The 72,089-nt window shown below is 38.2% G+C and overlaps 1 protein-coding gene and 1 long non-coding RNA gene across 2 annotated transcripts; one reads left to right on the forward strand and one right to left on the reverse strand.

Moving 5' to 3' along the window:
• Positions 1-2,397: 2,397 nt before the first annotated feature.
• Positions 2,398-59,527, reverse strand: LOC134537373 (uncharacterized). The gene is made up of 10 exons (XM_063377735.1): positions 59,397-59,527; positions 54,646-54,700; positions 45,227-45,360; positions 40,077-40,178; positions 36,186-38,080; positions 29,277-31,758; positions 24,116-24,279; positions 11,825-12,029; positions 5,523-5,645; positions 2,398-3,901 (listed from the first exon to the last, which is right to left on the reverse strand). Exons 1-10 carry the CDS (start codon positions 59,417-59,419, stop codon positions 3,787-3,789), a joined length of 5,298 nt encoding a protein of 1,765 aa, XP_063233805.1. The 5' UTR covers positions 59,420-59,527; the 3' UTR covers positions 2,398-3,786.
• On the forward strand, positions 51,957-54,842 carry LOC134537379 (uncharacterized). The gene is made up of 2 exons (XR_010075987.1): positions 51,957-52,174; positions 52,866-54,842. It is a non-coding gene; the product is annotated as an uncharacterized LOC134537379 (long non-coding RNA).
• Positions 59,528-72,089: the final 12,562 nt, after the last annotated feature.

The raw sequence follows: 72,089 nt of genomic DNA on the forward strand, positions 1-72,089 counted from the left end.
GCCAAGAAACCAACAACTAAAGCTACTTGTCACCTGGAATTAGGCCCGTGCAAATCAGTTTTTTTATTTTGAATGAAATACGAATATCAAATTATTTGCGAATCTAAATATCAAATTTGAATAGTATGAATGAGAATTAAAAACCCAAAAAAAAAAAAAAAAATAATTCACACCATATAAAAACTTGTGGAAAAATAGACAAATAATACTAAGGTGACAGGTTGGTTAAGTTAGCTACAATAATTATATGAAAAATGTTTGTTAAAATATTTACATTATGGAATACTTAGTTTTTTTTAATTATGCAGGTAACTTAACTTATTCAACCCACCAACATTTAATTTCAGTTCCTATTCGCCTTATTTACCACAAATTGCTACTCTACATATTGATTCAGAAAATTTTTGTGAACCAAAAAATATAGTCAAATCCATTGCAATCTATTTTACGAAAAACAATATTTTTTTAAAAAAGCTTTATTCCTAAATTAGTGATTGAATGAGCTCATATCAACATATTCAAACCCTAAAAAACCCATGAAAATTGATGGAACTAAAATGGCATCTTTTGGTTCCATCTCTCCCCAAATTCACTGAAACAGATCAACTATACACTATGACATACATTTTTTGTGCGTATTACATTGCGAGACGGTTAAATTGAAAGAATGTGTTGGCTTAATTTCCCCACAGGATAAATGTTTCGTTAACGCAAAGTAAGAAGTTACAGAAATGTACAAAAAAATAAATATAGATCACAGAACAGAAACCTTATAAGTCAGTTTCAAACAGGGTATTTTAAATGAATCGGAACAGAACAATCTGGGAAACACACAGGTCTAAGTTGCTAATATGGTGTTTTTCGCCAGTCACATTACTGCACTACCAGGTTCATTATGCTCGAGACTTCGAGAGTTTATCATTACTGTCTGTTTTCATTTCAGTGCAGTGTTTCTTTTTCTTTTTTTTTAAGCATGTTACAAAATTTCACACTTAACATGAACAATTTCGTTATGATTTCATGAAGAAGAGAAATGAATCACAGAGGCAACTATCAAAAACATTTTTTAACATTAACGGTCTGTATTTTGTATTTATATAGCTAGCTTATTGCAACTTGTTTAAAATACCATTGTGCTGCATATTAATTTTTCTTTATGTTTCCATTAAAACTGTATTTACTTTCAATTTCAATAATCAGACATGTTATCTTTAAAAGATTTGTGCAATGGGAGTGCATGACTTGATGTAAGTTTTTGGACATACGCCATTGCTAAGAACTTTTTCTGTTGAAGAAAAACTAATAAATAAAATAAATAAATAAAAATAAAAATAAAAATACTCAAAAAAAGATACAAAAAACACACAAAATTAAGCAAACAATTGCTGTTGTCAACAAGGATATGAACACCACAAAATATTCCGAAACAGGAATATGGTCAGCAAACAAAGAAAAAACAAAGAAAAATGTACTAAGAGAACGAAAAAATCCCCACAAATGATGACAACACAAAAATATTGAAACCCAAAATAATTCAGCACAACAGTTGAAGCGAGACAAAAAACATGACAAAACGAAAAAACAAACAAATACAATAGTTTTACCTAAACAGAAACAAGCGACGTTTCGGGAACTGCTATCTGCTCCCGTCCTCAGGCAGAGACGCACATGGTACGGAAACACAGGTGCGACTCCGACGTCGTCATCATTTGTGGGGATTTTTTCGTTCTCTTAGTACATTTTTCTTTGTTTTTTCTTTGTTTGCTGACCATATTCCTGTTTCGGAATATTTTGTGGTGTTCATATCCTTGTTGACAACAGCAATTGTTTGCTTAATTTTGTGTGTTTTTTGTATCTTTTTTTGAGTATTTTTATTTTTATTTTTATTTATTTATTTTATTTATTAGTTTTTCTTCAACAGAAAAAGTTCTTAGCAATGGCGTATGTCCAAAAACTTACATCAAGTCAATAATCAGACATGGCCATGGTCTTGAACCTGTCAGATTCAAGACCTTTCACTGTAACATGTCATTGTAATATGTTGCAAATCTCTTCTAGTATTCAGCCATGGTATTTTATCACTTTGTATCTTTTGTTTAAAAAAATAATAATGTTGGTCTAAGGAAGTGACAGAACTGATCAAAAGGCAAACAACTAACCTACGTGTAAACAAGATTTCTGAAGCATGGCCACAAGTTGGCTTTAGATACACTTTTGTCAAGTTCTATTTGCACATAGACCAAATGGATTATGCCCCAAGTCTTACAAACTATCAAACTTTTTAATGGAAAAAAATATATACATCACTAATCATCCCTACTGCTAAAAACACATAAAAATTACAGTTAGGAATTCACAAATATGTAATTTTTATTTACACTCAAAAAAAAACAGTTCTAATTTTAACATTGCCATTTTAATATTTTCATTACAAAAAAATAATGCTTAACAATTTTTATAATAATAAAATTAATTTGTCACATTTATTAACATATATACAGGTTTTGTTACATAGGCAATACTAAAATTTAAATATACTCTTTATCTCTTGTTGCATAAACAGTAGGCCTGTGAGAATATAAGTTTTTTTTAGTTTGAATCAAATATGAATACCAAGTTAACAACTTCTGAAAAATTGGACAAATAATACTAAAGAGAAAAGTTGGTTAGTTTAAGTCAGCTACAATAATTTATAAAAAAAAATTTGTTGAAATATTTCAATTATGAAATAAAAAAATTGTATTTTAAATTATGCAGCTAACTTAACCAATCAATATTTCATTTCAGTTCCTACTCGCCTTATTTTCTGGAACATGCTACTCTACATATTGAACCATAAAATTTTTGTGAACTGCAAAATACTTTATGATGCAATCATTTTCACACATAATTGATTTATTTTAAATGCTGAATTCCAAAATGTGTTATTAAATGAGATCATATTTACATATTTAAACCCTAGTTATTCATGAGTTTACGTTGTTAAGGCAGCCAAGTAAATTTTATTTTAGTTCAGCAATATTATTATAAATACTGTTTCTGCTGATTCCATCTGACATCCGAAACCATTATTTACTTTTTTTTTTAAATATATTTTTGATTCGCATCATAGATACATACAGCAAGTAAGCTGCTACAGTACTACATGGTGATAGATCAATTGTGACGATCAATTTATACGCTGTTGAAACTATGACGTTTACTTCTTTTAATGACCATTGCAATGTAGTGTCTGTGTTTTGTGGTGGTGTAATTCATAATTGTTAATGTTTATTTATTTTTTCTCACTTCTGGTGTGTATGACAAAATGAATACAAAAAAAATTCTTTAACTGTTTAGCGAGATAGTAGAGAAAAAAACTTTGAATACTTGTTGCATGTTTAAAATGTTGATTATTGTTCATGTTTTTGATTATGAAGTCCCATTGGAAATTAAAAAAAAAAGGTATTTATATCACACAAATGACCAATCTCAACAGTGAATGTTGGTATATAACAAACTCACGGGGTATGCTATTCAAATATTCGTAAGCAAATGAATATTTAGTATTCAAGGTAAAATAGAATACAAATAGTTTATTATTCATATTTGTACTGGAAAATTAAAATATTCCCACAGTCCTAAAAAGAAGTATTCGTAACATTAAAAGAGACAGACTTTTATAACAAACACTGAACTATCTGAATGTATTGCCATCTTCATACAAAATTTTAAAAAAAAAAAAAAAAAAAAAAAATGGGGTACAAACATTAGATACTGGATTCCACGATGTTGTCAGTACGTAAATTATTTCAGTAATGTTGCCAGGTGTTGCAGGTAATCATCGATAGTTAGAAGAAACTGGCTCAAGAAGTTTCCACCTTGTGCAACTGTGCACGCCAACTTTTGGATGTCTTCTTCCCTAAGAAGGCAAGAATAACAACATTACACTGTTATTTGAACAGTTTAACATTTTGCTGACTTTAATTCTGTATGTTTATAAGTTATAGTGAGAACAGATCGGAAAAGGCACCCCGTAAGTACGGTCTCTATACATCAAATTAGAAGTAAAAAATTGCACTAGGGTTCAAATGTTTCATCCGCACTTTTAAGATTCTATCAAAAATCTTCACTGACAATCAGATCAATTTTCTATAGCAATTCCGTTATCAGAAGAAGTTATAAGTGCAAACTATAATTTTACACAATGTAAAGAAATTCAGTTTAATAAATGGTTCCCAATAAACAGGATGACAAAGTGAGCAGAATATGAAATGTGAAACAAACTTATTCCTTAAGAAAAAAAATGGACATTCTTCACAACAGTTTTCATTGCTACAGTTCCAGCAGGAGATTTGAGCTGACAGTTTGCAGTGCAGCAAAGACCATATATCCTCTTTTATCGCATAATCGTCGCACCCATATTTTAGGGCGTCAAAATTTGGATAAAAAAAAAACCTCTCGCGTAAACGTCGCATTATGTTTTTGGTCCTGCTTTGTGTAGTTATCTTTTCCGTATAAAACGATGTATTTTAAAGTATAAATATAATATTTGTTCAGAAATTACCACGTATTTATTTAAATAATGGAAATACAAAGCTGTCTGATGTGTAAATTTTCTTTTAAAGACATTTTAAACGTTATAACCTTCATCTGTTCGTCTGCGTCGCCGCGGTGTACCACTTACAAAAATGTAGCCAGCGCTCATTGCAATCATTACTGTTTGGTTATTTTGCTCCCTGTATAGAGCGCGCACACGTAATTGAATATTGATATCTCGCCGATTGCAAGCAACGTGCGCTCTCTATCCAGTACCGAGTTAACTACATAAGATAGCCCGCACTCTTTCGTGGTGTTTACTACGGTAGTTACGAGTTCGTTCGGCTTACATTTGGATCACAGATTTTGTTTTTCTATTTAAAGTTGAAGAAAGGTTTTTGTTGCATGACTTATTAAATTAAATTGTTTGGCGTGCTCTTTTATACTTCACTTTGTAAATAAACGTACTTTCCGTGAATGAGTTTTGTTTTTATGAATACTTTATCTAACACAAACAATTTTTTTTACGCATAATCGTTGCACCCCTACTTTTCAAACTTGATTTTGGAATAAAATGTGCGACGATTATGCGAGAAAACACGGTAATTGTCATTAATGACAGCTTAACTAGACAGGTTAAAGACAAAATTAAGAGCACCTTGTTTTTTGCAACTATGTAAACATAGTCATTTCAAATGAGATGTCTTATTTAAATTATAGACTGCACAAAATGCAACCCTCCAGGATGAACAATAATACTTCCACAGAAATTCAATCACCACAGTAGAAAATTTAGACTTTTAGATCACGTTTTTTGAAAATTGAGCTACATTACAACAAAAACCAGATATATTACTAAATGGCGTGACTTACCCCATTTTCAGACACAAAAAGAATTATTTTTATGAACTGTGGCTTTAAGACTAGCGAGCTCTGAGCCGCGCAGGCACACAGAAGTATGAGTAATGCATGATATGGATATTCTACAAAACAAGTGCACTTACCTGACGGATCCAATCAAGGCCCTGGCTGAAACGTCCGCCTTGCAGAGGGCTCCCCAGTTAGTCAGGTCTACAGTAACTTCGAGCAGAACCAGCAGTTCCAAGTTAGGTATCCTCATAGTCACACTGCAGAAATACAACAAGCTACAGCAACCATTACCCCATCACACACTGTTTAAGAATAACTCTTCAAATATAAAATTTGAGGACATTAAATTTTTGTTTAATTCAAACCATAGGCTCTAATAGAAGCTGCATTATACGTGCTATATTTAAATTGAACCTAATAAACTTTGGAAGCTTATACTTAGTAGAAGAAAAAAACAGAAAATTTAAGCTTGCAGGCTACGTAAATATCTAAGAGGCACGTCCCCCCCCCCCCTCCGCAACCATAATAAACTTTACACATGCATGTGGATCTTTATTCTTCTATAAACTATATTATTATTTAAGTTGTACAAGCAGCAAACAAACAATAATTTCTACTAAACCCTATATTGAATTTCAAGGGCAGAAATTATGTTTTCAAGAACACTTAGGGCTCACCATAGTTTAACTCATTTTATACACACTACTGTCACAAAACAATAAGTTTTAGTATCAAAAAAGAAAAAAAAATGCATAAAAATGAAACTGAATTAGAACTGAATGAGTTGATTTACATCATTTCTGTACTGTATTAAGCATGTACCCAGCAAGTCATAACAATTAATAATATATTTGAATCAATTTATGTAGTAATTATTTAAATATAAAAGTAGAATTTTTCAAACTTTAGGTCTCAAGTATCAGTCTACTACTCGCTTCTGAAATATTTTTTTTTAAAGAAAAACCTCATACTCAAGTAAGTACAGTACACCAATCCCTCACTTAGCATGACTAATGCATTTCTAGGTTCGTGTTAATCGAAATGGTGTATTGTAAACCATTAATCTCCATAAATAGCAAAGCTAATTTACTTAATGTGTTCCAAAATGTGTAGGGAAATATTCTTCACGTAACATAAATGTGTAGAACGATAAATGTGTCACACTATTTACCTTTAAAAACCTACCCAACAAATACTTTGTATGACAAATAACTAAATAAGACACTGCGTAATGGGAGGAGTTAAGTGGTTATGTACTTCAAAATTAAAGTTCTTATTCGCATATCACCACTTGGTTTACCCCAATCCTGTAGACCGTGATTTTTTTTTATTACAAATTTTTTTTTTTAAAAAAACCTTTTCCATGTGAATCATTTCTCATTTCTGTTCCGGTATATAATATCAAATATATTCCTGCTAATACAAACATCAGCATCAGACTTACATAAACATTTGATGGAGTCCTTATTTACGTTACATACGATCATGTGCACAGTTAACTTGCTTATAACTAAAGCGTGATCAGCTTAACTTTGATCTTCATGACATTCTGCACGCTGTAAAACTTCTAGTTTTGTCTTAAATACTTCAACACGATGCATTACGCTCTCACTTGGAAGCCATGATTCTAACTGCAGGGGCTCGCACACGTACAGTTATCAGCAGACGAATGGGCATATGTTAGTTTGTGTTCGTGCGTGAGTTCCCCGCCACTGGCTAGACTGAAGTTCATCACAGCCCACTGTGTGGCCAGGTGACAACAGTACAGCCCGGTGGCATACGTGCGGACATAAAAAACATTTGGTCCTAGCTGCAACTGAACTTGCCATAGCTGATGTTTGTATAACAGCCAATAGCGTAGTCAGACCTGCGCGTGCATCACTTCCCTCCTCATATGGCTAACTGAATGCCACGGTACATCTGTTGTTTATCGAGTTGAAGCAGACTTCATGGCTTAATGCCCAACTTTTTTTTTTGCCTGTGGCGATTTCGTGCTAACTGAAATTTACAGACATGCTATTCAAGATTGGAGAAGTAAAATTGACATTGCGCTAAATAAATTCACACCATTTAAAGATAAGCTAAAAGAGGGATTGATGTATTCAGACAGCCTCGGCTATGTAATAGTGCTGGGAACTGTTACACCACCATAATTCCAGACACTGGACTCGTCAAGTGCGGACACCAGAGAGCCTGGCAAGATGCAGCAAACAGCATGAGACATTCAGGAAAAGACTCGATTGATGATAGGATATGTCCATGGCTAGTAATGCTGCCATGCACGTTGGTTGGAGATGGAGACTTTGTTGCATAAATGCCAATAGAACAAGTATGTGTCCAACCTAATAAATAATCAGTGATGCATCCAACACCAGGATATTTCCTCTGGCATTAGCTTTTAAGGTTAAATTCTTTTATTCAGTGTACTGTTGAAATACGACTTAGCTGAACTACATTGTGAAATGTTTACTAAAGTATATTTTACATATAGCCTAGCATTAGGCCTCCGTGATTTGCAATAAAAAAATCTAATGTGCTCTATTGTTTGCTATAAGCATGGTCACCATATAATAGATATGTTATTAACTTATTTATGGTAGAATAAAATATTTAAAAATTCACTGTGTGCGAGGCACATTTAACAGGACAAGCATTCACAAGCTGGCAACTAAATGCTGTGAGAAGCAGCTCTTATTCACGCATGCATGAATTAGGAAACTAATCATCTATAAGAGAATATACATTTAATACATTAAGTTTTTCATTATTAAAAACCAAAGCTATGGAGTTTTTAGGTAGGTCGTGATATTTCACTGTTCTTGAAATGAGAAAATCTCTCAATATAACCTGCAAGATACAACCCCATTTGAGACAATGAGCTAAAACACTTCCTATACTTCCATGAAATGGAATGATAGCTACAGAGAACAGGTTATCACAATGATCCTTCGCCAATGGTCATGTGAACTGCTGTTTATTGACCACATACACAGAAGAGAGAAAAAAAAGCTTATTAATTTTCTGAATCAGCTCATTACCTTAAAAACATAACACACGTTTTTAAAATGCAGTGGGATGTGAATATTATTTTACGATGTTGTATTAGCAGTAGTATATAAAAGGACGAATAAATTTAATTCAGTTAAAAGTTACTTACTTAAAACAATAAACAGTTTTCTCAAATTTCATTTGAATCTCTGTTTACATCATACAACTTTTTCATGCAAGAAATGATTAACAAGGAAGATAACTGAACAAACCGAAACTGTGGTAGTGAACTTAATTCTTCTTTTTCTTTTTTTCACATGATAGCACACATTCTACTTACATAAGGACACGAACACGAGAACCCACGAGATTCATTCTGTTACTCCATGTGTTTGTTTCCCAATATGGAATGGCATTGTTAACCAGTTAGGTCTTCTGTTATCCAAATTTACTTTGGATACAATTTAATATGTATGATTGGCCCCTCCTCCAAACACAGCCCTTTATAACATCAACCCATAAATACCTAACTTGTGGGCTCAGATTCTTTAATACCTCAATACTCCATGCTTTGTCATTTAAATCTCAAATCCATACCTCCGTTATAATTGTAAGAATCAACATGGGTTTCCTGGTCTACGCCAGCTAGCAAGTTCCTAGTGTTCCCCAGTTGTCCTGTTTGAACAGTTGTTCAGTGCTGTTAGAATTGTGACCACAAGAAAAGAAGTAGATTTTACTCTGAAAATTTTGGATACTTATTTTTCTCAATAAAAATATATAACTTTGTGGGACTTTTATCAAGTATTGACTATTGAGTATCAAAATTAAGGTATAATCCCAACTCTAGTTTCAGCCAAAGGGCGCATGATGAACTTAGCACCTACATTTATATCACTGCTTAAGTTATGGAACTCCCTATGCATACAGTGTGCATTAATATAGTACACAAGCTCAGCTTAGGTATTGCACGAGAAACGTATTGTGTGAAACCTGCTTGAAGGCAACAAAATGTAAGTAACAAAAAATAGCTTTTCCTCTATTAATATTCAAAAGCACTCATTTTATTTACATCGGAGAACAGATTTTCGTAGTTAGGAAATTTCCCTGTGAAAGTATTTAATCCAACACGTCCAGGACCACGTTCATGGCAGATTATCAAACATCAATATAATTTTAACAGGATTACCAAAGAAACATTTATATACAGAGTACACTGGTATTTAAAACACATGTTAAGAAACAAAACAAACCTGGTGTGTCCAGGTTAGCCAACATAGCTTCTACTAACTTCTCACGTAAGTGAATGCTTCCTTAACGAAGATCATACATTTCGCAGACTGTGAGAAGTTTTGTTTTGTGTAAAGCTAAACACATATGTTAGAGGCTAACGAATTTATCTTACCGTAGATGTTTATTTTGTGTAACTTCGTAAATAGCAAGAGAATAAGCAAATAATGATTTTGCAGGTACGAAATTAGTCTGCGCAGCGAGACTGGGAGTGTGCGGGCATGCGTGACTATCATGCAGCCAGCATCTGTTGTTGACGTCACGAGCCGCGACAGCGTTCCCAACGTAGTGGCATTCCACTGCTGATATTTATTTGCGCGCCAAGTTTAGTTGATTGTTTTCGTAACAGCCTGTATGTAGTATGTTGCAACATATTTCTGTCTAGAGTTTGAAAATCCCAAATAATAATTTGAGTGCTCGAGACCGAGCATATCAGTATCAGAAACATGGGTTTTATTGTACTGACAATAGCACAGTGATGTGCAAATTTTGCAACTGTAAAGTTTCATGAGAAAGAAAAGATTCCATTGACAAATATCTAAAGTCGGCAGTTCCTAGATGAGAAGTATCCTGGCAAGAACAATCCCCTTTTTCCTATTCCAGTGTTGACACGTTGGTCATCCTGGTATGAATAGTTGCATACATTGCTGACCATTTCATTGACATTGTTGAGTTCATGAAAATGGAAGAATTTGCATCAGTGAGTAATTCTGGCATTGAGTTCTTAACACAATCTTCAAAAGATCATATCAAAATTGTAAATATCCAAGCTGTGTTTGTTAAAGAAATCGGGGGAGATTTAGTTGACCTTATAAAATTGTTAGAACGGTCTTCGTACCCATTCTCTCATGTTATTTATGGCAAACTTGAGCAAACCCTACAACTAGCTGAAGCTGGAAGTTTTGGTGAAGCAACAAAAGAAAATTTGATGACCTGTGAGAAAGATATTCTTAAAGCACAAATCACATCATATTTAGTTACAGCATCCTCACATGCATCAACCAAGCTACTGTCTCTGAAAGCAAGTGATCCAGCACGAAACTTTTACGAAGAACAGAGTGTGTTTGATCCAACAGAGATTATCCAAGCTAGTATTACACCAATATGTACTTGGAAAAAGACTCAAAAATATCTTCTTGCTCTCACATCTGGATGAAAATTTGTTGATTCAAGGCTACACTGAACTGCAGTTTGCTGTCAAAAAACATGTGCGAGAGGAAGATAGTGCTGTAAATATTGTGTCAGTTTTAATGGGGCTGTCTTTAAACCATTCAGAATTTGCAAAGGGTACACTCAAGTCCATCTGGCTTCCGTGTGCAAATGCAGACAGCGAAAGGTTTTTTTCAAAGTATAACACTGTTCTTTCTGATCATCGCCACAGCCTCTCCCAGGAAAACTTACAATTACTAAGTGAAATGTGTTTTGAAGTATAAAAGATTGTAAAGTACTCTGCACTGTGTTTTGTTTTTATGTTTTAACACTGTTTTTATGTTTTAACACTGTGTTTTATACAGTTTGCACATATGAATATTTTTTAAATGTCTGTTTTGTGTAACTGTTTTGGATTTAATTGGCTATTATTATGCATATTAGTCTATTCCTAGTATACATGGATTGTTTATTAAATATGTAAACTATTATCTTCAATAACTGCAAAATTTAGTCAACATTTAAAATACTGGTAAAATTTCCATTGCATAACGAAAATACAGACTTTAAACCACCACTTTTCTAATTTGAAAATACCGCTATTTGCATACTGAAAACACCGAAATTTTCCAGGCCCTACCCAAAATAAAACAGGAAACACGGCAATGTAATGAAAACTGACAGTAACAATAACTGTGAGCAAACTAAAAATGTGGCAGTGCAGTTATGTGACCTGGGGGCCAAGTCACTAGTCACAATCCACCTGGAATGTCTGCACGCAAGCGGCTGACTGGTGCTTGCTGTGCTACAGCATGTACAAACCATGGAATGCCATGTTAAAGATCTTCTACAGTACTAAGACAGTCAGAAAATTGGAGGACAATTTAGAAGGCAGTTTTAAACAAACATGCTTAAAAAAAACTAAAACCCAATAAAAAGCCATTAGTTAGCAACAATCACTTGCTTAATTTAACTACATCACAATAACTGATATAAACATTATTAGACTTACCATTTGTCTTTCAAACAAAGTTTTCCTTTTTTTTCATACATATCAAACTCCAACATAAAAATGGTCATGTTGTCTACTTCAGTGGAAAGATGATGCAAAATTCGTGGCACATCTTCTACCGTGATGCACAAACTTCTCAAGGTGTCCACTGGGAATTTTCGGAGAATGATGTAATGAACCAGATGGGCGAGTTGATCAGTTTTCTCTGATGGCAAAATAATATTTTCATCAGTTTATATGCTACCAAAATAGGGTCAAGTTTTACAAATAATTTCAGATGTTTATTACCCCATGGTTAAGTTATCATAAATAGATATCGGTATATGCCATTAAACTAAAGGCTGTATAAAACAAAAATGATTTCACTATTTAGCTCTATTTATATTATACAGAATCATGTCGTACACCAGCCTTCTGGCCAAACATTTTCCGACAAACAAAAAGGTTTTTTATCGAAAATTGTAGCTCTAAATGGGTTAACAAATAGCTAATCAAAAATGTTCTTTGATCAGCTGCGGGCAAGGAATTGCTTCTGACTTTCACACACACACACACATCAGTAATCACATTTAAGCATACAATAAAACCATGAGCAAAGTAAACACAAAAATGTTTCCAATTAATTATTAATTAAGTATACAGTCGGTAATGAGCAACTTCATTCATTGAAGTGTTTAAAATGGGTCTAAAAACAACTAGATATTAAAAGAATAAGTATCAGAATTTATATTCATGTTGAGAACTTTACAAAAGGTCTACCTTTTAACTATATCTTGATAACGCAAAAACTGCATGCTTATCATCTTGAATCGTCTTCAAGATAAATTTGTTCTTAGAGCACATTTAATAAGCTGAATTGGATTCAACTAAACTGTATTTTACCAGCCAAAGGCTGAAAGTACAATATTTATCGTACAAAAGACTGATATACATAATTTTCTGACGTGTTACTAAGTTTCTCTGTTTCTGTAGTAAATAACTAGCACTCTGTAATTCCATAACTGGGCATCCAAATCAGTAATAATTATGGATAAACAGTAATATTTGGCAACACTGCAAGGACAAAGCTATTATTGTAATCTCATTCACAATAATTTCATAGGCAAAAAAATAACAACTTTAAAATTTCTTGCAAGTTGTAGTTTCCTTTTCCAAACTGTTATGTTAGGTGTGTGTGGTAGCCCCCTGAACTAGCCAGCGCCCCTACCACTTGCTTACCCATCAGCGTGTTTCAAGCATCTAGATTTATGAACTTAAGCACGTAGTTGTGTAAAACTATAACTCCAGAAACTCAAGGCCCACTTGTTTCAGCTGTCAGCAATTACGACCCCGACGAGATACAGAAATATAAACGCCCTAAAATGGTGCTTGCGCACCAACCACCGTAGTGCTCTGTGGTTGGCCAATCACAGCGTAGCAGCTTCCCAAGAGCCGACCCCAGCCCTGGCACTGCAGTCTGGCGAGAGAACACAGCCCTATGCTTTAACAATGAGCTGGGCATTGCCTGCTTATTTTTTTTATTTTGAATACATTGGTACATTAAACACAAGTATGCTGGCAGTTCATAAAATTAGCTATTCTACAGCAGGGACAACACTGTAGATCACAAATGCGTAAAAGTTGATGCTAAGGCCTCTCAATGAAGGACTGGATAATATCTTATCCGACTGACTACCTACTCATGACAGGTCAAACTGCAGCTCTATCCTTCCCCGAGAGTGTCTCGATGCACCATCTCATGGTAGGGCAATTTAAAATTTATTAACTCTTAGCTCCTGAAACGTAAATGGTGGGGCTCTGGTTTTTGCATTGGCAGAATTGGTAATTTTTCTAAGTGCCGACAGCATTTTACTGGTGACAAAGCGACCTGCCGCTCTATCCATTCTGGAGTGAGATGAATTGATCCTATGTGTCAGCTCACAATCAATTAACGTAGTTAAATTATCAATTAATTTGTATGCGCTCAACACATTCTTCTTTTCTAGCTATAAGTACATGCGCTGACTGGCCTGAGAGGCAACGAGTACTGTCACCTGCCACCAGGGGCGCATGCGCCACGAGCACAAATCCAGATACAGACAAGCACAAATGCGGGCCGAAAGGACCAAGCTCCGGACCCCAGCATGGTAGAAACTTTCTGCCCCTGACCAATTATTCTTCCTGGACCATCCTTCTTGTCCTGTAATGAACCTGTTTGCAATAATTTAACCCTGCATGAATGAGCTCAGGGTTTTTTACCTGGGCCCAACTTAACTAGTTATGGTCTAGAGTTTAAGATAGGAGAGTTAGTCATGGTCTCAATTGCTGCCAGGGCTGGCCAATCCCCAAACAAAAAAGCCCATGATACATGCTATCTTTTCTGCATGGCTTAATCTCAGCATGATTAGGCATAAAGGCTTTGGCCTGGGATGTACATAGAGTCGTCCGTAATCCACACACCACCCAAACAAATACACTTAAATTTAGTTAGGTTAGGAAAAAATAAATTACATCAGTGCCACGTTTCTTATGTGGCAATAAGCTGAGACATGGGCCATAAAGACTTCACTTGTATTCTATTGGAGTCAAGATGTATGGTGCGATCTATATTCGACAGTGACCTTTACGGTGAAAATGTTAAGATTTTTTTTGCCAAAAATTAAAGGTGTGACCCAAACGCAGAGGCGACTCTTCTGTGGGGCAGACACGGTATTGTACGGTAAACCAAATTTGCTCTGGAATTAAAGTGAAGACCTTGATTAAAAAGCTAAGTTATGTATTTTATTCACTTATTTCCAAACAGTAATTTTTGGTCATGTAAATTTTACGGAACACTACTATTACTTGTTAAGAATTTTTAACACACATTAAAAATTCCCTCGTTCAACTAGTACTTACAAACTGCAAAAATAAAGTAATCTTTCATATAACACACATGTCCAAGGTGTTGGCTCAGGACTTTAATAATGTTACATTAATTTAACCTTTTTATCATTAAATATATTTTTTTAACATTTTTGATGACTGTGTTTATTTAAGTTGTAAATGGGTTAACATTAGTAAAATATCTTTGTTATTAAGTTATTCTTCTCAAATTGTGGTCAACAATCTACTTTTTTTTTTAATTTATATGCATCTACAATTTCTATGAATAAACTTACGTTTCCAACATAGCACACCAATAGTAGTATGATGCGAGACCAATACAGCTGATGGGACACTATTTAATAAAATCAAATTACCTTCATATGACAATACATATCTGTAAACAATTACTCAGTTTTCGATAAATTTTATTTCATTGTTATCTGGTATTTAATTATCAGAGTACAGGTGGATTAACCAATCTCACATTTGTGTGCTGCTGGATTATTTTGTTGCATGGTACTTCCCAAAGGTCCAAAACCCTGACGGTATCCATCCAACCGTACATGTATTTTAGTTTGAGTAAACAAAAGTTAATTAAAAAGAAAGATAACATAAGATGAACTGAATGGGATTTCTTTTTTTAAACCAGCAGCAATATAAATACAAAAACCAGTAGTGAATGCTTGCCTAAAATTCCCTGTCATTAAACAATTTACAATAAACAATAGCCATGCATTGTCTCACTATAAAAAACATTCTTAATTTTTCAATTAATGTCTTTTAGTGCCATAAAAAATTCCACATTGTTAGGATTTGAATGTATATGTTTATCTTTGTTTATATGTGATTGGTAACAGTGGCGCACTGGGCGCAAGAAAAGGCAGTAGTTAATAGTATGGCGGCCGTATGTTGTTGTATAATAAAGGAAAAGAAGTAAAGACTAAGTTTTCTTAAATTATGATCACCTTTAAAGGCTAACTTTAACAGGGCCCAGTCACCGTAAATCGCACATATTATAATGAAGGGGCACATTAAATGTGGCAAGTGTTTATAATATGTAGTAAAATCGCCTGCAAAGAAGAAGCAACGGCGCACAAGATGGCTACAGGTACACAGCAAACGGTCCTGCCCATTCTCTCAGATAACAGTGGATTCGGGAATTGGAAATTCCGAGTAAGGTTAGTTTTGGATGAGAAGCAACTACCACAAACGACTGAAACGAAGCACGAAGACATCAATGAAGAAAAAGAAAAAAAGGAATTCCTCATCAAAGATACAAAAGCAAAATCGGTCATAGTGCAACTTTGTTCGCGACTTGGAAAATGCAGGGGCCGAATTGGACGAAACAGACAAGATTTGTCACCTACTGATAACAATGGGGGAAAATTACAGCACAGTTGTAACTGCTATTGAAACTATGAAACAAGACTTAACTATGGACTTTGTCAAGTGCCGACTTTTGGAAGAAGAAATTAAAAAGGAACAAACGAACCATGAAACCTTTCCAAGCAGTGAAGTGACATTTAAGATCACATGTTATGGGTGTGGAAAAGTAGGTCACAGGAAGGCTGATTGCTGGCACAACAGACAAAGATCAAGAAAAGGGAGAGAACCAGAAGCAAAGTATATAAAAAAAAATATGCTAACCCAAGAGAATCACCTGCATACCAAGCTGACATCTCATTCACAGCCTATAGAAGTGAGGTTATGAACGGGGAAAACATATTCATTCTGGACTCAGGTGCTACAAATCATCTTGTCATGGAGAGTTTGGAAGCGTACATGACTGACATAAAACTGTTGCCTCATAGTGTTGTGATCAAAACCACTAATGGGAATGAAATGACTGCTACGAAAGCAGGAAAATTTGTGGGTGGCTATGGCCGTGGAAATATCTTCCTCAAAACTTTGATAGTACCAGGCTTACAGAATAATCTGATACCTGTAAGCAAATTGATACAGAAAAATCTGACTGTTGTCTTCAGTAAGGAAAAGGTGACAATTCAAGGAGATGGTGTAACCATTGAGTGTGCAAACCGAAATACTTAAAGGATTATCAAACATAAAAGGTTTAAGGACCATGGTTGTGAATTTCAACAGTATCTTCATGGGGCAAGCTTCACAGTAGAAACAGATCACTTGCCTTTGTTGGCAATATTCAAGAAACCATTAAATGACTGTCCCTTACGGTTACAACGAATTAGACTGCGATTACAGCAGTATAATTTTACTTTGAAATTTGTGCCAGGGAAAACAGCTCATTGTTGCAGATGCATTGTCAAGACTGGGAGTACCCAAAGATTATAATCTAGATTAAGGTCAGGACGTAGAAGCTCATGTGGGAATGGTGATAGAGAAATTACCGGTATCACAAACTAGATTAAAAGAATTGATTGAGCAAATAAATAAAGATGAGGAACAAAACATATTGTTTTATCTTTAGATGCATCCAGTCATAGCTTGGGAGCTGTAATTTTGCAAAACAATTTACCAGTTGTATACGCAAATAAGTCACTGAATCAAGCAGAACAAAACTATGCACAGATAGAAAAGGAAACACTAGCAATTGTGTTTGGTTGTGAAAAGTTGTCACTTGCAGTGGGAGAGTTTGTACCAAACCGAAATACTTAAAGGATTATCAAACATACAAGGTTTATGGACCTGGAAGTAGGGTTACCAGACGTCCGGCAAAAGGAGGAATTGTCCTCCTTTTTATGTATTTTTTTGCGTCCGGCCGGATTTTCCTTAATGCTCCAAAATGTCCTGCTTTTTTATAAAGTGAGATAATTCCTGCAGTTACACTCTGAGTAAAACGCAGGGTGTGCGCTAATGAGCTGTCCGCAGTCACCCCACTAGTAAGTAGTTCTATGACAGCTTGACAGGTAGCAGCACATGCAGAAGCGCGTGTTTTTAATAAGCTGTACATGCGTAGTTTGTCTGATTCTTTATACTGAAACTGTATTAAAAGCCAAAACATTGTAAAATATCGTACTCCATTGTAATTAATTCATGGCTTTTTAAATATATATATATATATATATATATTGTCCTCCTTTTTAGTGAAATGGCCCTCCTTTTGCGAGGTGAATGTCCTCCTTTTTTGTTATCAGTGTCTGGTAACCCTACCTGGAAGGGAAAGGGAGATGTAAAGAATTATAATTATGTTGGTAGTGATGTGAAGATATATGTAGCTGAAAAGTTGTCAACAGTGATTGTGAAAAGATGGCTAATAAAGATGTTTGTAGTTAAAGCGTGTATTTTAAAAATAGGCTTAGTCAATGAATCGTGATCACAATATGCTGCAATAACTAAAGTGTCATTATAATGCCTATTAAATATTGAGTTATTACAACCTTGAGTGTGCAAAATGGCACTGTAATCTTTTCTTTCTACAGTTAAATCCAGTATCAACAGAGAACACTTATGCAAGCCAAGAATCAACACAAGATCATCTCTGGTACAGAAGACTTGGTCATCTAAACAGACTTGGCCTACAGGCATTCAACCTACCATTCAGCAAGGAGAAATGCCCTCAGTGTCTAGAAGGAAAAGCAAGACGACTACCCTTCAAGGAAAATGGTAGCTCTACCAAGTGCATAGGGGAACTCATACAATCTGATATAAGTGGACCTGTCAAGACACCAACCAGAGAAGGTGAGCAATATTTCCAAGTAATAATTGATGATTTTTCTCATTTCACAACTGTGTACCAACTGAAAAACAAAAATGAGGCCGAACAAAATGTTATGGACTACATAAAGAATGTAAAAACTCAGAATGGAGTTAAGACCAAAAGAATCAGACTTGACAATGGGGGAGAATTCACCTCAAAAACATTCAAAATATACTGTGCTGACAAAGGGATCAACATTGAATGCATCACCTCATACACACCACAACAAAACTCCATGGCAGAGAGGATGAACCTAACCTTAATGAATAAGGTGAGGACAAAATTTGCAGAGACGGACCTTCCACGTGCCCTTTGGGGAGAATCAGTGCGTACATCAGCCTACAAGCTAAACAGATCCCCAACAAATGCTCTACAAAGCAAGACCTCAGCCTCAGTTTCATTTGGCACGAATGACTTGTCCAAACTAAAGGTATTTGGCTCACATGCATATATGCTAAAACTACCACAAGAAAACAAACTAGAACCAAGGGCGAAACATATGATAATGGTAGGATATTCAGGTTGACGTCAGCCGGGGCTTCGCCCCATGAGCCTAGTCAGTCTCCGTTTCCCTAACATCCTCCTTCCCTTCCCTGGCATTTGTACCGCCATGTACGTAGTCGTGTGTTTGAATTGCGCGCCACGAACTACCACAAGAGGGCGCTTAGAAGCAGTGCGGCGACCCCCTAATTTGCTAAGTTTAATGTTAATTGTAAACCTTTTGTTTTCATTCATTTTTGCCCCAGTGTTTGTGCAGTTTACTCATGTATTCTTTAATTTAAATATCATGTTACTTGAAAGAACTACAGACGTTGCCCGGGCGGACCCGAATAGGCACGGACTTGGACGAGGGTAGGAATGTTTTTATATAAACTCTCAATAATTACGTAAATATTAATGTACTTTAAATTGCCAGTAATTTTTATATATTTATTAATGTAATCTATGATTTACGTAACTTTCGCCGGGGCACGGAATCGCAGAATGTTGTAACGGTAATTGTGTTCGGCGCGAAGGGTGCCATGTTGCCACCTGCAAGCGATGAGCTCAGCCCAGTCCATCTTCGTCACTGACCGAGAGCAGACGCGCCAGCACCCCGGGGACCTCAACCGTTGTGAACCACTGATCAAGTAATTCTGTATCTTAATTAATTCTTAAATCTCTTTCGTCCGTCATTCCTCGGGGCAGCTCTTGGTCGGCGGGCTGCATTAATAATTAATTGTCTCAGTCGAGTTTTTTAACCATTGTGTACTAAGCATACTTTATAGCATGGCCACGTGTGTGGACCATGCATTCACTTAAGCCGATTCGTGCCTCAGGCTTTTTAACCGTGTAAAGTGTAACGTGCGTAGAGGGAAGCGTGTTCGTGAAATTAAATCTGGGTATAAGTAAAACCTGAGTACTTTATTTAACCACGTGGTGAGTGAGCCTACTTAGCCTAGGAGTGTGGCGTGCCCGACACCTAGAGCGGGCCAGGTCTGGATCTAGATAGGGTAGAAAGGGCTGGTAACTCGTCCCCACCTGGGCTACGTCACGCCCTGAGAGAGATACTCCGCCGGGTCCACGTGCCCACTCACGTGGTGGCGCCCACTAACTTTCTCCGATAATTTCACCACAACACCGTACGCCCTCAAGGTGGTGGATATCGTTTGTGGAACCCGAAAGAAAGATCGGATTGTCATGTCAAGAGATGCAAGCTTTGATGAATCAAAAGTAAGACTAAGTGGCAATAGTATGACTGGGCATCCAGAGACAATTTTTATCAAGGAAGCAGAAAATCCAAACCCAAGGGAAAAAAAGCAGAAATAAAATTAGACATAAAAGAAAAGGAGACAGATGAAAGAAGAAAGCAATGCCCAACACTGGAACACTGTGAAGAAAGTGATGAAGACTTCATTGGTTTTGAACACACAGAAGGCAAAGAAAACTGGAGGAGGAATCCTAAAAGAACTGTTAAGAAACCTTATCATCTACAATAATATGATTTGTACATGGCATACTGCCTATGCACTGGAGAACCACAAGATTATGAAGAGGCTACACAACTGGGAAATGGATAGAACGAATCCATCGGAAGTGAAATACAAGCCCTGGAACAACATGAAACATGGACTCCATCAGCACTACCCCTAGGAGAAAAAGTAATTGAAACCAAATGGATATTCAAAACTAAACAAGACAGATCGAAGAAAGCTAGATTGGTCGCAAAAGGATTTCAAGAGGAGACAACAACTAATTTTTATTCAACGGTGGTAAGACTATCAACCATAATACTCCTGATATCTGTTGCCATTTCAAGAAATTGTGAGATTACACAACTGGACGTTCCAACAGCCTTCCTGAATGGGTACCTGGATGAAGACATATACATCAACACACCTGAAGGAGTTAATTTGCCAGACAAAGTGCTCAAGCTACAGAGAAGTCTGTACAGTCTAAGGACTGCACCTAGAAAATGGAATAAGAGATTCCACAGCTTCATGGAGTCACACGACATGAAGAGATCAGCAAGTGACTTTTGCCTATACATTGGCGAAAAGGTTTGTCTTATTATTTGGGTGGACGACATGCTCATAACAGGAGAAAACACAGAAGTAAGAAATCTAATTCAACTTCTACAGGCTGAGTTCAAAACCAAAGACCTGGGAATTTTAAGTGAATTTTTAGGCATTACGATTATAAGGGAAAGGGATCAAGTGAAATTTTCACAGAGTAGTTTTATTACCAGGATTCTTACCAATTTCAACATGATACTCTGCAAAGGAGCCAATACTCCTATGATAAATGACTTCCAGGTTGACACAAAAGCACCTGTTTACGAAAAGCTTAAGTATCATCAACTCATTGGCTCACTTATGTATGTTGCAACTGCAAATAGGCCTGACATAGCCTATTCTGTTTGCTATCTCAGTAGATTTTTGAACAAACCTACTGAACAATTGTGGAAAGCCGGGAAAAGAGTCCTTAGATATTTGCAGCAAACTCAAGACATGTGTCTAACTTTCCAGCCTAGCTCATATGAACACTTAACATGCTATAGTGATTCTGAATGGGCAGGTGATAAGCTGGATCGGAAAAGTGTAAGTGGGAGTGTAATTCTTCACGGCAACAACACAATCTTATGGACATCAAGGAAAAATGGCAGAATACATTGTGTGTGCAACAGCAGCAAGTGATTTGGTGTATCTCCAGGGAGTGCTGAGAGACTTCATGCCCACACCAAGCGCACCCACTCTCTTCACAGACAGTCAAAGTGCCATAGACATGGCCCAATGCTTCGAAAACAGTAGGCACTCACGCCATATTGACATTAAATTTCACTATTTAAAAGATCTAGTAGATAAGAAAATAATTCATGTGGACTATGTAAACACCGAAAATAAGCAGCAGATACCATGACGAAGCCTCTATGCCAACTGAAGTTTGAACACTGTAGAAATTGGTTAAATGTTAAATAATTCAATCCTAAGCAAGTGAAACAGTAAATTTAACTTACATTGTAGTTGATACATGTTTAAGCAGGGTTGTTAGGATTTTAATGTATAGGTTTATCTTTGTTTGTTTATATGTGATTGGTAACAGTGGCGCAATGGGCGCAAATAAAAGGCAGTAGTTAATAGTATGGCGGCCGTATGTTAATGTATAATAAAGGAAGAGAAGTAAAGACTAAGTTTTCTTAAATTATGATCACCTTTAAAGGCTAAATTTAACACACATGTGCTAAAAAGTCTCATTAAAAAATGTGTTTGTTATGATATTACAAACATTTCTTTGCAGTTCAAGCAGTTGGTATTTTTTGGTGTGTGTAGTAGCACCCATACTCTAAATAAATCAAGCTTTTGTTCTTATCTAACTTTATTGTGATGGCGTTATATTTATTTACGATGTATTGAATTCAAGAACGTTATTAAATCACAGGATATTTAAGCTTGATATGTACGACTGGTACACACAGCCTAGAAATGATGAGAGTTCAGAGTATGTAGTACTATGACAAGTGAAAAGAGTACTCGTGGATTTTCAGGTTATGGCAGACTTTCATTTTCAGTAATATTGGCAGAAAATTAACAAGTGTATTGTGAATAGGCAGAAACGCAAATTCAGCCAAATACCCTCAAAATCGACTTCTGCAGATTCGTATCGGCACAGCTCTAATTGTAATATTAAATTACATGCTACTGAATAAACTAGATATAGAATATCAGCGTAAATGAACTTTATAGATACAGGTAGGTACTGAACCTTGCACAGTGTTTATTCATGCTCTACCACCCCACAGTTTTAACTTGATGCAAGCAGAGACGTAACTGGTATAACAATGCATACAGTGGTGAGAGGGGAGGCAGCCGGCAGGCAGAGAGCGCCATGAGATGGTGAGCAGTTTCACAGATGCAGACGTTTACGTCTCTTATTGCCACTGAGAATTCTCAGCGTTGACATGCCTCTTAAAATGCAGGAATCACTGCCAGAAGGTTTAGGGTGGGTCCAACTGGTGAGTACCTTAAATTCTGACCACAATTACACTACAAAGATATAGTTTTAAAAAGACAAATTTTGTGATTAGTGTTAGGGTCAGAAGAGTGTATATGCAGTTACAAGGCAACTTACAAACATAAAAATCTTAAGTATTTTTTAAATGAATTTTATAGACGTAAAAGTCTTCCAGTGTCCAGATGGCAACCTCCAAAAATGAATACTCCAGGATGTAGAACATGTCAGTATTGTACATTTAACACTACTTTTGCACAAATGTTCATAGCCCTAAACAATAATTATAAAATAACATTATTGACTCTACAAACAACAATAAAAATCATTCAGTACGACAACTCCAGCTATGTAATTTTACAGAAAATAGCATTGAGGAGAAGCCTGAAAGCAAAGTAACATGCAAGATTTAGGCATATGCATTGATATAATAATAATAATAATAATAATAATAATAATCTATATTGATGCATCTAATATTCAACAGGTTGTATTACACTATTGAATAAAAACCAATACACATTCCTTCATGTACATATAGTACATACTAACTGCATTATAACGGGTAACCCTTACTTTATAAGCAGGCAACTGTTTGGCACCTCAGTCAAGAATATCCTGAGATTATAAAACTGTCAATCTCCCCACCCCCTATGCCCATTTGCACCCCATATCCTTAACATGCTTACACTGAGTGGCTTGCAGAACCCACAAATACAATATCTTAATTTTCCAGAGCTCTCATAATGTTTCTCACATACATTTACATATTTCAACACATTCAAATAAATATTTGTTCGCTGTCAAAAAAATTAACACATTCACTTGATTAATACTAACAGAACATAGCTTTGTCTTACAGATTCTTCACCGTCAGGTCAAAAGTGTTAACACACTAATGAAAAGCATGGAAAGTAGATACAAAACAATGTTTCTAAACATCACACCTAAGATACAATCACATGCAAAAAATTTTTATATAGATAATATTATACAATTCTGCTCAAATAAACAGTACAAAAGCATTGTGGCATTCTAAAGAATGAAATAAAATCCAATATGCGCTGCATACTGGCAGGTTAAAGATAGTAAGATAGTGCATATCCAATCATTTAATATTAATTCCTTGATGGAAAGAAAATTCCCTGAATACATATACCCTGATTTCATTATAACTTTAAAATTCCCAGGCTGACATTTCAGTTTTCCCAAATGCTAGTCACCCTGGGACAGCTCAAACTCTACTGTCCTACAGTAAATGCATAGTGTAGCTACTACCTCACCTGTTAAACGAGACTTCAGGTGCACATCGGTAACAGTTCTGTACTTGGACGGTGACTGCTGGTTCTCTGTTTCAAGCTGCAAGACCAATTCTAGGGATGAGAAGAGAAACTGGAAGACCCATTCTTCCTCATCCATTTTCTTTATGGTCCATACACAATCTTCACTGTATATAGAAAAAAAAACCCAACCAATATACGGTACATTCATATCACAACTAAATTTTAAACACCACAAACATAAATTTTTTTTTTATATATCATTGCTTTTTCCCAGTAGGTGGAGAAGTTAAAAAATTCACACCTTTACATTCTTAATGCAAAAATTTAAATATTGTCTTTATGGAAGCATGCATAGTATGAAATATTTTGTAACATAAACCACAATAATAGTATTATTTTCAAAGCATTTTTTTTTTTAAGAGAAGCTGCTCAAGTACAATATTTACTCATAGACACCATCAAAATTTCAAGCAAATCTTTCTTCTGATACTAAGGTTACACTAAATGAAAAAGTTTATCTACAAATATAAGATGCACTTAAATTTAAGTAACACATTTATTTGTAACAGGATGCTAACTATGATGGATCAATTCTTTACATAGTTTACCAACTTCACAGTGCTACACAGCACGTTTCTGCACAGGATGTTGTGCCGCCAATAAGCATTTTTCGGCACAATTGTAAATTTGAATTTTTGAATTATTATTTTAGCAGTAATTTTGTAAATAAAACTCAAACTTTTTCCACTCACTGAACACTCCCACTTAATCTTTGTCAGACTAGTTCCCCAATTCGTTCCCAGCACCGTATCTGATTTTTGTCAACCCTCTGTAAGGGTAGCATTCAGGCTCTTCTTATCCTCGCTTCGGCGCACGTCTGGTCACTGCTGCCGTGATCAGGATTGCTTGTGGCTGCAGGTTTACAGGGCAACCAGTTTCTCTGAGGTGAGCACTCCAAGGCATTCTCACGAGTCATTTCACCAAACCCACAGTCACGTCTCCTGGCTCAGTAGAGCTCCGTTCCCACTGCCCCTGCAAATTTACCCCCCCCCCCCCTCTTTCCTCTTTTCCACGAATCACCGCCCAGAGCATTGACTGGTGCTTAACCCCGGCCAGTGATGGCCTATCTCAAGGTCTGGACACAAGTGTTTGAATGTACCGCCCCTGACCTCTAGTGGCAAATTTAGCAACTACTCCAAGCGATTGTCAAGCTCAGCCTGCCCCCTGGCGACTCACGCAACAAACATCTGCCTGTTCTTTCCCGAGCCAGTAGAGTGCTACACCAATCTCCTCCATAAGCCCCATACTTTTTAAGTAGTCTCGTGCAATATGTATGAGTTGACTTCTCGGTTTCAGGCACTCCCCAGTAGATCGTGCTGTGATCGGGCACTAAAACCAACATCAAGATATTGAAGACAGTATTTCTCGATCCCTCACTTGGAAGTCTTCGGAATCTTTCGGTCCTGAAGCCCCCTTCCTTTTTAAATCAAGTTCCTGTTTTAATTAAGCGTCACACCGACCCCCCAGGGACTTCTTGAAGCTACATCAGACGGACTACTTCGATTCTCAGCTAGAACTCATAAAGATTCACCATCGAAACACCCACTAGGATGTAGTCATCTCATCAAGGGATGTTTTCGCTAAGTTTTTAGATAGTAATTAGTCAGTCTGTGTTTCAATGAAGAAACTTTTATATTTAAATAAATATAAATTTTAATAAATTGTGTCCGCATCCACCGTGCTTGTTTCGGTCAGGATCTTGCGCGCATCCCGGCAGGACCCCTTCTGAGCACAAGGACAGCACCCTGTTTTGGTGAATTTTTGACACCCTCTTTCTCTTCCCGAAAATCCCCGTTTTTGTGGGCATTTTTGCCCGTTTAATGACTGGCTGTAGAGCAGGTCTAATTCTTTTGGATTTGGCTTGTTCACAGACAGGGTTCAAGAATTGGTATCCCAGAACCGGAATCCAAGAATCAGTTTCCAAGAATTGGTATCCCAGAGTCCCAGAGCCGGCGCCGAAATTGTGGCCAAATGCTCTTCGTCTTCGGTAACTGGAAACTACTGAGGCGCCACCTGGCAGCCCAGCTACAGTATGATGTATTACTCCCAAACAACAAGTTCCAAATATACGACTCCCAAATTCCCCGCGACTTCTACAGCGTGCCAGTGCTATGCCATTTCTAAGTGCCAGCTAATTGTACTATATATGTGATAACTGAAGTGGGAAGTGCAGGACTTTAATTACGCTAAGTGCTAATAATTATTACTCTAGGATTTTTTTTTATTTTAACAATGTTGTAAGGCACTTCTTAATAATTTGGCACAGGCCGGCCCTATTATATAAATTTTAACTTATAAAGGTATTAACCTATATTATAAATTGTAACTTCTAATGTATTAGTCCAATTATATATTTTAAGTGATTAACTCCATTACCAAACCAACTTATCAATTAGCAAGATAATGTTTTGTTTACTTTTGTTCAATTAACTATGATAGAAAAATAAATAGAGGCACAGTTATAGGCGAACATGCATTTTGTTATTTATTCTTTTGAAACTAAAGATCCACAGTCTCCCAAAATGTTTCCAGGGAGACATTTACGTTACACCAATATAGAGACAAAGATTGTAACAATTTACTTGTGGACACTTAAATTAACTTAGGTGCTTCAAACTCAAGTAAAGATGGGTTGTTCTTCGACATGACAATTACTCATGTCTTTTTTGAAATCAACACAAGCATCACATAGTGCACATGTGATTATCAGTGTTTTACCTCAAAGTGACAATCGTCTAACCACATCTTGAGGTACTATCTTGCTAAATAACCTGTTCTATACTATTTATACTTACATAAATATTGATGAGTTTTCCTGCAAACATGGGCAGTCATTAATATTGTAAGTCACATTTTTTTTAATCTAAATAAATAATCATGTCTTAAATATTGAATGGAATCTGTGAATATAAGAAACCATCAACTAAGCCATTCTCAATTTTCTGAGCTAACAATAATAAAAACAAAAAGATTTAGAATAGAGAATATTTTGTAATTAAATTCAAATATAACTATGAATAAAAATACATCATGTTATGTACACAAATGTACAGCAGTATTTGTAAAAAATTTAATTATTTTCCTTTCATTGTAGAGAATTTTTTTAAAAATAATTTCATGCATTCCAAAAATACAAATTGTGGCAGAGGGGAGGAATTTTGGTGTGAATTATTCTTTTCTTTACCTTGCCAGGCTAGCAACTAGAAAGTTAAAGTATGTATTAAGTTCTTCACCTTCACTTTTTACATTAACACTTTCAATTAATCAAGAGTTTAAATATAACAAGTACCATTTTTACCTGCAGATGGGTCACAAATTTTATGCAGATTTTTAGTGTCAAAATATGGACTGCGACCTATAGGCAAATTTTGGGTTAAAAACAATAATATTGTACTGTGTGGTTAAATATGTGCATAATTATCTAACCTATGTTGGTTTTTAATAAATATAACTCCACGAGTAAGTATAAATTGTTAAATCAAAATATTTCAGCAGTCACGTGAGGCTCCACGAACAGCGCAGTTATTGTGTATGTGCGTGTCTGCCGCCCGACCTGTCACAGTCGGCAAGTGACGCATCTGCTGCTGCGAGGGCAAGGAGGGGAAAAGAGAGGAAAATCTAAAAATAAACCAGCCAGAGAGAGTGAGTGTGTGTGTGTGTGTGTGCATATGTTTGCGCATGCGTGACGCCATATGTCAGTGTTGAAATTTTCCCTCCCTCTCTTCTTTGTAAATGTCCCGTGAAGGAGCACCCAAACAATAAACGTGTCTATCTTGACAGGGTTCATGACGCAACTTTGCTCAATCATTATTGTTTCTGAATGAGATTTCCTACACTTTAAACTGAACATACCGTGACAAAACTGTAGCTATCGCTGGTGTTTATAAGAGCACCTTTTATAATCTTCCAGCTTCGCATAAACTGCATACTAGTTTTTATAGATGGAACTGACAAAGAGTAACTGCCACATCTTGCCTCTTCTTTCTCCACCGGCAAAGGAATGAGCGGGAAAAAAAAATACAATGGAGGAAAGGGAAACAAGGGTATAAAAAATATGTACTCTCCTTTGTCTTATTAGGAAATTTGGGAATTGGATGGGTCGTAAATATGATGTGGTGGTGGGGGTGGGGGGTTGTTTGCCGCCTCACACCCACCTGTAGTAAACAGACAAAGAATAGCCGAGGGTCAGTCGTATTTCTTAGTTGCCAATAAGCTGAGAAAAGGAACACTTTACTTGTATCCACGGAACTCTAGTGAAGAAAGATTTATTTTGCTGCTGCCCATAGCAGCGGCGACCCTTAAGGTGAAAACTAGATTTTTTAGCCCAAAATTAAAGGTGCAACCCATACAAATGGCGACCTTTCTGCAGGTAAATACTGTAATAATATGTGGGTGGATGAGTAACGGTGAACATTACAATATCCTGTCTTTAGAATGCTTATACTTACATCTGGAACCACATGGTAAAATTTGCATAAATATGGTGCTGCTTAGGACTTGGAAGCAAGTTCAGTCCACCACCTAAGTCAATATATAACTTACTTCTATAAACATGTTAAATGTAAATTATTTTGATATTTTTATATCAATATTGCAAAATTAAGTTTATGAATGTATGTATGTATGTATGTATGTAGGCTATGTATGTATGTATGTATGTGTGTGTGTATGTATGTATGTATGTATGTATGTACGTACGTTCTACCTCTGCTGGTATTAGTGGAGTCTTATGAAGCATGGCTGTGTGCAGCACGTGGGACTAGGAGACTTGGAAAACAACAGGAATCAGTGGGTGAGTGGACAGAAGCGATAAACAATGGCAACATGGTGATTAAAAAAGTATCTCAAAGCCTTCGCACTCTCATACTTAATCAAATGTTCTGATATACTTTTGCTCACTGTATGCAATGGGAAGAAAAGAAATGTCTTGGAACAGTTTGCATTTTTTCTCCAATGTATTAAAAAAATTTCTTTCAATTGAATATGTACATTCTTAAAGCAGTAAAGTCACTAGAAAAAACGTTTCAGTAATTAAAACACAATGTCCAAAGTATATTAAAATTTAACTTAGCAAATTCCAATCAAACTCTAAAATAAGTACCTTTTGGAAAGTTCTTCCAGGAAATCTTTTACAGCGCCAAAATGCTGAGGCGTGCAATGGAGCTGGCGTGAAGAAGTGTGTCGAGAGTCCGACGTGCAGCTGGTGTTGGCGGACACCGTTCCAGACGAGTGCGTGATGTGGTCACCTCCCCTGCGGCAGCTGCCGGGCGAGCTGCAGGCAGCTGCCAGCACTTCGCTGGCACGAGACTCAAGAGTGCCAGTTGGCCTCTCACGCACTGGCTCTGCTGCAGATTCCGGATCGGTGCAAACATTCAACTCACTCAACATTGCATCACCTGATATTCTCTCTACGAATAAACTTGCTGTTTCTGTTTCCCTCATTTCAGTGTCTTTTTCGACTAAAACTGAGTTGTTTTTACTACACAGGACATCACTTATGGTGCAATCATTTTCTCTTACGGCCATGAAAAAATCATCACATTCCCTGGCAAGGTTAGCACCTTCAGCAACACTTCCCTGCAGAGCAAGTTTACCACGTGGTTCTCCCTCGCTGGTGGTGGTGCTTACTAGCACACAGTCCATAATTTCATTTTCAGGATAGCAACGTTGACTGGATCTCATAGACATCACGAGATTCTGCTGATCTGGAAACTCTCCGAGGTCAAAGTCTTCCATGATAGATGAATCACATATACTCAAATTACCATCATTCTCATCATTGCTAGTCTCTCCGGTACTCCTAGTCGGGCTGTCGCATGATCTTCCATTAACCTTGCTGACACCCACACCATTATAATTAATCAGTTCCTGTTGAGGTACGCAAGCACATTCAGTCTCTATATCTCCTTTGCTGCTTCTCAACGCCTGCAGATTTAATCTTTCTTCATCAACTGCAATGCTGGTTCCACTTTGTTCACACTTTGACAGTGACTCAACAATAACTGTGAGTGGAAGTACAACTTCTACTACACTACCTGCATTCTCAGATAAAGGTCCGGCAATGACACTGACTGGTGCCAAGCATCTACTCTGACTCGCCTCTGGAGTCAGGCTTCTTGTATGAACATCAGTCACCAGGGAGTCAGAACTCATGCTCGCACTCACTGTTCCCATTCTGTCACTCTCCTTGATGCCAACTGGTAAAGCATTACCCGCATCTCCTGAATCAGTGTCTGCAGAAGATACGTGATTGGAACACTCTGGAGGCATCTCAACATCATCCACATTTTCCCCACCAGGTTTATAATTTGTGTTTGTGAGTGACTCATCAGTATCTTTCACATTCTCTTTGCCAATAGTCCTATCACTACAGTCTCGAGACATTTTAGTGATTGTGTGGGACTCCTCAGAACACAAAGTAATGACGTTTTTTAATAGGCCACTTTTTATGTCACCACTATCAGGTTTTTTAAATGTTTGACATTTTAATTTACTGTCAATAAGAATTCTTTCAATATTTTCCCTGCCAGAATTACTTTTTGGGTCCACAATTTGCAAATCACTTGAAAATTTGAATTTTTGAATAAAACCACTTGTATTACTGCACACAAGTGAAGAGCAAGGTGTTCCATTTCCTTCTTGATTAATAACATCATAGTTTCTAACAAGAGATAACTGAGAATCTATTAAACTTTTCGGGACATTCATACAAGTCACACCCATTTGTTCCATAACATTCACATTTTCTATGCAAGCATCACCATGAGTTACACTAGCACTGTTGCAGTTTAAGTCAGCAGACCTCAAGTGGTCTTTACTGCCTGTGAAGTGCCTGGACGCAGTCTGTACACAGGCAGTTTCCGCAGAATCAATGCCCTGATGATTAGAGAAAGACAGAGGGTTTACTGTACCTTCAGTAAACACTGAATGATTTACGTTGACTTGTACTTCACTGTTAATGGTTCTACTGCAGACTTCAGCTGAGTGAAGATTTTCGTACTTTTCAACAATACCTTCAGAAGATGCTTGAGTTTCATGTTCCCTCAAAAACTGAACCTCATCAACCACATTACGTTCTTGAGGTGTGAAATGACAACCTACGTCTTTCTTAGCAAGAATACTCTGATCACAGCTACTGCTTTGATATGCATCTCCAGTGACTGCTACCTTATCATTTGAAGCATCCACATCATCTTTAAGATTCACTTCTTGCAGTATTTCGCTGTCCTGGTTGCTTCCAGTCACCATATTGGTCAAATGAACACTGGAAGAATCATTGATGTGTGCTGACTCCCCATATCGCTCCAAGCCTTCAATGCATATCTTAGCAGCAAGTAACCTCGAGGTATTGTCTTCAAAATTAGTGTCGCTCTGGTTTGTATGCGACTGCCAAAAGGCAGAGACATCGCTGCTTGCCAACGGCAAGCTGCTTTTATCTTGCTTTGGAACACCATATGAAGAGTCTAATATCTGCCCTTTAGGTACAATCAGATTGACAATTTCATTCTCTGTTTTCACATTAGATGACTTAAATTTTTTCCTAGGCAATTCTGCTGAATCAGCAATTTGCCTTATAAAAATGCCTGGAAAAAAAAACACACACACACGAGATAAAAAATGCAACAGACATTGATTCCATTTGACAACTTTCAAGCATCACCCATTATCAATAAATGTTAAAGATGGCACTTTGGGCATTCATTCTTGTAGTATATGGATTAGCGAGTGGGTTTTCCAAGGTTGGCAAGACTGAGTCTGGGAAGATGACGGACAAGCGCAATACATAACAATTCTACAAGTTTTAATGTTGTGATTAAACTTTCAACCTTAATTTTACCAGAATAAATCATAATATCCACAATAATAATTATTTATTATTAATCAAAGGGATTGTACTGCAGCCTTTCTTTAAAAAGTATGTTACAATATTAAAAAAATTGGTAAACATCTGTTCAATAGTATGGCCAAGTTGGTACGGAATTTTTGAAGCAATAACATTGTTGATGCCTGGCTAGGTGACCCCATGCAAAAGTAAGTGCACAACACACATCAAAGCAGTTTCTTGTGTAATCTCACTCCTACCATCCTAGTCCTACCACCTCACTCAAGATTAGGTATATCTGGTATATCACAAGCAATTTCAGCAAACTGTAACCCCCACCTTTCAATAACGAACTAGAATCGTGTCAGTTTAAACTAAATTTCTTTCAGTGGGATACACTGTAGCAATGAATAAACAATATTTTGCTACAAAGTAGAGATGCATATAATACATATATCTGTCTGTGTGTGTTTGTGTGTATTTGTTTGGTAATTTATTTATTTATTTATTTATTTATGTGTGTGTGTGTGTGCGCACGCGCTAACTGGATGATTGGTTCCAAATAACAGTAGCAGGAACCACCTTTTGATGAAACATGTTGATCACTGAATCAATCTTTCAAAAAATAGTGTCATGAGACAATAGCAGATGACGCTTCAGCAGTTACTAATCCAACATGTGAGGAAAATCAACTTATTTAGAATTTAGCTGCCTTTGGGAAATTGCCAGTGAAGCACAAAGCAGTAACAAACTAACATATAATAAATTGTACAACAAATTTCAGAAGCAAAGGGACATGTAGACGCTGAACAACTACTGTATTTACCCAATTGCAAGACGACTCTAATGCAAGACGAGGCCCACATTTCTCTTTCATCAGGAGAAAATACTTTTTAAAGGTATAATATGTTAAGTTTAACTTTAAATAATTATACCCTGGTTATTGTTTATGTATCCTAAATAAATGGTTTGTGATGTAGTTTGACATTAATTTAACTGGCATTCAGGAAAGGATTATAAACAATAGCAATCTTGTCTTCATACTCCAAAAAAAAAAAAAAAAAAATTTGAATTTATATGCTGTAAGTTTGGAAAATACCCTCGTGTTGCATTTTGGTGAATACGGTTATGTTTAATGCTTCATTGTGATTTTGCTGAGAACTGGTCTTTGATTTTGCCGCACGAAGTAAAAGGGTTACAACTAGAATAATACCCAAATTTAAATTTTTACAGGAGTCGCATTCTTTCAAAACAAGACCACAAATGTTGCAGTTATAAGTGATGACAGACAATATGTACAATATGTACGATATGTACATGTAACATGCAAAATTCAACATTAGCCTCAATCACAGCCAGAAAAGATAGTTATTTCTGATGGTGCCCATGGTCAATTTAAAAATTATTACCAACCGTTTAAATGAAGTCCATCGTGCCAATGGAGAAGGTATTTACAGCGTTAATGGTCATGGGAAGGGCCTTGAGATGGTGTAGGTGGTCTCCTGAAGCACCAAGCTACAAAATATCTGGTAATTCAGAATGCTGAGGATTTTACAAGAGTGATGAAGCCATATGCATCAACAGCCCTCATCCAATGCCCAAAGAGGAAGTTGAAAAATTCTGACAGCAGAAAAAAAAACTGTACTTGTTACATGATTAAGAACATACACGTGTGGAGTCGCCTATATTGGAGGAACCTAAAAGAGCAAAAAAGAAGAGATTTCATCTGTCCAACCAAAACCTGAGAAACGACAGGAGAGTATTCAGATTCACAACCTACTCAGAGGGAAGTGTTTGTGGCATGTGTATAAGAATGACTCATGGAATGCCTAATGTAACCTTTTTCTTTTATTAATTTTTTGGACTTTTAACTTAAAATTTGACTACAAGCATCGTCACCCACCCGGGTAAAATTTCTGCGGGAGGACGTACCTGGTTAATGTGAACTTAACCCAGGGACTTAATTTTTTTTTAATATAGAGCTACATGAAGCTATGAAGTTCAGCTAGAACTAACTGTGTTGATATGTTCGTAATTTTTTTTAAATTTATTTATCAGAAAGTAATCCGACCAGTATAAAAACTTTTCCAATTAACGAACCTTGATCAGAAGACTGAACTGTAGTTGGTACTTTGTGTAATTTCAATTTGTTTTTATGAGAAAGTAATAAACAGAGAAAGTTTGAAAACACTTTATTTGTAGAAATGAAAACCAATTTACCAAATAACTCATTTTGGTTAAAAGATGTAACTCAAAAACAATCTGTTCCGGGCGAGATGGACGCGGCAAACAGGAGACTGAGGCAGACAAGGCAGTGTTTGAGTGTAACCAGGGACATCATGCTTCTTAGCTGCGAGATCGCCCGTGCCGCAGCCAGGAGCAAGTTATTTTCCACGGCCTGCATAGGTGATAAAACGCACCTGGCTTTCACTTCTTCGAACTGAACTTTTTTGGTAGCAAGACAAATGAATTAACTTTATCAGGAGTGATTTTTTTAAGTGATCTGAGTAAAAAGGTGTGACCTGAAATCAGCTGCAGGCCAGGGTGCCAGCATTATGCTGTAATTATACGACGCAGCCCGCTTTGACTACTGCAGGCGCTTCGCTGTGCGCAGCAAACTGGGCTATGTTACAGGAGCCTACTGTCGTTCAGACTACATTGCTGCCGCCTGGTTTGGCTAAAAAGAAACTTTAAAATATACTTAATTTACTGTGGAAAGTATTGAGTGAGTTAGGTTGGTCAGCTGCTAGGGTTTTCATGGTTGCAGCATGAAGTGTTACGTTATAATTGGCTGATAGTTTTTTTTATTTCTTTTAAGTACACCTAGCCCTCACTTAGCACGACTAATTCGTTCCTAAAAATACTTGTGTTATTCGAAATCGCGTATTCTGAAGCATTAGTTTCTATAAATAGCAAGGCTAATTCAATTAATGTGTTTCATAATTGTCTAGGAAAATATACTTTACGTAATATAAATGCGTAGAATAACACTCAACGATAAATATGTCACACCATTAATAATTAGATGCCTCCTATCGCACTTTGTATGATGGATACGACACCGATAAACGGGAGATACATGGTTATATACTTTATCGTCAGTCGGCTGGCTGACTTGCCCACCCGGGCGTGACCTTCCACTCACGTCGCGGATCTTTCCAAACCATCCTTTACTGACCATGAAACCGATATTACTGTCCGGATAAATATATTTTAATTTTTCAAAAAATAAAGTGCTTACTATGTCTTATCGCATAATCGTCGCACAATGTATAATAAGATAAAGTTTCAAAAGTATTGGTGCGATTTTTTATGGGCAAAAAAAATTGTTAAGTAAATTTATTTAAAAAAAAACTCTCTCTCAATCTCTCCCCCTATCTCTCTATCTCCCTCCCTATCTCTCTATCTCTCTCCATATCTCTCTCTCTTCCTATCTCTCTCCCCCTATCTCTCCATCTCTCTCTCTACCTCTTCCTCTACCACTCTCTATCTATCTCTCTCTATCTATATCTCTCTCTCTATATCTCTCTATCTATATATATCTCTCTATCTATATCTCTCTATATATATCTCTCTATATATATATCTCTATCTATATCTATCTATATCTATCTCTCTCTATCTATATCTATCTCGCTCTATATATCTCTATATATATATATATATATCTCTCTCTATATCTCTATATATATATATATATATCTCTATATATCTCTATTTCTCTCTCTCACACAATCCCAATCTCTTTTCATCTCTGAGGTCTTAATGGAAAACACATTTACCTGCCTGTAAAGATACAAAATGTTTCATTTTAAAATAATATTCTCAGTTTCTCGCAAAAACATTGAAACACAGGCTTTTTTGAGCACATCCATTTAAGCTAAGAATCAGCCTGGTCCTACAAATTTTGAGACCATTAACATAGGTTTGAAAATATTTTATTTAGAAAACTTGTATAAAATTTTTTTTTAAAAATAACATTTAATATTTAAACCATAGTATTGTACGCAATACTTTCATGATCCAAGAAGCAGACTGAGCAGTGTTTTAATGCAATTTGCTTGTATCTGTATGGAGAGATCAGTTATATTTGTGGACAAGATTAGAAAAATCAAATTATTCCTAAATTGTTTAAAAAAGGTACATCATAGCACAGTTATGATTTATTAATTTAGTATTTTATCTTACCTTTGCTACCTTGAAATTCCCTTGCATCACCATAGTTTTCTTTTAAGGAATTTTCCAAATTGATGTCTCTATGGTTTTGTCCATGGCCCTTGTCATCCAAAGACCCTGAGAGCAGCAAAGCAGCACTGTCATCACCAGTGAGCAGTGGTATTTCATTTCTGCCTGCAGGACAATCACTTGAAGTGTTAGATGAGCCTGCAACTATAGCCGGACTGGCTACACCTCCCACACTGGGGTGATTATCATTAAATGGACGGAAATCAGGCTCTGAAAGGAAAGATACTAAGTTTTTGTGTGTTTCAGTGAGCTCCATGCTCATTAAGCTGTCATTAACTGCACTGCTGTCAATTGTCTCAGGGTTACCCAGTGAAGCATTGGGAACACCCCGGAAGACGTCCAGCAACATCTTAGCTTCTCTTGTGTCTCTTATGTCATTGCGAATGGGTTCGATGAGCTCCCTGCAGTCGGTGAGTGTTGTGTTCATCTCCACACGATGCACCTGACACTGAGGCAACCTATCTGTCAGCTCCCTGCCATCAATGAGTGTAACGCTCCTCTCCCCACAATTCTTCTTTGACTGAGGCAACAAATCAGTCAGCTCCCTGCAGTCAGTGAGTGATGTGTTCATCTCCCTACAATTCTCCTGTGACTGAGGCAACACATCCGTCAGCTCCATGCAGTCGGTGAGTGTTGTGTTCATCTCCACACGATGCACCTGTGACTGAGGCAACATATCTGTCAGCTCCATTCCATCAGTGAGTGTAACGCTCCTCTCCCCACAATTCTTCTTTGACTGAGGCAACAAATCAGTCAGCTCCCTGCAGTCAGTGAGTGATGTGTTCATCTCCCTACAATTCTCCTGTGACTGAGGCAACACATCCGTCAGCTCCATGCAGTCGGTGAGTGTGAGGCTCATATCTGCACAATTCACCTGTGACTGAGGCAACACATCCGTTAGTTCCATGCTCATGTTTCCCTTGCTACGGTTCATGTTTCTGATATGACTTTCCACATTTCCCCAGTCATGGATGGAATGTGAAATGCTCACACCTTCACCGCACAACAGACTGCTGCTATTATCCACTTTACTTTGACCCTCTGTGGTGGTTGGGTTAGAGTCCATAACACTTTGAACCTGAGGAGCTCTCAATTTAATGTGTGGCGTAAGGACAGGAAAAAAAATCTCTCTGTCCTCTTCACCCGTTGGTTGAACAGAAGCTACAGGTCTACAGTTTTGTCTAGGAGACGAACATGGTATATCCTCACTAATACTAGAAGAATACACACTAGTTTCTTCCTTTACATCCTCACTTAATTTTTCAAACAAAGTGTGTTCATTAGATGTATAAACACCATCAAGTATTCTACTGACCCTTTGTGAATATTTGACAGACGGTGAAAACAGACAACTTCTTGGTTTGCTCTCTGATGGCTCAGAAGGTCCTAACACATCTGACAACTCAACAACATTGTCCAATCCGCCCCGTTCAGCGGGTTTGTAACCATCTTCAGGAGCCATGGTGGCATGAGAACTTTTAACATGTTCCTGCCACAAGTTTGCAAGTCCTGAGCTGGTGTTGGAAGAGTCACCTGCGAACTGAGCATTGATCCTACCAGAAGTCAGCCCCTTACTGCCACCTCTTACAGGTAAGGTGCTTGACCTTGATAATTTCCCAGCTGCACCAATCTGGAAAACAGTACTTTTCATTTCACACATTCTTCTGCTGCCAATTTGTTGGTAACTCATTTCCTGCCTTTTTACTATTGTTGAAGGAGGATCTTGTGCAATGGCTGACATTCCACACATAGCAGATTCTCTTCCCGTGAGCATGCTTAGCATCAGCTGACTTCTTTGGGATGATTTCTGGTGCAATTGTACCAAAGATCCATTGCAGCTGGAATACAAAAGAAAAATATTATTGCATACGAAACTAAAACTATTTTTTTTTGTAAATTGGTATCATAAACACTTTTTTGTATTTAAAATATGCCAATAAAAAATCATCTGTACTAGAGATGCATAAAAAAACAATAAATATAATCGTGAAACCAGTCCCCACAGTAATATAATGCAGCCAAACCTAACCCCATGTCTGCAGCTAAAAATTACTTAAGTTAATTTTTAGTCAGACCATGTCAATAAGTATACAAATATCTCAATACATTGCAAAGAATTTTAGGGGAAAACATGATAGTTCAGTTTTGCTAAGTAAACTATTTGATGAAAATGGCAGACGAAGTAGACTTGTCTGAAAACATATTTTGATCTGCCCACTTTATCAGCTAATTTAAGAACATGAACACTACCTTTCCTTGTGACCGACGACACCTCGGTCGAATAGTTTCCAAACTGTTTAGTGAATACCTCAGAAATTATGTGTCGCACTTCACTTTAAAAATAAGAAAAAAATATTAAAGGAAAAAATTGTGTTTGCAAAAAATCATGTTAATGGCAAAATGTGACTGCCTGGTTCTAGTTACATCCTGTGCGCTTTCCAAAATTTCTTCTATCCACTATCATTTTTATAGAACAAGAAGCCCTACCTGACATTCCAATACTATATTTCAGTTCCAAATGTATACATAAATACAATAAAGTCTTGATTTAAAGTGCTCAGAACCAAAATTTCACAATTTGAATTTATTAAATAAAAATATAAGTATGGATAATTATAACTGTAGTTAGAAGTGTGTTCGTTCTTTAGTATATCTTCGATCAACATCTTTACATCAGCATTGTAAGAACACAATATTTAATTTGATATAATGTTGATTAACTAATGATTTAAAGTTACATTGTGCATATCTCCCATCAGCACTCTGAATGTTTCAAACGTTCCACTCTATGCTAATACTTTATTTAATTTATAGCCAACCCCCTACCGTTGCCAACCGACTTACATGAGACAGATGGCTTTTACATTGAAAATCATTTTGTTGCTCAATAAGGCTGCATTTACAAATTAACTGAACATTTTACACAGATTTATAAAATATTATTTGGAATTAAATAAGAATGTTTTCATTTTTTTTTTAATTAATCAAACTCTAAAGCATGTAAAGGCCTATTCTCACACTTGGAGGATGACAAATTAATAGAGTTCAAATTAATGAGATTTTACTGTACCCTTTGAGATGTTATCTTCTAATAACAGCAATTAATTTATTAACTAAGAATGAAATGAAATGAATAAAATGAAATGAAATAAAATGAAAATAAATGAAATGAAAAGGAAAAAAATGAAATGAAATAAAATCAATTGAAAATAAACAATATGGATCCAACTATAATCCAGAAAGAGAAGATGTCAACTCACCCTTGGGGGAGGCACCTTGACTGCAATGCGAGAGTGAGGTCAAGGACAAACACAAGGCACAGTTATCTGGGGCAGTAGTAACACAGAAACTAGTCGAGGCTGCCTGTTGGTGCTGGAAGTGCTAGTGCTTAAACTTTGTTTTTCCTCTGGGGTAAAGATAGGGGAACAATCAAGACTCATACATCTGACGAGTTTTCTTCCATGTACAGACACTGATAAGAATCTATTTGTTATTAGCTAGTTACTGCGTGAAAATGTCTCATTGAAGTACACATTATTTATTGTAAATGTACTGTATGTGTTTGCTCCTGTCTGACTGCCAGACTATTTATAACGTTGGTTTGTAAAAAAATGTATGCAACCCCCCCCCCCCCCACACACACACACACGTGAAAACCGCTGTAAATGTAATCAATTAAGCATATATGAGTGTGTGTTTGAGTTTGTAAAATTCTAAATAAACATTTTGTGTGATTCTCACAACACTGTTTTAGTGTTTGCTCTAATCAACCCTTCCTCTTATTTCCCTTCTCGGGGGGCAACAACATAAAACACTAGAAGTAGTATGCCTTACCTCGAGCTGCTCTCAGAGGAACGAGTGGAATCAGATCTCAGAGACTCTTCATATGATGATCCCCAACCTTCTGTGATGCCTTCAGTATCTTTGTGAAATTCTCTACAAAAAAACCACAAGCAGTCACACATAACCTGAAATAAATTTTAATTTAATGAAAAATTTCAGGTGACAAAAAACCCCAATAACGAATGAACAGTTCACATAATGTACTACACAAATTTTGTAATGTGAGTAATGTATTTAATTTAAGGAAGAGACATTATAACAAAATGGTACTACATATATTTGAATAAATATTCGTAATTCATCTTAATTGTATGGCATTTTTTTTTGTATACTCTTCGTTTTAATTAAACGTATTTTCAATGAAACAGTTCTGTTCGTTGTTATGAGAAAACTAACCTCAAAAAAAATGCTTTTCTCACATAAAAATCGTGCACCTCTTTTTAAAACTTGATTTCAGCATAAAATGTGCGATGATCATGTGAAAACAAACACGGTCGTCATTTATTTTCAATTCTGAGTGCCAATACCACTAAAGAAAACCAAGCACAGAAACAGGTCACATAATCAGTGAACAGACACATACAACCCAAGTTGGTGAAACTGAAGAAGGAATTGGCCAAGGCCTATAGTGAGGCATCATACCTGGATTTGCCTGGAGGGTTCAGGGAAGCCATGGAAAACTATATCAAGAAGGCCGGACCAGGATTCAAATCCATGTCTTTCATAATGTGATGCCAGTGTGTAACGACTGTGCAACATTCCTTAGCAATTATTTGGTAGAGTGACTATCAGGACTATGGCAATGCCAGATTAGCAATGTTGCCAGATTTTTAATGGAAATACCAAGTGTGAAAATGTAAACTGTAACCCACAAGAAAACAGGAAAAACTTTCCTGAAATGAAAACCACTGTAACCCACAAGAAAACAGGAAAAACTTTCCTGAAATGAAAACTAACAGTTAAGATAAACTCTGAGCAAACTATCAATGTCAGCAGAGGCAGTGCAGTAATGGAATGTGGCAACCAAGATAGACAGCCAGAATCAACCTGACAAAATGTGAATGCAAGAGGCTTTATTGGTGTCGGACTACAGAACGAGCTGAACATGGCTGGATTGATGCCTGATTACAGAACGAGCTGAATAAAATAATGCTGATAAGTGTACAGAATTTGTTGTTGCTGATACTGTCTTAGAACTGTGCTCTTTTGTCAGGCATGGTTTGAATATGCATGTTTTGACATACAATATTATCATCTTATTTTGATATTTCTGCTTTATTTTTTTCGTTTGGTAGATGACACAAACTGAGCAATACTCAATTAAGTTCTCAGTACAAATTTACAATTATCACACACACCCAGAGATACGTATGTATGTACATATGTTAGTATGTATTAGGCTATGTATGTATGTATTTTTTAACACTTGACACAATTGGCAATGAGGTGTTATTAGTTATTATTAATCAAAATAAAAATAATATTCTAATTATTGTTTTATCAATAATGATATGATACTGAACACTAACACACCCCTAATAATGGCATGGATGTTTTGATCTCTAATAGTCCAGGAAATAAAGGACAAAAAACACTGATTAGAAAAATTCATATATGTACCTAGATGAAGGGGAGAGAAAAAGGTGTCCTGAAAAAGGGGAGGGGTGGGGGTAATGTGTCTTCTCAGTTTTACTTAAATATCTATAAATATGGGTTGTAGCAAAAAAAAAAGCTTTATGTACAAAATTAAACTAGATAAAATTTCGTACAAAACAGATCCTAATCATTTTTCTGTAGGTTACCAGTTTAGATAATAGATGGAAGAGAAAAATGGCATTGTGTTCAAAATTCTTATATTAGTTTACATGAAACAAAACTGAAATAAGGTAACTATTAAAATTAAATGATGCCAAGTTTGCAGTTACTGACTGTAAATAATACTCAAACAAATTATTATTGTAGAATTTAGAGAACTAGTAAATAGTACGTAAACTAGGAACTAGAGATAAAATTTTTCATGTTCATACAAACAATTTAATATGAAGGAAATACTATAGATAAGTAGTGAAATTTGTTGCAAAGGGCAAGCGGTGTGAAAGATGTTTACAGCGGAAGGAGGAAACTATCCTTTCCCCCTTCCCGCTCCCCATAAAATTGTGTACAGTCAACCACTCACCCATGCAAATTGTGAGAATACCTGGTTCCCCCAATCACTGCTATTTATAACACACTTCCCCTCTACACACCCCCTACCACACACCTTACTGCTATCGCTTTACATTCTCATTTCATATTCAATTCTGTTAAGTCTCTTGCCAGGAGTTTATGTATTGCACATTGGTTTATGTCTAGTGTTCACGCCTCATTGTGCAGTGTTGTATACTTACTGAAAATGGCTGAAATAAAGGTGTGACAAGTCACAATTGTGCCCATCTAAGACGACAACTGTTCCTTGCACATACAGAAGAACATTCACAAAATATCCCAACAACTGTTGCAGGTAGCTGGGTGTACAACTCTGGTAATAATTATGAAATTCTTCGAAGACTACTGTTACTAGGTGAGTTGAAATAAAAGAGTTTTAAAATGATTTTGAAATTTATTCATCTCACATTGCAAATTTATCCACACAAAAAAACCATAACACTATTGACACACAAGAGAAGGCACAGAGTAAATACTTGCATACTTGAACGACGATGAAACGACTCATGTTTGCCTCATTATGGGCTTAACACTGACAACTGCAGTCAATGAATTCTAGATTAAATGTTCAAAAATGTTTATAAATCAGTGCCTCCCGGACCTAATCCGTGATATTTACTTTTCCACTACATAATTATTTTACTTTTCGAGCCATCGCCCATTCGGTACCACGATCACGCCATGACTAAATACCGACCTGACTACCTCCGTCCACGAAGGATGGAGATGGTCACGTGTCTCCCACAACCAATCATATAGCAGCTTAAAACCCAAATTGAAAAATCAGCCAATCAAAGCACATATTACAAGAAATGAAACAACTCTGCATACACATAACTAGGGGTTTTCCCTTTTCTGTCCTTCAGTTCCCACTCTCAGCGGGGAACTACCGTTTCTGTCTCTCTCTTACACTTCAGGGCACACCGGCCTCTCTTTCTCTCTCTAACACTGATGTAATTTTACTGTCACATTGCATCAGCTTTCGAAGAAAGGATAATAACAAAACCAGTAAAATATGACTACACTTGAAAAATTAACCAAATAGGTAATAATGACTTTTAGTGGCTTTTTAAAATTTTAATTATGTAAATTAACAGACATACTTAAAAACATTAACTAATGAGAAATAAGGGCAAAACAAAACATTGTTAACTTATGACTACCTCTGAAATATTCAATCAGCCATTATTTACATTGAAATGGAAAACCTAGCCAAATACTAAAAATGACGGGGGGGAAAAAAATATATTTATGCCAATGTTTTAAATGTAGAGAGTAAGGGCTTGCAATGCTACACATTTTACATGTTTTTTTCATAGTGTGTTAGTGTGACATTTCTAGAATGTAGGATGGACGTTTATGTGAAAGAAAGACAGGGGTGCAACACCCTCGCGCCACAAGCCTCCAAGGAGTGTGTTGTTGGAAAAACCAGCACGTAGGTGCACAACTGTGCAGCAATGCAGTAGAATGTTCGCTGGGTGCAGCCAATAAGAAAAGACTGGTAATTTTTCGTTTTTAAAATTTTGTAGAAAAAGCCGCAATGCAAGAGCCGAGAAATGTGTGTACAGTTGTGTCTTTGTGAAAATTGTTCTGATTATTCGGTGAGGCCATGCACCTGCCACTTCCCCTTGGGGTGGTACAAAGTTGCATGTAGCCTCGTTAGTCATTGTTCGAGTGCTGTGTCGAGAGGTCGCACCGTTCGGCGGCTCAAGAAAACACGTGATTATGTAAGGGCTGAGAATTTTACGACTGGGTGCCAGGGCCGTGCTGCTGCAAAGTTTCAATCTTGGTTTTCTTCATGTTTCGGAAGGCCTTAGACGTGCGGCGCCGGCCCGGGTGGTTCGTGGGTCCACCATGACTTAGTTACCATGTTATTTTGTACCTAGACGACAAGATCTGTAGGGATATCATTTCGTGAAGACATGAGACTGCAAGAGTGTCGTAGTTTTCGAGTTACAGGCATTTTTTCCAAACTTTTTTAATCCTTACCCTGCACCAAATTATTAGATACATAAAAATTAATCCAATTTGACGATTACCACTTTAAAGCAGAACTGCCACCATCATGAATGGTAAAAACTATTACTGGTTTTATAATTGAAATGATACTCTAATAGCACCAAAAATGTGGGTTTGACATAACTTGTAAAACTAGCAGACATTGTCTGCGAGAGTGATATATAAAATTCTTGGCAACAAAAGTAATTGAAGCATTATTCCAGGTTGTTTCACGACAATGAAAATTCAAACATATGTCCTGCTTTTCCCAAAATTCAAGGCTGGTGGCCACCCTGTAGATGTTATAACATTTCTTGCCGTCTGTTCAGCTTTACCATTAATTTTTTGATTTCTTTTTGACTTAATAATTCTTGTTTAATTTGAATTATTTCATTCTTTGAATCACAGATTTCATCCCTAGTATCATCTAACAGCATTTAAGCACTAAATTCTCACTTTTTAATACATCAACTTTAGTACAGAATAATTTCATGAGATCAATGTATTCATTTACTTTACTTGAATCTGTTGTCACAGATGCAGAGATTGTCATAGCTGGATCTTTTCCTTTGATGAAACACTTCAGATGAGAGTTCTTGCTTCTATTCCTATCACCGTCGGGAGCAAGTTAAAATGTTTCGACATCATTATCACAGGGTATTGAAAACCCCTGAAATTCTTTATACCTATCAATAGAGGTGTTAATTGTACCACTTTATCACTAATTTCTGGATGAGTAGATACCAATACGGGAGCACACACATAGAGCATCCATCCACTGCCCATCAACTGTTCTCAGCTTGACATTGAGTTATGGGACATGTGTGTACGCGTGCGGTGCATGAGCATGGGCGTGTGCTTGTGTGTGTGCATGTGTGTATACATATATATAGTTATGGGTGGGGAAAACAGGTTCGAAAAGGATAGCCCAAACTTACTTGATCTGCAGGCCCACCGAGAAGCTTACTCTGCGATTATGCGGCAAGGTCATAGTGGAGGTCGCGGTGTCCTCATCTTCGCTAGTGGTAAAGCACAGTGGCTGCAGCGGCAATCGCTTTGGCAGCTTCAGGATCTGCAACCATGCAACTGCTTGCATGCCACACACAACACACCACAATCATGGAAACATTTATGCTAACATAAAAATAAGCTCATCTCAGAATTTCAAGGGGTCACCTAAAGATTTCTGTCAACCAGTTCCAATTGCAAATGAGTTCATGGGCAAAGAATCAGGAGAAAATAATCACTGATACAAAGTACACTAGGGTCTCGATAATCCGAGCTCCGATAATCCGAGTTCCCAATAATCCGAGTCAGTTTCGGGGGTTATGAGAAAGAAAAAAATATGAATTTTGCAAACACACATACACGTAGGGACGGCCAGGGCTACGTTGAGGAGGAAGGCCTGATGGGGTGAGTTGGGTAAGTGACTGTACATAGCAGGTAGCCGCCCACCCCTGCAGAAGTCGCAAGCATCTATTTTTAGAACATTGGGGGAAACCCCTTTTCTCCGTCGGCCTAGATCCTCCGCCCCCTCGTCACTTCCCCGCGTTCCCTCCAGAGGGCAATTTTTAGTTCCCATAAGTTCTTCGCCGTGAGCACATCTATGTAGTTACGTCCCAGTTCTATTACGAACCAGTATGAGTAAAAGAAAACATACTGAAATATCATTAAGTGATAAATTAGAAGCGCTGACGCGGGTTGATAAAGGTGAGCCGCTAAAAACAATTGCGCGTGATTTAGGAGTGAGTGCTGTTACTGTGGGTGACTGGAGGCGCAACAGACAGAAATTGGAGTTATGGCAAACTCAAAAAAATCTTTCTCAGGCTACAACATCCAGATCTCGTATGAACAAAAGTGAGTACGAAAAAACAAGTGAAGCTTTGTTTTCATGGTTTTTAGCACAGCGGCAAAAAGGTGTCCCTCTTTCTGGGCCTATATTACAAGAAAAAGCGCAGTATTTTCGTAATAAATTACAAGAAGGTGAAAGCAATTTTAATGCCAGTAAAGGATGGCTGGATAAATGGAAAAAAAGATACGGTGTGCGGCAATTGCATATCACAGGAGAAAAGCTTTCAGCTGATGCTGCTGGTGCTGAAAACTATGTTCAAAAATTTCAAAGCATGATCGAAGAAGGGGGCTACACACATGATCAATTATATAACTGTGACGAGACTGGGTTAAATTTTAAAATGCTACCTGACAAGAGTCTAGCATCCAAAGACGAGATTTCCGCTCCTGGGCATAAAAAGAGCAAGGAACGAATTACTGTTATGCCATGTTCCAATGCCTCTGGGACACATAAGCTTCGTCCCTTGGTGATAGGAAAATCAAAAAAACCTAGAGCTTTTAAAAATGTAAATATGAACGCACTACCCGTCGCATACAAAAATCAAAAGAACTCGTGGATGAATACGACCATTTTTAAAAATTGGTTCTTCGAGGAATTTGTTCCTTCAGTAGAAACTATTTAAAAGAACGACAATTACCGAGAAAAGCACTGTTGGTTATTGACAACGCTCCATCCCATCCAAACGTAGAAGAGCTTTCAAGTGATGAAATTAAAACTGTTTTCCTGCCCCCAAATGTGACTAGCCTCATTCAACCTATGGACCAAGGCGTCATTGCGACAATAAAGAAAAAGTACAGACGCATGCTTCTGACATATATTTTGCAAGAAGAAGAAATTTCATTAGTAGATATGCTAAAAACAGTTAATATAAAAGACGTTATCTATTGGTTAGTTGATGCGTGGTCAGAAATTAAACAGGAAACTATACAGAAATCCTGGTCAAAACTTATAAAACCGAAAGTTTCACAAAGTGAAGAAGAAGAAACAGTTGAAGATGACTGTGATAATATGACTCTATTGAATTTAATGGTGGCAATCCCTGGCTGCGAAATGGAATCTAGTGCTGAAGAGGTTAAGAAGTGGTTAGACAGTGATGAAATTGAAGAATTGACAGATGAGAAAATTATTGAAATGGTCAACAACCGGGATGAGGACACCGAAAAAGACGAACAAGGGGAAGAAGAAACCAACAAAAAAATTAGCCATGCAGATGGGTTTCTACGCTTAGAAAAGGCACTCGAATACGTGGAGCAGCAAGATGACGTCACGCCAAATGACGTAATGTTTTTTAAGAAGTGGAGCACACGAGCAGCTGAGAAGCGAGGAGCATTAAAAAAACAAAAAACAATAATAGATTATTTTAAAAAATAATAATTATGTATATATTTCTAATCTGCCTTTCAATATGTTTGTATTTTATTTTTATTAAAACATCGACATATGTATTAGAAATTGATTTTGCGTGTTTTTATTCGTATTTCCAATAATCCGAGGTTCTGATAATCCGAGTTGGCCCCGGTCCCATCCAGCTCGGATTATCGAGGTTCTAGTGTACCTTCAACAACAGTGATGGTCAAACAATAGAAAAATAAAAAAGTGCTACTAAATAAACATGAAAGAATGCAAATACCAAAATAACAAAAATATTTCAAAATTGGACTTGTTGCTATTCAACTACATATAACTTTTGTTACATTTGTCAGAATGATTTAGGATGGATAAAAATTTTTACTTCAAGATTAAAACTGAACACCAATATCAGAAAGTATTTTCTCCGGTGAACTACAGTAAGTGTATCAGTAGTCATAATGCACCATAGTCATCACTTCTAAAAAAAAAGAAAATACAAATATTAAGTGCAAAAATTTTAATTCTGGCTAGTCAAATGTATTCTAAGCGCAAAGTAAGAGACGTTCAGTTTCCTTGATATGAACATTTTGGGAAGGCACACAAATTTTAAAAGTTATATCTAATACTCTAAGAAGTGAATTAAACTACTGCTGGTTGGTGTTAAGTAGGTAAGTAATTACTTTTTTAAAGAAATAGTGTTGATATTCCATTCAAGGTAATGTTTGTGTGTACCGTCAGTTGGGGTGAAGTTGACCATTTTTATGAAATTTGTTTTGTTGGCCTGACACAATCCAGGTACAGTAAGTCCTCGGTTTACGTCGGGGTTACGTTCCTGAAAACCGCGACGTAAATAGAAACGACGCAAAATGAGCCATGTTTCATGCCACCGGCCGGCCACGGCCCAAGGTCGGCCGGAAGGGGTAGGAGAAAATGCTGTGTCGTTGCAGGAAGTAGATAACACTTCTACGTGCGAGATACGTGGGTGGCCGAGCGGGCGGGCTGGTAGTATTGCATCACTGCGCGGAGAGCAGGAAGCGTCCCTCATGATGTATGATAAGATAAGGCGGTGAACGTGTAGCTTACGCTACATAGCATAAATTAACTACCGAAGGAAACAAAGAATTATAAACAAATTATATACGGTGTTTTGGTTAAAATAAAGATTTACGGTCATTGTAAACTACGTTATTGTGAATCGGCGACAACTTAAATTGAAACATGAGTACTCAAAACATTAGCGACGTTAATCCGAAACGACGTAAATCGGTACGACGTAAATAGAGGACTTACTGTACCTATATGTTTTGTGATATGTTTAACATGAAATCTAGCACATTAAATATAACAATCATATGCAATATTACAAAAAATGGTGGGGAGGAGAGAGGTGATGAGCACTAAAATGTATATTACATTGTGATGAGTTAAGAGTGTTTTAAAACTTCCAAACAGCCACTGGGACCAGTAGTTGTCATAGGTTCAAGCTGAGTAACCAGGCAATAAATGGTTTGCATCAAATTTTTGACTCCTAGCCAGGATGCTGTTTCCCAGGGAGCAATTACAGCATGGTTCAGAGAATTACACAAGTACTTGGAGAAGAAAATGCTGGGAGAAGTTTTATCAGATTGAAGAATATAAAATTGTAAAAAGTAAGCCTTTACCCTCAACATTAAGGGGAATAGAGTACTGGAAAAAGAATATAAATCTTTCAGCAAGTCAGTTCCAAGGGTACGGAATGTGTTGCAGTCTCATTAACTGGAAATGCAGCTGGTGAATTATGCCCCCACTTCTGTATCTAAAATATGAAAGATTTCCACAAAATATAGTGGCAGGGATACCTTCTCAGTTGGGATTTGGTAAGTCACCAAATGGTTGGATGACAAGCAAAGTTTTTCATGAGTTCTTGAAACATATTTCACCCATGGTAAAGGAGATAACTTTACCAGTAGCACTTTTCATCAGTAGCCATTCGTCACACCTCACACTGAACAGCAGCATATTCTTTTAGGAGCATGGTATAGTTCTTGTGGCATTATTGCCAAATTTGACTCACATAATTCCGTCACTTTAAGTGTGGATGGAAAATTGTGGTACATGAGTAGCGACTTCAGCACGTGGCAAACAAGAAGACCATACACTAAAGAAGAAAGATTTTGCCAAAGTGCTGGAAACCGTAACTGTGAAAGTAACTGCCCCAAAAATTTTGAGGCAGTCTTTTAAGAAAAATGTAATTTTCCAACGGTATTTTTTTGGCAATGTTGACGTCAGCCGGGGCTTCGCCTCGTAAGCCTGGTCCGACTCCACTATCCACTTCCCCTCCTTCCCTGCATTTGCACCGCCGACGTATGTAAATGTGCGTGTGTTCAAATTGAGCGCCATGGACTACCGTAAGAGGGCGCTTAGCGGCAGTGCGACGTTACCCGAGTGTTTTGTTTCTTCCTTAAAACTAACCCTTGGCACGGGATCACAGAAGAGAATAACGGTTTAGTTCCGGCTGGAAGCTGCCTGCTGCCCGCGCGCAGAGGGCTGCTAGCTCCAGTTCCTCTTCATCATCGGCCGAGACCAGACGTGTGCGGAGTCATCAGAGAGACGTGTTGCCAACCCCGTGGTATCTGTGTATGTTAAGTGGTGTGGCGTGTGGCGTGTGGCGTGTGGCATGCCCAACGTCTAGAGCGGGCCAGAACTTAATAAATTAGCTCAATAAATTAGAGGACTAATATCTCGCCTCACACGGGCCACATAACGCCCTGACCGGGAGTCTCAGCCGGGTCCACGTGCCCACACGTAGCAGCGCCCACTACAAATAGCCTCAGGTAAGCAGCTAAGTCCTCAATGTACAAAGATAATTTCAATTTCAGGCCCTCCTGTGTCACATGCACACCAACACAACACTTACTTCATCTATATTCATGACTCCAAAAGGTAACATTGACAGTTCTGAGATCATTGGACATTTGAAAATATTTCTTGGGAATGAAAAATTGAAGCTTTTTGAAGAATCAGGAGACATCTGGCACACATGTAAAGGATGCAATCATATTTGAATATTGGATACTTGGTAATTCTTATGACAAGGTCAAAATCAGCTCAACTGTTCAATAAGGTATAAAGTATTAATATGAGTTTATTTAAGTACATTTTTATAAACTACGTTATTACATAAAAACTTAAAGTTAAAACTTAAAGTTATTTGTATTTCACGAAGAACATTATTTAAAAAAAAAAATAAAAAATTGTGTAATCACAAAAAGAATTGAAATCAATTTGCAGTGAGTAATAATGAATTTGCAGCGGAAAAAATCAGTATTCACATGCGTGTGGTGGCACAGTCGTCTGCCCTCACGTGTCTGCCCGTTCGGATAAGCACACTTAGGCATATTTCCCCACCTACACCGCGCCGTACCACGTCGTGCTTCCCCCCCCCCCCCCTTTTCCAAATACAGCTGCACAGCGCTCATTGTGTACAGCACGGTACTTGGCAAGTTTCTTACTAGCGTTAACTTATAAAACATTCACATAAACCTTACATATTTCCATACAAACTTTTATCCCCTATTCCCTATTGTTATTTTACACCCTTGAGGGTAAAACTTTTACAAACTTTGAATGTCATATTTATTTATATTGAATCAACAGCCTAAAAAATAAGTTTCAAGCTTCTAGCTCTAAAAATGACAATACTTCCATACAACTTTTCATCCCCTCCTTTCAACCCCTTACAACCCTTTTTTTGCATTAAAAAGTAGTATATGTCCTTTCTCAGGCTCTAGACTATCTGTGTACCAAATTTGATTTAAATCTGTTCAGTATTTTTGGCGTGAAAGCGCAACAGACAGACAGACAGAGTTACTTTCACATTTATAATATTAGTAAAGAAGTAAGGATTATACAGCTATATTTATACAGAGATAGACAGATATGTGGAGATACACATAGAGATATAGACAGATAAATTGTGAGATATATATAGAGATGGTGAGATTGAGAGACATGGAGAGATGAATATAAAGAGATATGTAGAGTTACAGAGATAAAGAAAGAAATGCTTTATTTGTATGTGTGTACAAACTTAAAAAAAAATTACAATTACAAAGAGGCATAGCAACACATGCCAGGCATTAGCTGGTATTAAAATATTATAAAATTACATAACTACGAAATTTAAATATTATTTGATTATAACATTTTTAAGATACATCCACAATTTATAATGTTTATACTAACGTGTTTGTAGTTTTGAAGTTATAATTTAAATAGTTACATATTTCATTTTTAAACTTATTTACTGTGTGATACTTCAAGATTCATTGTCATCCGAAATGCTTCCTGTTAGGTACCTTGATTACAGAAGACAATGAAAAATGTATTAATTAAAAAAGCTCAGCCATTCCACAAAAAGTGAAACCAAAACATGAAAAGTAAAATAATTTTGCTCATTATAATTTTACACCTGCTGTATATGGTAAAAGTATACATCATAAAAAGTTTTTAAAACTTTTTCCTCAGGGTTTTGTTATGTTGGCATGTTGTGCAACATACGAACTGCAAGAAACTTCTTGATAATAACATATTTGAATAGCTATTATATAATGTCTATGGAGTGGTCAACTGTGAAAGTTGAGTTTATGTTCCAGGTAGCTTGAATAGTGTATTTTTCTGCGAGACTAAATTCAAGCAGGAAAAGGTAAGTTTAATTAGTTATTTTGACGGTCATTCGTAAACAACTTTCATGTCACATCCGTTACCATAAACTTGTACCTAAAAGTTTATTTTCTGGTTACTTCATTAAGTTTGCATTCATATAATTTGGAAATATAAATAATCATCTCAAAAATTTATAGGTTAAATTTTATACAAATTTTAAAAGCTGTTTTTAATGTAAAAATTTGGTAACGAACGTGACACATTTAATTTGGTAACAAATGTGAAAAGTAATTATAAGCCAAAACTTGCCCAGTAACAAAATAAAACATTCTCAAAAAGCATTTTCAGGACTGGTATCTTGTTCTACATGGCTCTGAGTTAGTAAAAACTCCTTTGTTTTTGTTAAAAAAGCTTTTCTTAGAAAAACATGAATGCTAATGTTGAAAATTACAATTTGTATTTCAAACAAGAGCTTGAATAAAGACCTTAAGTTTTTAGGAAGTTGTGTGTCTCATTGTTTTGCTTATCATCTTGAATTATGGTGTGACATTTGGTCAAACTATTTAGTTCTGTGAATGATATACTTTTCAGTTTCATGTTAAACACTTTCTAGTGTTGTAGCCAGGGCAAAACCTTTGTCAGTAAAATTTTTCAAAAGTCACTAACTCTATTATTATATTCAGCCAGCCAGCACCCTCTAATAATTTATTCCCTTTCTTATTTCACTTCAGGCAATGGGAAAACCAAAAGGCTTACTGATGGCAGAGTCTAGGAAGAGGAAAAAAGAAGATCCAGAAAAGTGGGCCTTGTAACTGTAATTGTGATAGGAAAAAGAAAGCAAAAAAAAAAAATTGTCAGGTCATACTTTTAACAAAAATGAAATAGAAAAGAAGAGGGCAAAGGCTAGAGCTCACCAGCAAAAATTTAGATAACGAAAAAGATTAGCAGCCAATAAACGTGATTCCCCAATTTCCAAGTTTGGCTCTTATCAAAGACCACAAACTCTTGGGAAAGCAGTGAAGAAGGCTGTTTCAGCACTGCCATCAAGTCCACGAAAACGTATAGCAGTAGTTCAAGAGCTGGCTAGAAGTACATTTAGCCCTGAAGTATGCAAGATCTTCCAAAACACAAAAATGCACCAGTGAGTCGGAATGAAGATATATGCTCTTTAGTGACAGATTTTTACAATTATGATGAGATAAACTCCTGGTAAAAGAGATGTAAAGTCCATTAAATCTCCCGTTACTGGAAAAAGGAAACAAGTTCGATCCGTCACATGCTTATGAATATTGGTGAAGCATAAGCCGAATTTACTGAAAAATACCCAGGAATAAAGATGTCTTGCACCAGGTTTTTCATGCTTCGACCACCTCAAGTCCTTCCAGCTAGTATGACTCCACATAATGTTTGCATATGCAGACAACATCTGAATTTTTAATTCATGGTTGAAGCACTTGCTTAACAAGTGGGTGAATTTCCATAAAAGACTAAAAAAGTGTTATGTTCTGTGTGTTGTAACACTAAAAATGAAAACTGCATGCTCAACTACTGCAGGGACTGTTTGTATGATTTAAGGCAGTTGTTACCAAATACCCTAAATCCAAGCGCTAGAAATAAGTGTGAGAAATGGGAAATTATAGCAGTAACACAAGTGGGGTTTCTGACGGGGAAGTTTTAGTAATATTAATGAAACCATATGGTGAGGACCAAACAAAATACACCACGAATACTCAAAATGAAAAATACATTGCTTTCGAAAAAATAAAAATTTAAAAAAATAAAAACATTTTACCTGCACCTAACATACAGCAAATGGAGATAGTGTATTTTATGTCTTCAAAAAACCAGTGTTTTAGTTGTAGTTTAGTGAAATTTAACATTTATATAACATACTAAGTTATGATTATTTATTTAATATCTATTAAGGTTTTTTTTTGCATAGATAAATGTTGTTATTTGTTTTGTACATTTTTAGTCTGTTTATTGCATAATTCTTCTTAATTATTTGAAATATCACAACATGTTACATTATCAACAATCAGTAATCATACTGGTCACATCCGTTACTTCAGGGTGTCACATCCATTACCCAAATAAAAATTCATATTCTCTTTTCAGTTGTAGATGTATTAATTTTAATGATATTTAATGATTGTTTGTTCTTTTATCAGAACAATAAAAAATATTGTTACAATCACTTGTACCGGTACCAGATCAGACGAATTAGAAGTAGTTTGTGTACGTCTCATGACACTTAGCCGTATGAGTCATGTCCGTTACCAGCCGTAATAAGACATTTCTTATATCAGTATTTCCTTTTTTGTTTTAAGAGTTACAAGAGAGGCAAAAAGTACTGAAATGTACGTGGTCCTCAAATTAAAAATCCAATAACATGATTATTCTATATTTTTAGTGATAGTAAATATGTGTAACTGTCACATCCGTTATTTTGGAATGGCAGAGCTACGTACATACACTAAGTTGAAGCTGTGAATTCAGATTTATACTTACAGACTGCTTCTTGTCCGCACTGCCTGAAATTTGTCCTGGAAACTGATACTGGGATCTAGAACAGAAAAAAATTCTACTAACATTTTCACAATGATTCTTATATACATGTTTTTAATCTAACAGTTAGCACTCGTACACTATTAAGGCAGCAACTCTCCTCTATCTTGCATAAGTTTGCTTGCATTGCATTCAAATGCTGACTATTCTGAGATGTGAGATGTATAAAAAAACTATTAAACATAAACATTCTAACAATTCTAACATAAGCCTACTAACTTAATATGCACAACTAAAAATTATTTTACTAAAAAACATTTTAAAAATTCACCATTTTCCTTTAAATTGTCAGTCAGGCATAATTTTATAGTTTTGAAAGTATAAAAAGTTAAGAAACTAGCCTCATTTTCTAATTATAAAAAAAAATTGCAGTGTGTTAGTGTTAATTCAGCATACTATTAGGCCTACATTGATAAAACCATTGCACTGAAAAGAAAAATTAAATTTTTATATCCATTGCCAAAATAACCAAAAATTCTTAAATGAATCTGCTTGAATCGGCTTGATCCTGATGGCATGATCCTGTTGGCTTGATCCTGTGGTACATGATATTGCTGTTTTAGTTCAGTATGTCGGAATATCATGCACATGAAAGAAATTGCAAAATAAGAAAAAAAATATGATTGTGGGTTGAAAAAAAAATAAATTTTGACTTATGATCATAATTCATATTTATGCCAATATTTATTTTTATGTACAGGATCTTTCGACGTACTGAATTAAAACAGCAATCATGTACCACAGGATCAATCCAACAGGATCATGCCATCAGAATAAAGCTTTCTCAGGATTCAGGGATAAACTTCGATATATGAAACTGAAAAATTAGCATATTTTTAATTCTCCATATTTGGTTACAGTTGTAATGAACCAAGAAATGTACAATCGCGGATACACAACGAATTGCGGTGGCAGTGTGAAAACACAGGTATTGTAGTGTATGTTTCAAACTGTTATTTATCACAAAACAATATAAATAACAAAACCATCTCTTCAGGGTAAATTTAAGGTCATGAGTAGTTTGTCAAAACCATGTTTTCCGAATGTTTCTATCCATTCTAAAAAGCTGCAATATCCAAGTATTACCCGACGCGATATGGTAGGGATATTTATGAAGTCGTCAACAAGGGAGTCTGAAGTAATTACGGCTCTATGTTCTTATGGTATAAGAGTATGAATTGGCGTTTTCGACATGGAAGACTCGCATGCTTGTTTTGCACAAAATATTGTTGTTGAGAAAATGAAATTAGTGTACACATATATTTTTGGTATTGTGTACTCAGTGGCGTCTCATCAGGGCAAGCAAGGCAAGCAGTGCTTGCCCAGGCAGTTTTCAGACAATGTATTTTTTAAATAAATATTTTATTCAGAATAGTATTTTACTTTGGCTCGTGCAGTTAGATGTATGTATTTTTTACATTATCTTCTTAAGACCCAATACTGTGCGCTGTGCGCTATAAGAAAAGAACTCGTTGACACACAAAACATGCTGTTTTAGAAGAGTTGCTAGGTTTAGAAGCGCTGGTAGGACCGCTTTCAGCAGGAAGGCTGCCGCAGTAGTTTACTTTCGGAAGGGGGGTGGCATGGTACAAAGGTTCGAGGAGGGGATTGGCTGTAAAAACACGTGGTAGAAGCTACGAAGGTAGCGCTTTCTTGCCGAACTGAAGCGAACATGGCCGAAGCAGACGGTGGAATTCTTCCGCCGACTGCTTCGGCTATGTCCGCTACATTTCGGCAGGGCAGGTGGCGAGGTGGCGTTTCAGTGGGCGGTCGTCTCTCGGGGCGCGCGCATCTCTCTCGCCGACTGTTGGCTGGCAGTGCGTGGGGGATTTGTGGGCGTACAGGAGGCGGCCTAGCAGTGCCAACTGCGACCGACCGCGTCCCGCGGGTGGCGGATACGGGATCCCAGCTCGAGAGTTGCAATCTCGCTGGAGTGACTGTGAATAACCACGTACCAGTTAACAGAGTTTCTGATCACGTATGAAGATAGTTTCTTTTGTGTTGGTACAAAAAATACCAACATTTAATTTTTACTATTCTAGTACATTTTTATGAGCTTCTTCTCTTTATTTTAAGTACTTACTATGCCATGTGTTGTCTGTTTATATATTTTGTACCAGATATCGATGATACTACACTCCCACTTAGTATATAAATAATGTAGAGTAGGTATTTTATTATCAGAATAATGTATGCCAAACATTATTATTTTTCAAAAATAGTTTATAATTTAAAAAAAAATGTCAATGTTTCTACCTGTGGAATAGTCAATGTTAAGTTAAGAAAACTACTTAAATAGCACCCTTTTGTACCTTGAAATCATATTTTCCCGGGGGAGGGCCCCCGGAACACCCCCCCTCCCCACCACCGTGTTTTAGTGTGAACGGAGTTGTTGCTTTCCCTCATGTAAACCTCACGCCTCGCCACTGTGTGTACTACACTCTAGAATACATTGAGCTTAAGTATACTTTAGTATACCTGAGAAGTTTCAAACACAGTAACAACCATATACAATTAAAATATACAAATGTGGTATTGCAAAATATACTAAACCAAGTGCAACTTTACTACAGAATATGACACTGTAAATATTATAAGAATGGTATCACTGACGCCGACCGCCAATGCTCCTCTATGTCGCATAGACCGCTATGCCTCATCAACGTCTCGCAAAAGCGTGTGCACCGAACGCGCTCGTGCGCGCAGCAAAGTGTAGTTCGTGCAACGAGGCGAACGCCATGCAACGAGTGCTGCGCCGGCAGAAGGATCCGGCCGGGTGTGGCATATCCCTCCGCCGCACTACAACAAATTAATTTATGTATATTTTTCCACAGGTTTTTATTAAACATTTTTCATCAATTAATATTCAGTCCTGTCAAAATTATGTCTCACTGTGCGTTTTGTCCCGAACCTGGCCAGTTCAGTTTCCCGCGAAATTCACACGTTTCCGCGGGAGGGCTGGCGGGGGAGGTGGGTCGCGCGTGGCGACACCGGCTGTGTCCTTCAGGAGCTCAGACAGGCCGGCAGCCTGCGCGCAACGCGGAACCATCAACCTTGGCTTTCACCGACATGTAGTTTCAATAGTTTAATATTTTCATAATCGTTTACGTACAGTTCCGCGGCCGGCCTCAATCTACCATGAGGTATTTCACTTAGCTACTTAGTTTTGGCCCGCACGGGGCAGCCAGAAGGCGACTCGTGCCACCGAACGTACTAACGAATCAGTCCCTGGGACACATCTAGGTATCACGTAGAGTCGCCGGAGACACGGGCCTACGTGCCACTAGCCCAGTTTATTAAGTGTTAGGTAATAGTGAAATGTATTTGTTCGTCAAGATATTGTTCATCATGTTAGAGTGTAATTTTGTAACTGTCGCATCACGTGTACAAGTCCGCCCCTCACGCGCATTAAAATCGTGAGCCGCCACTGAGGAAGTGAGCTGCGCGTGTGACTAGTCGCGTCGGGAAAACCGTTACGGCCAGAACGGGCAGCACCCTGTATAGGGCTGTGCCGTAAAAAATTCATCAAATATCTTCTTCTAGCCACAAGGCCGAACCTTCCCTGAGATCTCGAACCAAGCAAAAATCACGTAAAAATCATAGGAGGTAGCGGGGACGGCGTCAAAATGGCGCCCGACTAGTGTGGCTTTCTCTTTAAATAACTTTCAAATCTTCTAAATTCAAAGTGCTTCAAAATTAGTGTACCAGTAAGTACTCGTGTAGGAACAAAGGAATCGCGCGGAAACGGACGCGACGCGCAGACGGCCAAAGGAGCGGGCACCTGGCGATAGGCGCGCATCGAGTTACGGGCCAGGCGCGATAAAGGCACGCATCAAGTTACGCGCCAGGCGCGATAACGGCTGTGGGAGCGGAAGTCTGCGCGCCTCACACAGGGATCGGGTGGTTAGGTACTAAAATAGGTAGAGCTACATCATGCTTTACAGTACCTGGAAAGTTAAAATCAATACGAAAATTAATAATTAATTTATAAAATTTGGTATTGCAAAATATACAAACCGAAGTAAATTATTGTATACAATACACTATGAGAAATACATCTTCTTATCGTGTTCTACACTTGAATAGGTAGAGCTGTAGCATAGACTACAATTCCACAAAAAGTAAGTGAAATAAATGTATTTTGTGAAAAACCAGCAAGAAAATGATCCTCATGCTTGTTCCGTAAAATGCAGGAGTGGAAATGATGTCACCGCCATATTGATGACATCAATATTGTGTTTGTATTCAATATTGTGTTTGTATCTCAAAATAACCAACACAAAGTAAGGTGGTGGTTATTTTGAAATAGAAGACAAAGTTTGTTTCTTTTAAATTATTCGCCAAAAGGTTTATTGGTGAAGTAATGTATTTACGTCAGTATATTAGCGCTATGTTCACTGTGTGCGTGTGTTTATATAGGAATATGTTTTGGTACTACTTACTTGTGTAAAGTGTAGTTAGTGTTTTATTAATAATGAAAAATGTTCTATACGTTATCTAACGGTGTTTTCGTGAGTGCAACAGAACTAAAAAAAATAGCTAATACATGATGTGTTTGACTCATCTTTTGTATTCCAATTAGATAAATACTCCGCATAAAGAATCCCAACAACCCAACATACAGTATTGTGTGGTTTAATGAAGTTTACTCATAGTAAAAATTTAGCAAAAATAATCACCACAGCCACACTTACGCAGCTTCATTAATTTTCTCCATGTTCAACACTTCAGGTAAACTAAATTATTCACAAAACATTACATTTTTAAAGTGCAACACTTAAACTAAATATGCCGCGAAAAACGACCAAAATACAAAATGATTTTCCATAGATGTTTATATCTAGATTTTTTTTTAAAGTTGGCCAACAGCAACGTTTAAACCGGCAATAACCTTAAAAAATAGAAAAGAATGAAAAATGTAAAAAATATATACCATTTCACTACAAATTATAAAAATTTTCAAATAAGCTTAACTAAAAAGATTAATAACCAATTGCATTCCACTAACAAGTTACTTGCGTTAAGGATAGATACACTGGGTCTAACTTCTTCACTCGCCAACATCGTACTCGAAATTTAAAGACGCAAAATAAAGTGGTACAAAGGGTGCGCTGACATAGCTGACGATAATGTGGCCTAGCACTTTTATTGCTATCCCAACTCACAGGCAACCACGAAAATTTCTGTGTGCTTTACACAGTAAAAGGTTCAATCAGCTGTATGCAAAATATACAAACAATCATTGTACTCGTTTCACACAAGGTGCAGCCGTTCTTGGGCTATCTATAATCACGGCTAGCAAGTCCTGGTGTACAGTTAGTACGCTCTTCAAGTTTCTATTTGCCTCAGAAAGCAGACAAACCGTACTGAAAATCAATGATTCCATTTTTTCCATCACCCATGGTTTTGGGTTCAAAACACAGGGGAGCTAAGTGGTTTCTAGGAAGAATTCAAGTTGTCTTTTATTCAGGAGGGTGCCAGGCTAGCCTCCAAACTAACAACCACTGCACTAATTCCTTACTAGCTTATACTATTGCCGTCGTCCGGGTTCTCGTGTTCGAGATCTGGCGTGGTTCCTAGAAAAAAGGCTGTTTTTTTTACTGAAAATGTGTTCGGGAGGGCACCAGGCTAGCTCTGTGGCTAACCACGAGTTGGGTCGTTGGGTGCGAATGCCCCTGCGTGGCCCACTAGGAACGGCGGTGGTGGTCGTGGTGGGAGGGATCCCTAACTATTGATACACTACTGGTCCTACACAGCATAGCACGCTGATCCCTGACTGGATTAGGGAGGTTCACAAAATAACATACACGAGTCTGGTTTTGCACTGTCGTATACACGTCGCTCACGGAGTGTGCGGAGTGGATGTTTTATTGAAATCGGCAGTTACACTTGCAGTTACAGTTACACTATGCACACTAATTTTCCCTACACAAATTACACTCGGTTGACACTGGGCGCTCTGCGCGCTGTCACTAATATTAAGTCCTCACGCCAGTCTAGGTTGAGGGGGGGAGTTCGATTGGAGTCGGCCAATCCCAAAAATTGCGAACGGCGATGCCCAGGCCCACCTGTGTGGACTGCGGCTCACTATAAAATTCGTTAAAAGTCTTTAAGTCGCGGTGGCCGGTGCCTGTGCACTCGGCGATTACCCAAACGTCTGTGGTTACGGGAGTCGGCCTGCGCCGTATGCTGCACTGCCCCACGAAATGCTTTGTGCGGGGAGTTTACGTTTAAGCGGCTGGGAATAGGCCCTACACAGTAAAAGGACCGGGCGCACCCGGGGAGTTAAATACGAAAGGGTTTTGTAGAGTGACTATAATTACCAGGAGTGAATTCGGTGAAAACAAAGGTTGAAGGCTCCCCGTGGGATGCACGTCCGTTGTACACAAACGTGTACTTGAAGAAATTAATATTTTTCTTTTTTTAATTACTCGTGAATGTTATCTCAGGAATTATCAATAGGGCGCCAGAGGTATTCAACAGGTAACAACAAAATAACACTATCAATAATTATTTTTATTGCATTAACCAGGTACTCGGTACTGGCGTCTGGCCCTGGCGCGAGGGGAGCGCTCAGCATTCTCTCACGCCGAAGTTTCTAAAGTTTCGTTATTCGGAAATTATTAAATTAATAAGAGATTGAAAATGGCTCTAAAGTTACACATTAAATAATAAAAATTAACCTAATACACAGATATATTTTGGGAATTGGGTTTAACAAGTTCACATTAATTTGTCGTCGTCCCTCCGAAGGCCATAAAGCCCGGCCTTCACCCGCCAGTATTAAACCCCGCTAACAGAACGCAACCCTAGCCCAGGTCACGTGAGTCAAGCGAGCCATCAACGTCGGTGAGTGTTTAAATAGATTACGCCCAAATGCCAACTCCACCAAACAGCTCTTATGCTTCATTAATTACTGCGAGTAATTAATAAGTGTTTTTTAATTAACAAAACAACCCTTAAGAGTGGAAGTGCGTCGTAGGGGTGCAGCGGTTTTCCCCGTGGGAAACCGCAATTAATATACGTTCGGAACATCCCTTGCGGCCTCCCGCCAATAATTAACCACAGCAAAAATCAACCTAATTAACCTCCCTGTTTTCACCTGCAAATAGCCACTAGAGTAGTCAACAAGTGACAGACAGTCTCCAGCTTGACTTTCTATTTTCAAATATTATTAATCTCAATTTTATTATGTATTATTATTATAGGCCTTCCGCCAACTAATTCAGACAGATGTCATTAAGTTACGAGGGTTCTAGAAATGATAATGTCTAATTATAATTATAAATTTGGAATAACGGCACATTAGAAAGTCGGCGCGTCATATGCTTCCTCCCCTCCCAAGCCGGCACAAAGCGGCAGTAGAGTTTTACTCATGGGCCGGGGCGGACGTGTGATCCCGCGGGGAGACTTCAACTTTTGTGCTCCTGATTCTTCATACTGGTAAATATCATAATTCATTAAAACCTCTTTTTCCTCTCCCCGCGTGCTCCCGTGCCCTTTTCCGGTGCAGGGCTTAACCCGGCCACATTAATTTTTGCTCGTCGCGCAACAACGTTTCGCGACGCAGTCACTTTACGGTCCGGGCCGACTCCCGCGAACAGAACTTAATATAATTCGTCGAGCAGACGCCTGCCGACTACAAACTTAAAGACTTGTCTCTTAATATTACCTTCGTAGGCCCGCGACTCACACAGGTGAGCCCGGGCACGAAGCTAGTTCCAGTTCATCACGGGAGTGGCCGTTAATCCACTCAAACTCTTCGACGACCCTCAAACCCAGGTAGGGATCTTATTTGCAAGTGCTGCAACATAACACGTAATTAATTATTCAGTGCGAGTGTGTGTAGTGTCAGCGTATTTGTCAAGTGTAATCGTGTAACTTGTGCCCATCCACACTTTGTGAGATGCGGGATTAAAAACCAGCACCTAAATAACGTTTTCTTTATTTCGTGGATGCCCCCTGAACAGTTAGGAAACAGTCCTCTACACTGTTAAGGGCCAGTGCGTATTAAAAGCAGGGACTCCCTTCCACCATCAACAGCCGCCGATCCTAGTGGAACACGCAGGGGCAAAAACCCACGACCACCTCGGTTAATCCTCGAATTAACCTGGCGCCCACTGGAGATTTCATTAAGAGCCACTAAAACCACTAGGACCGCACCAGGTCTCGATCACGAGACCGCGGGTGATGGCAAATTAAGTTTAAATAATGCGAGTCACACTGGAGACTTTTCGTCACTTGTTGACTGCTCCAGTGGCGAATGATATACAAAAATTGGGGAGGTTATAATTACGTCGCATACTACTTTATTTAATTTAGGCTGAAGGCCGCAAAGGGAGCACTTACAAATGTATTAATAAAAATTCACACGTGAGTGACCCGGGCACTCCTACATCGAACTTCCCTTGCACAGGGTTTTTAATTAAAAGTGATATTGCCATTAAATTATGTTTTATTTATAATACACAGCGACCGCAGTGGCTGGTTCATTAGGGCATTGTCTTTAATGCTATCTTTTGTTCCGGTGCTCGCCTGACACGGGTGGGCCATGGCTAGGGGTGCGTTCCGTTAGCGGGGTCGTATACTGGTGGTTGCAGGTCGGGCTTTAGGGTGTCCTTCGGTCGGACGACGTAAATACACTGTTGTACACACCCTGCTCAGCATAGGGCATTGTTGCCTAGCTAGAATGCTTTCAAGGAGAACAGTAAATACTAACTCTAAATTAGTTCCAGCGGCTGTCTATGTATTGACACCAGCCGATAGTGCACCTCTTAGTCGCACAGGCCGCGATGCCTCTCCGACGCCTCTCAGAGCCGTGTTCCACGAACATGCCCGCATGTGCAACATGATGCAAAGAGTGTGAGTGCACCAAACGTCTCGAAACTAGCACCACTACCGGCCACATCGGCGGAAGCACTCCACCAGGTGTGACAATGTGCTTCTGCCGGACTATAGCATTCAAGAGACATGTTTTCTCCCACAGACATAAACTATGTAATGTATAATTCGTCAAACTTTTTTACTTATTAATGCAATTGTTCGACATGCTAATATGTTCAAAACTTGGCCGCGTCTGTTCCCCATACGCTGCGCATTTGGCGCGCAATCAACAGGCCCGCTGTAGTGCCGCGCTACACGAAGTCCCCAGTATCCACCGGGAGCTCGAAACGGCTGGTCGTCTTCGCGCAATGTTGAGAGGTCAACTTCGCGCCAATTCCGCAGCCTCATCTAGAGCGTGAGTTACGACCCCCACCGGCCGTGCGTCACGGCGCAGGTCTCGACAGCCGTCGCGCACCTAGCGCCATAACAGCAGCAATGTCAGCCACGTATTGTTCTCATCAAACATCCCCTCTCACCATTATAAGTGGGGTCATCACCGAACAGCCATACACATGCAGAGCTCACTAACCCCGAACAGTCCTGGCCAGGGAATGGATAGCACCATGTAAAGTTTGATAAGGAATAAAAAAACACACTTCACTTAGCAGAGCGTATAATTTGTAGAGTAAGGCATCTTGGGTGGCCTAAACAGCCCAAGGATCACCTCTACGGACACGTCCCTGCCTCCCGCCACTTGGCCGAACCCAAACCCCGAGACCCATCCCTCAAAAAACTTGATAGCTTTGACAGGGAGGCAGCCGGACTGGTGTCAGTATGAAAGGTGTATATCTGGCTCTACAACATACGCAGTGACTCTACATTAAGCTGGCTGAAGAAATTCTGTGGTCTGGAGTCGGCCAGTTCCATAAGCATGACCCATGCCGCGAAAGGGTTATGTGGTGGTGCAGTTAATGATGACCGGGTTACGCCCTGCACCATAAACAGTCCGGTGACATATGTGCAGTACAAAGAAAGAAGGTTACATTGAAGAAATAATAGTTATTAGAATTACTTTTACCAGGACAACAAAGACGATGACTTCCCACGGAACTCGGTTTTCGCTCCAGATCGCGGCTGGTTGAAGACTGGCGAATGAGGGGGGGGGGGGGGGGAATGTAGCCTCGCGCCAAACCCACAAGGACACAATATACATTTTTTAAAATGTAAAACTTAAACACTAAACAACCAGCAATTCCCCTGATTAAACTTATTATATGAACACAAAAGGCTGAATGTTTGAAAAGGGTTCAGTTAATTATATTTTAATATTTAACTAATTAAAGAGTATGAATTAAAATAGCAACAGTTTATTGTTTTGGCGCTGACCGCAAATGCTCCTCTATGTCGCATAGACCGCTATGCCTCATTAACGTCTCACAAAGGCGTGTGCACCGAACGCGCTCGTACGCGCACCAAAGTGTAGGACGTGCAACGAGGCGAATGCCACGCAACAAGTGCTACGTCGGCAGAAGGATTCGGCCTGGTGTGGCATATCCCTCCGCCGAACTACAACAAATGTAATCATGTATATTTTCCACAGGTTTTTATTATACATTATTTTCATCATTTAATATTTCAGTCCTCTCAAAAATTATGTTCACTGTGCGGCTGGTCCCGAACCTGGCCGAATCAGTTTCCCGCGAAAAGCACAGGTTTCTGTGGGAGGGTTGGCGGGGGAGGGGGGTCGCGCGCGGTGAGAGCGACAGTGTCCTTCAGGAGCTTGGGGAGGCCGGCAGCTCCGCGCAACACGGAACCAGCAACTTTTATTTTGACCGCCATATAGTTTCAATAGGCGCAATCTTTCTGAATCCTTTTCGTACAGTTCCGTGGTCGGTCTCAATTTACTATGTGGTATTTCACTTAAATTAATCAGTGCTCCAAGACGAGTGTTCAGCATAATACGTAAGTACTGTGGGGAGTCTACGAGACGTTACGTCGAGGCTTCACGCGACAACCTAGCCGACCGGCTACTTAGTTTCAGTCCGCACGGGGCAGCCAGTAGGCGACACGTGCCACCAAACTTATTAACGAGTCAGTATCTGGGATAAGTCTAAGAGTCAGGTAGAGTTGCTGGAGTTACGGGCCTACATGTCATTAGCCCAGTGTAATACGTAAAGTGTAATCGTAAAGTGTTTTATCGTCAGGGTGTAATATTTCATCTTAGGGTTTATTTTGTAACCGCCGGACGGTTTCGTACCACCAAACTTACTAACGAGTCAATATCTGGGACAAGTCTAAGAGTCAGGTAGAGTCGCCGGAGTTACGGGCCTACGTGTCATTAGCCCAGTGTAATATGTAAAGTGTAATAGTGAAGTGTTTTATTCGTCAGGGAGTAATATTTCATGTTAGGGTTTATTCTGTAACCGCCGCATCATGTGCCAGAGTAGGTCCTTCACGCGCAGTAAAATCGTGAGCCGCCACTGAGGAAGTGGCTGCGCGTGTGACTATTCAATTCGGGACAACTGTTACGGCCAGGATGGGCAGCGCTGTGTATAGGGCTGTGCCGTAATAAATTCATCAGGCATCAATCAGTAATTTTGTGTTCTTCTTCCGGCGTCCCGAGTGGCCATAACAGCTCGGGGGGCCCTACTGCGTTAACCCCTACCTCTAGCCACAAGGCCGAACCTACCCTGAGATCACGAACCATATATAAATCAAGTAGAAACCAGTGGAGGTAGTGAGGACGGCGTCAGTTTCTTCTATGTTTCTACTACATTTACTAATGAAAAATATTTGATTTACGCAGTATACACTTAACAGTAAGAGCTACTCTAAGAAATTAAAATAAGTATTACTTGCTAACATACATACACAGCACTGACAATTTTTTGCATGTTTGGATGAGCAATGGGTGCATCCGCCAATGTGATTGGTATGGGTCTATTAATGCATCTGTATTTTAAATAGTTAAATTTTCTATCAGGTAGATGTGCTGATTACACTCTAATTACCTGAGCCATATGATCTGAAAGTCCATAATCAATGACATTACTTGTAAAGTCTTTATAGTCAAAGTTGGTAATAATATAGTCAATTGCAGAACTGGTTTGATTTGTAATTCTAGTATGTTCATTGATTATGTTAAGTAGATTATAAAAATTAAGTTTATTTGACGCCGACCGCCGGTGCTCCCTCTGGTTCGCACAGGCCGTTACGTCACAACACCTCTTAATTGCATCGAACACGCCCGAGTGTAATTTCCGCCGAGTGTATCAAAGTGCGCCGCGACGAACACCAAAGCGACGACAGCGCCCGGCCGGGTGTGGCAATGCGCCGAATTAAATATGCAATTATTCTTTTAAATCAAAAACAACTAAATAATAACAATTAAAATATGCAGCAGTTGCCGCCTCCCGGGCTAGCAGAGCGCTCCCTTCCCCTCCATCCTTTCCCCCTCTCCACCTTGCCCCAGCCTTCCCCTCCGCACTTCCCCTCCTTTCCCGAGGCTTCCCGTCTTCCCTTCTCCTCGTTTCTCGAACCTTCCCCTCCGCCGCTTTTCTCTATTGTTCTCGAAAGACAGCTCGCCTGTATATAAGGCTGCGAGTTTGCTTAGGCCGGCACTGTCTTCAGTCACTCTCGCTCGTAGGCAGTCCGCTGGGAGGAGGCCGCGCTACTTATGATCATGGTTGATTAGTTATGTTAGAAGCTTCGCTTTAAATCCACTATGGATCTCTGCCTTGTAATTTCCGCGTGCATTAATGGTCTGTTTACTTCTTTCTTACGAGCCTTCTGCTCTTGATTGAGTGGTCTAGATGGGTCTTGTACCTAATTTTGTTGGATGTTCCATTTATCACCGACCTTAATTTACATGAGTGTTTGCTTGATTATTTGTTTTGCGCATTGGGCTTCCTCCCTGTCGTAATATTTTTTGTTTTAATGTCTTTTAGCTGGGGTTCGCGATTCCCATTTAAATTTGCCATGAAAGCTTATGTTGCAAGTAAACTTAATGCATAATTTAAAGCCTTAATATTTATACTTAATTGTTTGATAACGTTTGATAGCGTGAGACTTTTATATGATTTTTGTCTGCCTGCTAAGGTCTTTTAAATGTACATTAATTAAGAGAATTTTCCTTATGCGCAGTACTTAAATACGTGTTACGTCAGGCGCATTTTCATTGCGCAAATTGTTCATGATGCTCTCTTCTCAAGCATCTGTTTTATATTCATGTTTGTAAAAACCATAACGATTAATGGGTGTTGTCTGCACATTTGTTATATCTATTTGTATCTTAATACATTATCATATTTGTTTAATGAATAAAATATATTTTTTTCTACTTTCATTTTTTTTCTAATATAACAACATTTTTACAACTGCTGTTGTATCATACTGGAATTGTACACCATTGGTTCCCATTTAACTAGTTGAAGTTACTTCGATCCCACTTCCACCTAGCTTCAACGTCTGCGCAACTCTGCTTCGGCAGTTGTTACTTTGTTGTTTGTTCTCTGTTACCATGAGCCGCCCTGGAGTCACATGGATCTATCAGCTGCACCGGGATGAACTTGTCCGGTACTGTGAAGAAAATCAACTGCCTGCCGAGTCGGGCGACACTGTCACGACCTTGCGTGCCCGACTCGTTCGGTTTGTGCGTGACAGCAGTGACATCACACCTGTAAGGGGCGAGGTGGAAGCCTCACTGGAAGTAAGTCCTGCTCCCACTCATTCCTTTTCTCAAAAGTTGTTCTTTTCCTCTTTGAAGTGTATGCCCGCTCTTGACAGCAGTGAGCCTAAGCGTGTTCTTGAATTTTTTTTGAGGCTGAGCGCCTCATTAAGCTGAACCTGGTTCCTTCTGAGGCGTTTATGAAGGCGCTCTTAACTAAGTGTTCTGGTATATTTGTGAATAGGCTAACTGAGGCTATTGTGAAAAAGTCGGATTTTCACACATTTAAGTTATCCGTGCTGAGGGGAGTTTGCCCCCCCCCCCCCCCGGGTGTTGGACGCCTGCAAGAGAGACATAGTCTTTCGCTTTCAGCGCCCTGATGAGTCGGTGACTCAGTACATTGATTCGGTACTTTCGTACGCGGATGTGTTGGAACTTGATACCCCCGAGGCGGAATTAGTTCAGCTTGTCTTAGGTAACTTTGCCCCTCGTGTTCTCAGTCTTGCTAGCATGTTAACTCCTCCTTCCACCCTTGATTCTTTACGAGCCTGGGGCAGTGAAATAGAGGCCCGTTTGTTAGCCGTCTCTAAATACGAGACGGAATTTCCATCGCGTCGTGACACTGATAGTAAGTGGCAACCTCGCGACTGTAAGTGCGAGGTTCGCTCGTTACCCACATTTCGCTCAGAGGCAAATGATAAGGCATGTCATTCTTATCGCCCCTCAAATCCTAGTCGGGGTGCATTCCGGCAACACATTCAGTCACACAACACTGAACGCATTAGCGCACCGGCAGCGGGCGCATTCTCTTCGCCTCGTGTAAATGCTCCCGCCCACCTTGCTGCCGCCTCCGCTCTTAAAGCCACAGGTCATGTACAGTGCGATCAAAGAAATGAACGCACTCGCTGTGCAAACTGTTGCATTTTTGGACATATTTCTAAAGACTGCGGTCAGCCATTCATACCGCACAATGACCGGAAATGTTTTTCCTGTAAGGGAACAGGGCATTACCGGGCTAAGTGTCCGGGAAACTCCGTCTGACGGGACGTAAGAGAGGTCTTTTCTGTCGGTTTATTAAAAAATCCTCTGTGCCAGTCTATTTGCATTTTCTTCCAATTCATATTCAGGAGCATTCTTTTCCGGCTCTAGTTGACACTGGCGCCACCCATTCGGTTATTAGCGAAGGTTTTTTGCAGAATTTAATTAAAATGTTTCCTAGTATTGCTTCACATGTGTATTGCAATGATCCAGTTAATATTTGTGTTGCAAATGGTGAATGCATTCGATCTAACAAGTCAGTCACTTTACATTTAAAGATTAAACATTTTTCCTGGAACTGGAAATTCGCTGTCATTTCTGATTTACACCCTGAATTTATTTTGGGTTTAGATTTTTTGGGCAAGACTAAAGCAGTTTTAAATTTTGGTCTTCATGAGCTTTCTTTTGGATTCGCACCTACTGTCAAAATCCCTTTAACTTTCGACTCTTCTAAGCCTGTCATTTTTGAATGTCGTCATAGTAACGACTCTCTACAGAAGCAAGCCGTTGCCAACCTCGTGCATAGATTTTCCGATGTCATTTCTTCTAAAATCGGACGCTGCGACATCTTGCCCTACAAGTTTTACTTGAAGGATGAAACTCCGGTTCGCAGTAAATATCACAAGGTTTCCCCTCCTAAACTTCAGGCCATGCATGATATCGTAGATAAGCTCTTGTCTGCTGGCGTTATTTCTCCTTCCACTTCTGATTTTAGCACTCCCACCTTCCTAGTGCGTAAGAAGGACGGGGTTAATTGGCGAATGGTTCACAACTACATTCCCTTGAATCGTAAAATAGCCATGGAGGATGTTTATCCCCTCCCTACTGTAGAAAGTGCCTTGCAGCACTTAGGCAAGGCCAAGGTGTTTTCAATTATTGATTTAAATCAAAGCTTCCATCAATGCCTCCTGGATCCTTCTTGTCGTAAATATACCGCCTTTTCCACCCCGTTTGGCCATTTTGAATTTAATCGCATACCCATGGGGGTTAATTTTGGCAGTCAGGCCATGAGTCGTGTTTTGGACCATGTACTAAAGGACCTTAAGTATAAATTTGTGTTTAATTATGTCGATGATATTATTGTGTATAGCGATACTCTTGACGATCACATTGCCCACTTAACAGAAGTTCTTACTCGTTTACGAGCTGCTCATTTGACTGTTAACCCTAATAAGGTCATTTTGGCAAAGACGTCAGTAAAATTCCTTGGCTATGTCATTTCTCAGGGAACCCTCCTCATGGATCCAGATAAAATTGCACCCATTGTACAGTTTCCTAAGCCTATCAACATTAAGGGAGTTCAGCGTTTTTTAGGCATGCTGGGTTACTTTTCCAAATTTATTCATAATTTTGCTTCTCTAAGTGCTCCTTTAAATCACCTTCGAAAAAATAATGTAGCTTTTGAGTGGGGTCCTGAACAAGAAAAATCTTTTCAGGCCTTGAAGACTTGTATGGCCTCTCCTCCAGTTCTTATTTTACCCGATTTCAGTAGACGCTTCGCAGTTCAGGTTGACGCCTCTTCTATCGCCCTTGGAGCAGTTTTAGGTCATTTGGAAGAGGGTAAGATCAGACCCATCGCCTTTGCAAGCCGTTCTCTTTCGGAATCCGAGCAGCGCCTGGGTGTGTACGAGAAGGAGGCCCTTGGGTGCCTCTTTGCTCTTTAAAAATTCGAAAATTATTTGGATGCTAACGAGTTTGACCTATTTACCGACAACCAAGCCCTTAGTTGGCTATATAACCACCCACACCAGCTGGGTAAGTTGGGTCGCTGGATCCTTCGGTTGTCGCGGTTCCGATTTTCCATTCATCACATCCCAGGTAGAGAAAACATTATTGCTGATTCTCTTTCCCGTATGTTTTGTACTGATGAGTTTGAGCCTATTGATGAGGACTCTTCTGAGAGAACTGAATTCCTCTCTGTTTGTAAAATTTTTCCAGAGTCATACTTAAATATTAGAGAATGTCAGAGCAATGACCATTTTGGCCAGGAGATTCGTAGAGATCTTCATCACAAAAGGCCTGTGCTTTATATTGAAGAACAGGGTTTACTTTACTTTACTGGAACTTCTGGTAGAGCTCGCAAGGCAGTCGTTCCAGCCGCCTTAAGGGCCATGGTATTGGCTTATTTTCATTCTTCACTTCTCGGTGGCCATTTGGGTATTGAGAAAACCCAGCGTAGGATTTCCGCGCATTTATTCTGGCCCGAGTTACTGAGCGATGTTTGTAGCTATGTTCGCTCTTGTGTAGACTGTCAAGTATCAAAGCCCCCTCACAACTCCAAGGTAGGGCTCTATGCCGCCTATCCTCCTGTTGCTCCTTGGCACGCTTTACATATCGACATATTTGGGCCTCTTACTCGGTCCAAAAAGGGAAATATCTGTTTACTAGTGGTTCTGGACATTTTTTCGAAATTTGTCATTCTCCTTCCTCTCAAAAACATGAAGGCTGCTACGATCGTTAGGGTTCTTAGAGAACAGGTGTTTAAATTATTTGGTCCCCCTTGTATCATGGTTTCTGACAATGCTCCTTATTTCAGATCTTCTGTTTACAGTGATTTTCTTTTTGAATGGGCTGTGAAACCCATCTATAGCTCTGCTTACTTTCCTCAGGGTAACATGGTCGAACGAGTAAATAAGGTTTTGAAGAGCATCCTTATATCCTTCTATCGTTCTGACCAAACTCTTTGGGATTCCAATTTGGATTATATTAACGTGGGTTTGAACTCTGCTACTCATTCCTCCTCTGGATTTCCTCCCTCTCTTCCCTTCCTTGGGCGTGAGCTCACTCATCCCTTACTTAACCAGTGGGGCCTCCCCCCTCTCGACTCCGCCCTCGATGCCTCGGGCCTTGACAGTGTGCT

This window comes from Bacillus rossius, chromosome 1 (genome assembly GCF_032445375.1).
Source record: "Bacillus rossius redtenbacheri isolate Brsri chromosome 1, Brsri_v3, whole genome shotgun sequence".
Taxonomy (NCBI): Eukaryota; Metazoa; Arthropoda; class Insecta; order Phasmatodea; family Bacillidae; genus Bacillus; species Bacillus rossius.

Excerpts from the sequence above, each read along its gene's own strand:
- LOC134537373 (XM_063377735.1), bottom strand. The coding sequence starts at position 59,419 with ATGGAGAAAATTAATGAAGCTGC. Across the intron at positions 40,179-45,226 it reads TCGGTGGGCCTGCAGATCAA|AGAATTTCACAAAGATACTG; the intron begins GTAAGTTTGGGC and ends GTTTTTTTGTAG. Across the intron at positions 31,759-36,185 it reads GGAATTTCAAGGTAGCAAAG|GCATTTTTATAAGGCAAATT; the intron begins GTAAGATAAAAT and ends TTTTTTTTCCAG.